General features: G+C 34.2%; 1 protein-coding gene and 1 non-coding gene across 2 annotated transcripts; both read left to right on the top strand.

Moving 5' to 3' along the window:
* Positions 1 to 28271: 28271 nt before the first annotated feature.
* On the top strand, positions 28272 to 49542 carry LOC147398291 (putative protein S-acyltransferase 7). The gene is made up of 6 exons (XM_086447455.1): positions 28272 to 28660; positions 29183 to 29374; positions 35788 to 35970; positions 37910 to 38218; positions 48510 to 48743; positions 48821 to 49542. The coding sequence occupies exons 2-6, from the start codon at positions 29270 to 29272 to the stop codon at positions 49268 to 49270; spliced, it is 1281 nt and encodes a 426-aa protein (XP_086303581.1). The 5' UTR covers positions 28272 to 28660; positions 29183 to 29269; the 3' UTR covers positions 49271 to 49542.
* On the top strand, positions 46074 to 46180 carry LOC147398292 (small nucleolar RNA R71). Its single transcript, XR_015180216.1, has one exon. It is a non-coding gene; the product is annotated as a small nucleolar RNA R71 (small nucleolar RNA).
* Positions 49543 to 72089: the final 22547 nt, after the last annotated feature.

Below are 72089 nucleotides of genomic sequence, written 5' to 3'. Positions count from 1 at the left end.
ATGCCTACAATAATATATTTCAACATCTTTTGACATAAAATTCTTGTTCGATATAATAATGTTTTCCCAAAATGTTTCTCATTAGTACTTTGTGTTTTAGTCCTTATTCATCAATATGTGTATTTCATCAAATTCTAAATCAAGGAACTATATTATTTATGAAATACACTTCAATTGGTTGGAAAGTCACCCATCAATGAAAATTTATATTTATATTTGCACACCTATGTTCTCTAAGTTCCTAAATAATCTTTAGAGAATATCATTCTTCTTTCTCAAGAATTTTCGAAAACGATAAAATCTTTTACTCAATCTTTCTTAATCGTATTGCCTAAACTATTTTCTTTAAATTTAATTCTCATCATAAGAAATCTCCAAGGAAAGGAAATTTCATAACTTTTTTAAATTGTTTACACCGATAAAATAGCAACACTAAACTGTTCATGATGATATCCTGAATAGAACCTTCTCTGTAGTTACTACCTTAGAGTAAATCCAATAAATTCATTATCTTCAAAGCATCATAATATATTTACATGTCATAATATTCATGGTTTTGGCTCTTCTTACCATACAGATCATACCCCAAACCTTAAGTGCATGGATAATATCTAAATCCTCTGTAAAACAAAGTCTATACTTCAAAATTCGAATGGTTAGTATTATTTCCAATGAGCTATCAACTATCCTGAACAATTATATTTCGTATCCTATTGATTTTTACCAATGAAATATGTCTATCTATGTCTATGATAGGTATTTCTAGTTTTCCTATAATACTTTATGTAATAAATAATTGAATATACATTCATAGTCTATCATAGAGTATGTTAAACAATAAAGTTATAATCGCACCTCTTATGACATTTTGAGAAGTTGTAGATTTAGTCTGAGTCCTAGCATTAGCCTTAGCTTGTAATATATCCCTAGTCCTTTATAGTGCCTTAGAATAATCTCTCCTGAGATACCCCAACTCCTTACATTCATAGCATCTAAGGTGCATATTCTTCCTCTGAGTTATTGATGCTCCTTGCAATTATGTTGACTCTTGCACACTTTTTCGTTTCTGATTGTTAGTCATGTTTCTTCGAGGTGGTATGAGTATGTCATTAGCCTTATTAACACATAATTCCCTCAATTAGTCTGTCTAACATCTTATTAAACTACGTATCCTTAATCGATTTCAGTTGGTTAAAACATTTGAATCTTTTATGTCTCAATTTGCCACATTCATGACATACAACAACTTTTTCTTTTAACTAATTTTGTAGTATACTTTGTTGCTTCTTATAAAACTTTTTAATATCTTGAGTTGGCAGTTCTATAGTCTCGCTTCTTATGTATGGTTGTTTTTCCCGTGAATTTCTAAATTTTGTAATCATTTGCTCCTTATTGGATCCCGATTGTATTCTTTCCTGATCATTTTGGGATTTGTCTTTAAAATGATGGTCTAACATCTCTGATATCCACTCTAATCTTTTTGTTAATTGACCCATCATCACCATTTGAGCTTCAAATAATTCCGATTGTTTCCTTTCCATACGATCCTAATTCTGGGCTATTTTGGAGATCGCTTCCATCTAAAATTTTATTTCTATAAGTTTCTTTGGCTCAGGTAGATCTTTCTCACAAGTTTGGCTCCTTGTCATAGGTCCTGGAGTGTATTTATTTCCTTTCATTTCACCAAATCTGTATATTTAAGAACTTTTATAAGCTACTTAATTCAAAATCTTCCAACAATTATTTAGGCAGTATATTTACCCCATATTACAATATTCCACAAATGTATAATCTTTAAAAGTTCTGCCCAATTTGATAATTTCCTATGGGGGTAAATAATGAAACTGTCTCATCAATGCCTATTAACTTATAAGATTTACAATTTAAATGATCCTTGTAAGTTCTCCAAAACTAAAAGGCATTTATTCAAAATCTAGGCAGAGTTGAATTATACTTCAAAGATTCATGTATTCAAATATATTTCATTTAATTCTGATGAGTTCGTTAACTCCTCAAATGACCATTGTTTCATATTCTTAAGGAATTTCTTATTGTTCCAGATCCTATATCTAATCTAGACTCTAATAGACCTCTATTCGAAACTAATATAGAGCTCTGATACTATGCTATCACGTTTCGAAATCCTAACATGAATCTTGAGGATTCCTCAGTTAGAATCTCGAGGTGTGAGTTAACCAGTCAATCTAATAGAACATTCACAAGAAATAATACTTATGGAAAGAAAATATACACAGTGAAACAACAATTGACTAACATTTATACAAGAGTCTAGAGTAAGTGAAAGTTCAACAGTCATCAAATAATTACATCAAATCCATAACATCATAACCATCTCCCAAATACAACTTCTAAAAATATACATCATGTCCCAAAATTTGAATTACATCACACTTACTATACTACTAGACAAATCCTCAAGTTGATGGAAGCTACAGATTCACGGCATGACCTTCTACAGGAACATCCTCGAATGACTCCTCATAGGCAGGTTCTCAAAAAGCTAAAACATCTGAAAAGGGATGGATAGGGTGAGTAACAGGAGAATGTTACTCAGCAGGATGAACGTCATTCTAATAGTGAGTCATACATGCACGAGTAAACATCTAAACATTTAAATAATACAAGTTTTTATAAAGTGATATACTATAAATATCTAAGCATGTTAAGTAAGTAGTTGTAAATAACTTCAATCTATCATTTCTATCATTCAAAGACACATATGTATATTTTTCAATGAAAAACATCTAACATCATCACAAAATAAAGAAAATACATAATAAGAACATGGCGATGCAGTTGATAAGAAAGCAAAGGAACACGTCGATACAATGACAATCGATATTCCAAGCTTAACCTTCGATGTGAAATCCCATTGTTAAAATCTAATTTTGTGGTCGGTAGGTATATCACATTTTTGAGACTGTTTATCCAACTCTGACTGATCGTTGGCCAAGAACCCAACACTGAGTTCACCTTATGGTGAGACCTATCATTTGATGACTGTAGACTAAAGTGATCACTAACTAGCCCAAGAAATTCCTCTCATCAAAGCTTATTAAAAGGTAATACATGAGAACATACCTTTACATTATACAGAGATCGCCTTTATACAAAATATTTTCTAGGAAAGAAGTAGGAGAAATTCTCGGATCTTATAAGCTGTAATATGCTCTAAGGTATAAAAAATATGAACAACGTTTGTTAGTATCCTCCAATGACATGCATCTATCATTTCCATCTATCAATCATTCCATCATGTCTTACGTGACATGTCCATCATGTAAAACTGGAGGCACTGTCCCAACAATCAGTCAAGAACATACGTTCTCTTTATCTATCCATCAATCAATCGATCAATCCATCGTCTAACTTCCTACATATCTATCAAAGTATAAAGGCTCGAAAATCACGATAAAATGATAAGACACAAAAATTGAAAAAACTATCAAATTTTGGCTAAGTGTTGGAAAAAGTGATTTTTCAAAGTAGTCGAAATTGAAAATGAGTTTTTGTAAATGAAAGTCCTTGAGAACATGAAAAAGATCAAGTGATTTTTATAACTTAATTCAATGTAACGTTAAAGATATTTCGTTTTGAAAATTGGACAAAAAATTTAAAATTTACGTTTTGTTCTTGTAACCAAAAATTACATTTTGATATGATGAGATTTGGATCTCAAAACCATTTCCAAATGAGAAGTAAAACCTTAATTTTATTAAAGAACTTAAAGTAAATGGAAAGAGAAAAATAAAGAGGACATTTACTTTAATGTTTTTAAGGTATGAAAGAGTGTATAGGTTGTGCGAGAAGTAGAGCTGAGGCTATTTTTTAAATTTTGAAATTTCTTGGGTCTGACGATGGAGACATATATGGCTGATGGTGGCACTGTCAGCAAGCAGGAGGCTCAAAAATTTTTGTTTTTCTTTCAAATTTTTTTCGTCAAAAACTATCTGAAGTTGATACCAAAGTTATAGATTTGCTAATAAAACCTTATACAACTTATAATATGCTTAAAACGTATCCAATGAGATGAAATGTATTGAAAATAATCAAGCAACCATAAATTAATTCATTCAAACATATGTAGGTTCAATGAAATGATCGATATTTGAAAGAACAATCGCAATCTAAAGGATAATATGAAAAATTTTATGAACTTATTGTCTAACTAGAAAGTAGAAGGGAAGGTGAAAGCGCTCTTGATCCGCGGGGTGCGCGGATCTGCTTTTGACCCTTGAGGTTTGGGAGTTGTCACCTAGTTATTACGGTCTAAGAACCAAACTGACTCTAAAAAACAGGCAAATATTACTAATCTACGAAAGAAAAAAGGGTCCGGGGATCACGTTACGGGGTTAGAAGGTGTTAGGCACCAACCCCGCCCGGCAAACGCCGGTCTCTACTATTCTCAAATAACCTACATCGTTAAAAGACCTAAGTAATAATAAAAAAGTTCAGAAATTTATACCTTTTCGAAGATAATGTTCTCGTTCCCTCAGATCTGACAGAGTAACTTCTTATACAGTATTCCTTGCTTCAGTCTATCTCCGGATATGATTTTTGATCTCCGAGGCGAAGTATCCCTTCCTTAGATCTGGATTCTTTGGATTTGTTTATGAATTTTTTGGTATTTTTCAAGCTAAAATCGAAGTCTGGGTGTTAGGTAAGGAGTTGAGACTTCAAAACTATGATTTATGGGAGGCTAGAGGGACTTTTTGACCTACTTCTCTTGGAATTTATGATTTGATACGAAAATAGGGTGTGAGGACCTCTATTTATAGTTTTTTTAAGGGTTGATTTAGAGAGAATTAGTGTTTGATTATAATTCTTTTAGTTAGAGTTGTCTTTCAGTTAGAATTGTTTTAGGTAGAGTTATATTTTAATTAGAATTGTTTTAGGTAGAGTTATATTTTAGTTAGAATTCTATTAAGTAGAGTTATTACTTAATTAGAACTCTATTAGAATTTTGAATTTTGATCTTATTTGATTGACTTTAAGATTTTGACTTTAGTCTTAATTGATTGACTTTAATACCTTGACTTTAGTCTTGCTTAATTGACTTTAATTTTGACTTTAGTCTTACTTGATTGACTTTAATACCTTGACTTTAGTCTTGTTTGATTGACTTTAATTTTTTGGAGAACCTCCCTCTATTATATCTTTAATTCTTTGGACCCCCAAATGGAAGGGTCTTTAAAGAAATATCTTGCGAACCCTCAACAATTTTGCCTGAGAGCCTGATTGATCGATTTTTTTAGTTCAAAATTTTAAATTAATTTCATTAATGTTTCACTTTAATTATTTAATATTTTATTTATTAATTTCGAAATTTTTAATTATAAAAATTGTGAAATTACCGTTTTACCCCCAAAAAAGACTTTTCGCGTTTTAAGTCGATTTTCGATGTTCTAGGATGTTTTAGAAATAATTTTTCATAAGGAATTCAATGGGAATGTTGGCTTTTACCATTTATGAAATTTTTTGTGTGAAATGATCTTGAACTTTATGAAGGGTATTTTCGTAATTTTGTCAAATTATGTGAAAATTGGCGAAATAATTTATTTGATTTCGATTTGTTATTTTATGTGTTTGAAATGATTTTTCTAAGTTTAATGTAGACTCTAGGGTTATTTTGAGTTTAGGGGTATTTTGGTAATTTGATCATTTTTTAGTGATTTTTATTGTGAAGCTTCTTTTTGGTCTACAAGATGATGATTTCTATGTTTCTGGGGTCGTATTTTCCTATCATATCGTGGTTTCTAAGGTTTTGTTAGATCGAGATACCTCATCCAAATTTCTGAAACATATCTGGTAACAAAGTAAAGCATTAGAATAAACATCCATCATTGGGAACTGTTGCGATAGGGTTGATGAGTTGATGAATCAGGCAAGTGCAAAAATGGGGTGTCTACAGAAGGTATCCTACCTCAGAATACATTCAATGGTTGAATGGAGTTTAAGATTGCCTCTGGTCAATCTCTGAATTTTTTCTCTAACGAAAATCATATTTTCTTGCATTTACATGTAACCTTCAACGACGTGTACAACTCTCCTTCTTGTAACTAGACTTGGATTGTTGTAGTTTGGTGTAGATCTGAGTTGCAAAACTTGAAAAAAAAATGGGTTGATATTTATTTGGAGAAAAGAATAAGAAAAATTGTATTTTTCTTTATAATTCAGATATTTATAACTTAAGTGGGATGTAAGCATCATTTCGGTAGTTATTTTTCTAAAATGCCAATTTGAAAAATCTTATACTCTATTTTAGGTGATTTTTTACACGAATCTAATGGTATGATCGGATTTCTCAAATTATATCTCTAAATTATCATTTATGTACTTGGTAATTACTTGATGCAAAACTCGAGGATTTTATAATTTTTCCATCTGAACTCGAATTCGAGCCTACTTATAGACTAAAGTATATTTTTTGACCATTTTAAATCCAATGGCGAAATCAGATTACGTTAAAAGTGAACAAAACAAAATTTGAATATTTTACCTTAAGTCCCTCTATCAGAATTTTCTTCAAATTTCACTCTTTTATTTCCTCAAGATACTAATTAGAATTCGGGGTATTACAAAGTGGGGCCCAAATAACTTGAATTTTGATCATTGGTCTTGTCTCAAATTCTGGATCATAGTGGTAACTTTAGATTTTTCTAATTCGTCTTGAAACTTCGCGAATATTTTCTATTACACGTAAATAACAGTAATTAATTTCAAAATATATTATTTTATTAAAATAAATGATAAATATGGAGTAACTATGCATTATATCTAATGAGAGGATTTAGTGTGTAATTTATCTATAAAATTCATGTAATAAGGGCTCTAGAAACTACTTTCTAAACCTTGGTCACTTTTGAGTTCCACCAATGAAGATCATCAAAGGGTAAAAGAGTAAATGTACATGAAATCCTAGAGAATTTTCTTTTAAGGGTAAAATGATCAAGGGGCCTTGGTGTTCATCAAATTATATTGAACTTGAAAAAAAATACTTGAAAATGTGAGAGGAGTGAAGGGCTTATTGGTTAAATATCATAAAACAAGTCTCAATAAAGTAGGGGTATGAAGGTAATTGCAATCTTGTGGGGGCCAAAGGTGACCAAGGTAAAAGATGAGGGAATGGGCATAATTACCATAGGACCAAGGTGTAGAGTGTTGTTGAATGAAGATATAGTAAGGTCAATAAAGTAAAAAAGGCCTATGGTCCCAAAAGCAAGAGAGGTGGAAGGGGGGGGGGGTGAAAAGTAAAATGCACAATGGTTAAAAATAAGAACCTTAACAAAATTACCTTGGGACAAAGATAAAGTGCTAAGTAAGGTTAAAGTAGGGTCAAAGTGGTAAAAGGCCTTGTGGTCTTAAGAGAAAAAAAGGGTTAGTGGGATGAAAAGAGAAGTGGTCTTCCAAAAGTTTTGTGATGTCTATAGGTGAGGTAAGGGAAAGTTTATGTTTTCCATAGGTGAGGTGCAGACAGGCCAAATAATGCCTTGTCCATACCTAAGGTGGGGATGGGCCAAATTTGGCATGTCTATACCAAAGGTACGGACAGGCTGGGTTTGGGCTTGTTTGAAATGCTTTATTAGACCTTGGATTCCTTCTAGTGGGCCTTTGAACCCCTTTTTGTAACACTCTCAGACCAAACCCTTTACCATAAGATTCCTTAAGTTCGATCTAGGCAAAGTAGGGTGTTTACTCAATGTTTACTAAATTTACCACCCAAATGGGAGGGACATTTAGAATAAATGCACCCTTAGTTTTGAGTATATCTTAACAACCTCATTAGTTAAAATCTTAAATCTTTGAGATCAATAAATCAATTTATTTGATCTCAACAATTTGAATTATCGATCTCAATAATTCATATTTAAAAGTTGATATGGATGATTCATGTTCAATCGTAGAGACGGACAATTCAAATCATTGATCTCACCAATTGAAATGGGGTCAGGGCGTTAAGAAAGAAAATGTTTACTATATGGACTATCAAGTTATTACCAAAGAAAAAAAAAATAGTTGAAATTAAAATAATAAAAAAAATCCCTTTTGCATGATGCATTAAGTAATTTTTTTTAAGAAAGAAAGAAAGAAAATATTTACTAAATGGACCATCAAGTTATTGTCAAAGAAAAATAAAAATAGCTAAAATTTAAAAAGAAATCCCTTTTGCATGATGCATTAAGTAAATTTTTTAAAGACAAAAAAATCATTTATCTTAAAAAAATAAAAAATAAAATAAAAATCTAAGGATTATCGAATATTTATCTTGAAAATAACATTGCGAGAGAGGGAGGCCTCCATCTTCAATGGAGATTGTAAATTTGTTTTCTATTTTTATTTTTAACATAATTTATTGCACCCAATAACTATTAAACACCGTTAACATCGCTCGTGATCAATTATAAGCCAACGGCCCTTACAATTGCATAAAAACGATTTCCGTACCATCGCTTATAGGCCTCAATGATCAAGGACACCCTAATCAAAAGCAAAAGAAGTGGGCATCTTTTAGACCACTGTGATGCGTACCCCTAGAGTAGATAGACTCTGTGAGGGTTCAAGGGGGAAAACGGCTTGAACTGAAAAAAGACTGTTTGGACGAAAAAGGTTAAAAAAAAGGAAAAGACATCCTTAGCCTCTAAGGACAAACAGTCAAACAGAATCCTTGAGAAAGTGAATGTTTGAATACTTTATACTTGTTTTTTTATCAGAGAATTAGTGCGGCCAAAGTAACAAAGAGATTGTGCTTGTCCTTATTTGCTTGGAGTTTAGCAAGAGAGGTGCACGCTCCAAGGTAAAATGATAGGGTGTTTTACCAAAACGGACAAAGCTAAATAATAGGATGTTTATCAAGATCAACAATTTCATGGAAACTGGACCAACCACTATTGTGAAATATTTATGAAAAATGATTACATGTCTAGACGTAAAAAGACTTACCTCACCCAGATTCGTATTTTGGTGGACCTTGCTCTGATTTTTTCAACAAGTTTCACATCTAAAGAGGATTTTCCAGTTCAGGATTCGCTCAAGATCAAGTTAACAAGAATAATAGAAAACACCTATTCGCAAAATCAAACAGTCCCCTTTTCTTTGGTAACTTAATTCATGAAGATCTTGTCAATAATTTAGTATCTTAGTTTAGATCTTTTTATCTTATCTTGTTGACGCTATATTGTATTAGAATTCTTTCTAACATCAATCACTAACTGTTAGGTCCGCATGGATTCTCTCTCCATTTCCATGATCTTTTCTTAATGAGTAATCACTCGAGTGCTTTGATACTAACACATGTCACTTAGGCTGAGCTTTTTCTAGGAATCATTTGAGATGAAACATGATGTTTCAACTAAATCACTCATCTGTTGAGTTATTTTCTAATGTCAATATTACAATACATGTCCTACTTGACTTAATCTTTTCATGCATAAGTGATCACGTGAGAGACCTCTTGTTGGACCATGCCACTAGGCATAATTATACAACTACAATATCCATTTTTGTATTTATTTATTAGATTTTTTGACTAAAAATTCTATGAGAATGTGATAATCAAGAAGATTTACAATATCATTGCACACCATATTTTATTGTTATGTGGATGAAACATTTTCATGCATTATCGTTGCATGGCATATTTTATTTATTTATTTAAATTTTCATATCAGTTACATAATAGAAAATTTACAATATTCTTCATTTACTTGATATGATTATTATCTTGATTAAATCATGGGTAAGTATAGTAGTTGTACCTATGAAGATTTTTTTCACGTTTTTTATTCAAATTTTCAGATATACATCACGGGGATGTGCCTTAATTGGATTTTAGAAAAATGCATTTATATATTTTCTTATTTCAAACTTGTTTGTATCGAAATAAAATAAGAGAAGTAATAAATCATGTGGGAATTTATTTTATTTTCTAAATTCTATGTGATGGATTATCCCTCGAGAAATGTTTAAGTTGTTTTATTAATTTCTTTGAATAATAAATTAAAGTGATGATTGATTATTATTTTGTTCTAAACATTAAGTAAATCAAATCTTATTTGTATTTTATGTAATAAATTACTAATTTTAGAATATTCCACCAGTGTGGTTTGATAGAGGTTGAAAATGGGCAAAATCATCAAAATCGGATGAGTATTGAATTTTATATATTTTTTAAATAAACCATTGGAATTTGAATTTATGTTATCTTTTCAAATAAGTTCGATTTCGACCCATTTTTCTCTTAAAAATACTTTTTTTTTTAAATGGTCAAAACATGAAACTTTTAAGTTTATGTGTTAACTTTCTAACCCCACCAACCGTTCGCGAAAATACTAAGCGTGTAATCCGCAGCAACCATTTCTTTAATATAGGTCTATTTTGTCCACAATGGGACAACACACATTTGCTAACTTTTTCTAAAATTTTCTCTTATATTTTCTTCTATAATATATGACTATTATATTTTTTTATGAAAAATAGATTGAGTTGAAAATCTAACAATTTAGATAATACACTATATTGATATGTCTTGATAATCGAATAAAATCATACATTCTGGATTACCGATGTTTACTTCTAGTATTGATTGTTATAAGAGGTTTTTAAGTGTTAACCGTAAAATCCCTTTTATCAAAATCATATATATTTTTTATATATATTAAATAATTTATAATTTTCTAACCTTCAATATACAGATCTATATCATGACTCACAGGTTATGGGTTGGATTGTGGACCTAGATTTTGGGGCGCCACAGATATAATTGTCGAGATCAACACTTCAAGCTTTGATATCAAAGCTTTAAATCGTTGATCTCAACACTACAAACTCCGATCTCGACACTTCAAATTTTTTGAATTCTTGATTTACAATTTTAACACTGGGTAGATCTTCCCTAAATACCTAAAATGCATGTATTATAATGGCAAAATGGACACTCGAATCAAACGTTATGACTAAATCTTCAAAATAATGAGTATTATTAGTAAACTATATTCCATATTTCATTTAACATTGTCAACCGTTGAAAAATCTAGGTAAGTTAAAAGACGTAAGAGTTTGAGTCAATTTATTATAAAAGAAATGGAGTTTGAATGAGAGAAATGAGTTCAAAGAAGGAGAAATATGTAGAAGATACATGGAAGATCAAGCATTGGTTGATTTTTTTTTATTGTAAAGAAAGCACAAGGGTATTTTGATTTTAAGATGCCATTATTGTAGCAAACGAACCTATTTCTTTTAATACTCTTGAAATAATCATTTTTTTTTCACATTGTTGTGGAATTTTAAGTCAAAAAATCCTTATTTATTTTTTCCCAAAATAATTATTTTGGGTACCTACGTTAAAATGAATTTACCTTTATTTCCTTTTATTTATTTATTTATTTATTTTTTTTTCTGAGAACTCATCCAATAAATAGTTTTTCTTCCAAAAAGGTATTCTTAGTTCTTACAGCTGAATTTACCTTTTTACCTTATTTTTAAACTCAAATAAATCCTAAAGATCTAAATTTTGTAAAAATGCATGATATATGATTTTAGATTTATAAGATAGTTAAAGTTGGTGTGACGTTAATTAAAGTTGGTGTGGCAATAGAAACTCTCTCATTTTGACCTCATACATTACTGTTTTGGTACTTCCCCTTAAATAATCTCTCCCCGGGATAAAAATTTCAGGAAAAAAAAAAAGTACGTATTGTCAAAAAAAAAAGCCAAAACTTTGCAATTTTTTCTTTTAGCATTATTGTACTGGACTTGTCAATTGAATGCAGCTAATCAAGAAATTTCTTTGGCATTCTCTTCATACCTAGGATTGTTTGACATTTTCTCAAGAAACGAAGAAGAGGGTGTCACGTTCTATCAAACTCTAATCTTGTATTTCCCTCAATCAGAAGTTGCAAGGTTTTTCATATACGAGTTTTTTTTTTATCTTTTCTACTTTTTCAAATAAAATTCCAAGATTAATTGAGTTCTAAAACAAACAAAATTGGTTGCTCTATTTTTTTGCATTTTTCTAGCTTCTTTCGTACTTTGGTTGAAGATGAGTTGTAGATGAAATTAAGGTTTGACGATCTATAACTATACATGAAGGTTTTATGTATCCAACATACAAAATCATCGAACTTCAATTATAACAAAATTAATCTAAAATTTGTATAAATTCTTCTTAAAAATCTCGACCAATACATTTGACCAATAATTTTTTTTGCTCATTATGTTGTATTAAATAACTTTAACATTACATTGGATTACTTCATTATATTATAGACAGCTAATTAAGTATTTGTATACTTTTGTTTATCAGTTAGAACCATGAACATGGAGAGGTGTTCCTTATTTGTTTTTGCGGTGGACGATTAACAAAAGAAACTAATTTAGAGTATATTGATGGTATTAGCAAGCTTATGCAAGTTGAGAGATCTACAGAATTTTCTAAGTTATGCTTTAGACTATGGGATGCATTTATTATGCCTGAAGGCAAGTTATTTAAGGTAGTATGTGTGTACTCTACAACTCCCACTGGTAGTAGATTCATTAGACTGGAAATAAGAGATGATGATTCTCTTGCATTGGTATTCTTGCTTGTTTCTCACCTATGCACTTCGTTGGAGTTTTATATTGACCAACATTCATAAGCACATGTCGTGTTAGAGTACTACATGTATTCATGTTCTTTGCATTGATTCCTATTTTATAGAATTTTCACAAATTTTAAATATTGATGAATATTAATTTTTTTCATGAAAGATCATCCATTGGTAGTACACTACAACAAACAAATATCAATTCAAAGGTTGTTAGTGTAATACCCTGAAAAATAATTAAATATTTTTTTAAGAAGCCTATTCCATGGCTTTCGATATGGTTTCATGATGAGATCCTTGCTCGAGGGTGGAGTCAATTTATTTATGAGGGTAATGAGACATTCGCTGAAGAACTTGTAGAAAATTATATGACTCTATCGTCTCCGTTAACCCATCCATTTTGTCAATCAATATCAACTTCTGAGGGATTTTGATTACAATTGATGCCTTCGATATTCAAGAAATTTTAAGCATTGAATTGGTTGAGAATGATGCTTGCAAGCCAAGTTTTGGCTTTTAGCATTATGTTACTCGACTCAGCCTCTCTAAATAAGATATTCACATCACTGACGGTGGTCTCAAGTCTAAATACCTTGACAAAAAGTAGTACCTTTGTTGGCGATGGATCATGAGCAACATTTGGGCACTCAACACTTGATTGAGATGTATAAAAAACATCTCTACATTCTACGTGATGTTCAGACTCGTGATCCGACCTTTTGTGTGGTCTGCCTACTTCTTGAAACACTCACCGATGTGATGACGACTTGAACTCGTTCCTTAACCCTACCTTACCTTATCTATTGTATCTTTCAATAACGACGGGGTATTCTCATGGTTGGCCTACTTACTCAGGGTCAACTTGAGAAAATTCTCACATTTAGAGGAAAAATGACTTTTAAGACTTGTGTTCAAGGTCTTTGGACCCCTGATCTTAATGAGGAGGGACATGATAGCCATCATGATAATGGACTCACAAGGGTTGAGTTCGACGAACCAGTACCAGAGGAAAAATGTACACCAAGCCCCGACTTTGAGGATGTCTTGACTTGATTAAGTACCTCAGCAGGGGCATAGAAATACCTTTGAGAAAATTTTAGGGGACTTAAGAAGTTCAACTAATGATGCAAAGATCTACAGACTGGTTAATATTTGTTGATTGGGCAACAGAAATGAATGTTGACTTATATTGATGAGTAGAAGGCACGTACAAGTACTCGGGCCACTCAAAGTTCAGATTTAGATTATGATTTATTGCTTTCTTAGAATATGACGTTTTTATCTTCTTAGGTAGGTTTTCTTTTATGCAAAATTATTTCAGAAAATATCATTGTTATAACCTTAATTCTTTTCAGATCAGTTGTAACAAGATTTTGTGAGTTAATGTCAAATTCATATCAAGTGTGATCTATCCTTTCTTTTTTTCCATCATGCTTGCATATTGAAGACAATATTTAATTTAGGTTTGGGGGTATTAGGATTAGCTCACAATTGCATTGTATATTTTCATCACAATTGCATTGATTTATTTTCAAGTTTTCAAAAAAACTAAAAATATATAACACGTTTAAAATATTTTCTTCAAAATCTTTGTATGTATTTTTTACATATGAATTTCAAATCTCAGTCTTATGTCTTAAATTTTTGATCACGTGTCCTTTTTATTTTTTCTCACTAGAAAATTATAAAAAGATTGTTTCAAAAAATTCACATCACTTCTAATTAAATCACTTGAAAAATTAGATTTCATGGAATAAGAGTTGACCATCTTCTCTGTCTCGAGTGTTAAGCAAAACCTAGTCTAGTGAACTTTGACTTCCTTGTCCTTTGGTTGGTTGGTTAGAAGAAAAATAAAACTGGAGTTAGTATTACTTGGAAAGCAACCATAAGACTAAACAATGTACTTTGAAAAATGGCTACTTGTTTTTTGAAAAAGAAAACCAAACAAATTGTTATATGTGAAAAAGAAGCACAAAGAAAAAAATGAAAAATCCAAAAAAAACTAAAGCAAAACAAAAATGTTAGAACTAAAAAAGTACAAAAAAAAAGTCTAATGAGGCCAAATACAGCATTTCCAGTAGGGTTAAAGCCCTCAATTGTAAAAACGTGAGTAAGTCAGAATATCACAAATAAAATCCCTTAGAGGTACTAAAGTGAATATCCACACCTTTCACTAAAGTAAACCGATTATTTTTAGCAGTTAGGAGGTGAAATCTTATTCCTAAAAAGCTTTTATTCTTGAAATTAAAAAATTTGCACATGAACTTAAGTATTTCTAGAATTTTCTAAAGTAAATAATGAAAACTTAAAACTATTCTCAAACGTAAAGGACTTTTGTCTGATTTGTGAAATATCATTATATTTTCATTATATACGTTGATTTTGATTTTGATATTTCTGTAAAGTAATTCAATTTTGTGGGTATATTCACTACAAACATTTACGAGTTAAACTCATCTACTAGGGGTAACATAGGGTCTAAGGGCTTACTTCATTACTAAATGCAGTTGTGTAACTTGTAAAAGTGAAATTTTATTTTAGGTTTTCTTATACTAGCAAAATCTAGGTTTGGGGATGTGATTAGGGATCAGAAAATCATTTCTAGGACCTATTTACAGGGACTTTAAGGTTGAATAATGCATAAAATCCCCTAAATAGATATAATACATTGATAGTATATAATTATTATTGTTTTTTAATAAATTGTGAATTTTTGAACTAATTATGAATTTTTCGTGTAATAAGTCCAGACCAAAATAATTGAAATGTGCATTACAATCCAAGACTCAATACAAAATCACGGACCTAAGACCAAAGTCAATGGGCCCACAAGTACTGTGATGCGGTAACATCATCAAGATTCATCTCGAGATTCATGCAATATTGAGACGGCATGATTTGTAATGAAACGTACTAGGTTTCAGAGTCCTTGTAGAACACAATAGTATTCCGAATTGTAAAAAGAATCCTAATCCGACCTTTATAAATTAGAGGCCAGCCAAAGCTTAGAAATCAATCTTCTAATATCTTTTCTTCTCTTAGTTCTCCTATAGTTTTCTAGTTTTTTAGGTTTACTTTCTATTCGAGCTTTGTAAATAGAACAAATATTCTACCAGATTCAACTCAAGATTAATAAAGGATTATCACTTTCTTCCCTATTCTCCTATCTTTTTATTTTTATAATTCTTGTTATGATCTATGGTTAGATCTCTGATAGAGTGGTTGATGAAGTCCAAACAATATCATTTTAGATAATTACTTTTTTTAATCATGCTTAAATGTTTTATTGTGATACCAATTTCTTAAGTAATGATTATTTGATGGAATGTTATTCCCATGATTTTGATAGTTTAATCGTAGAAAAGATCAAGTTAAATTGTGCTTTGTTAGATATTCGATGTTTTACCTTTGATTTCTATTTATTAAATATCATCATAGGATTTAGGATTATTATTTGGATTAATGGATTTCATCTTCTGATCTAATAACATTAGCTTTGTTAATTGGATCGAGATAAAAAATAAACAAATAAATTGATAAGGTGGTTTATTTTGGTGGATTTGACTGATCTAATTATTTACATTGTGATTTGCATTCCGGTTTGTCTCAGAATAGTTTTAATTTAGTTTCCTCTAATATTTCAAACCGTGATTGTTTTAAGTCAAAAGAAAAATTGTTGGATCAACGTTGTCGTTATCGGTCGACCCTTACTTGCCAAAGTTATATATTTTTGTTTTCTTATTTTTATTGATAATCTGCAATGAACAAAATTATAAAAATTTCATATTAATTTTGTTATAATCTAAGTTCAATGATTTTATATGTTGGATATGTATAACCTCGAATTATAGTTATAAACCATCAAACCTCTATTTCTTCTGTAATTCATCTTCAACCAAAAGAAGCTAGAAAAATGTAGAAAAATATAACAACCAATTCCGTTTGTTTCAAAATGCAATTAATCTTCGTATAATATTTAAAACAGTAGAAAAGAGAAAAAACTCATATATGGAAAAACTTGCAACTTACAATTAAGAAAAAATACAAGATTAGGGTTTGATAGAACATGGTAAGGAGTCGATTCTACCAACTTCTCCTTTGTTTCTTGAGGAAATTCCAAATAATCCAAGGTATCAGATGTGGTGAAGAGATATAGGGTTCTTCGCCCTCTTTGGTTCGATCTAGAATATTGAAGACAAGGGAGGAGTTTGAAAATATTAAAAAATTAATAAAAGGGTATTTTAGTCAATTCACATGCGTTACTGTAGCATTTTGACGTGTTTTACATATTCTAAAAAAAATGGGCTGATTTGCAATAAGGCCAAACCTATGGAATTATTTGGTACAATGTCCAACAAACATTTATCAAGATTTTACAACACTATATGCCAAACAAAAGAAAAAAAAAAAATCAAATGTTATAAAGCAACAACAGTAGTGAAAAATTACTGATTTGGAAAAAAAAAAATTCAAAGTTCATAGAATTTTGTCCTCTGCAACCTTGAAACATGTTTTCATGGTTTGGGATGCTAGAGGTGGGCCCAAGGACCGTTAGTAAGGGTGGAATCCTTACAAACTTAGAAAGGCTAATCAAATTGTACTCTTATTTTAAAAGTTTGGAACTATCTTGACTGTTGATTTGAGCCATTGGACTTTAAAAACCATTCATTTGAAAAGATGTTTTAACACTTCTTCAACTATTTAATGATGATTGATTCCACTCAAATTACATACATCAATTCGTTATTCCCCAACCATTTTGATTTTGCTTCCCACAATTACATTGTTAATCAAAGTAATTTAACGATATTTCAATTTTTGGTAAACTTGAATAGATTTAATAAATTTATCATTACATATATAGTCGATTAATTGTATCTTAAAACCCAAGTTTTACATGTTGGGATGAAGATTTTTAAAGACATTTGTGGCAACCATTTTTGTCGTCCCAACCTAAGATCGTGACATGTATCCCCAAAATATAAAATATAAAATATAAAATATAAAATATAAAATTACATATTTGAGATATATCACATAAGGACTTAAACCCTAGCTCATATCTAATCCCTAGCTCGTTCCTAATCTGATATATAGCTCATATTTGACCAAAACTCGAGCTCATATTTAATCCCTAGCTCGTATCTGATCCCAACCTTGTACCTAATTCATAAATCATATTTGATCACCAGCATATATCTAATCCTTAGCTTGTATTTAATCTAATTCATAGATCGTATCTGATAAGATCTATAGCTTGTATCTAAATTAAACCCGAGCGTGTATTTGATCCCTAGCTCATTTATGATTTGATCCCTGATACATATCTAATCTCTAGCCCGTATCTAAATTCAAGTATATCCTTTCACATTAAATAATGAATATAGACAAGACCTTGTTTGATTGATAGGACATCATATGCCAAAATTTTACATTTCTCTACTTACACATCAGACTCAAGTGTTTGCTTACAAGTGATAGATACGTTTTCCAAAGCACTCATGTGCATCTCAACTACCTAGCTCATCATACAACTAGACAAGTACTGTTGTGACATATATTTCCAAAGCTTGCCTATAAGTATACACTCTCAAAACTAAAGAAAGGATTGACTAAGTTCTAATGTCCAGATCTTTAAGCACTATTCATCTTCTTCTTCATTCATTTTCTTCTATCTAAGTATTAACTTGACCGTCAAAGCATCCTTAATAGGCATTATCGGGATCTTATCATTCTCTCCTTTTATCGACCATGAAGTGGCGAAAAAGCAAAGATCAACCATCGTTACTAAAAAAAAGAGGTTGTTAGATTAAGATCAAGCCCATCATCAAAAGAGGTCAACCAAATCAACACCAACAAAGTAGGAAGATCTTTAGATCAAGATCAAGCCTACAATCATAAGATAATTCTAATTTTGAGGAGTGGAAGCCCAAAATTTTTGCCAAAACATCAATATTTTTCATTTTTAGAATCATAAATGTTGCCCCTATTACCTTGACTTTGATATATAGGATGAGCATCTAGCCTGGCAAAAGGCTTTTGTTCATCTCAATAACCAAAATTGTTATCTCGTTAAGTTAACATCTCTTTCCATGACTAGGTAGAATGAATACTTTTCTCATGTTACCCATTATCATGATGTTTATCAAACTAGTTCCATAGTTGATCATTCTCTCGTATGACTTTCCTCATTCTTCTGATGATACTATTGTATTTTCAACATCTTTTACTTAATCTAGTTGTACTTTTATTGCAAATGAGGGATGTAGATATGTGAGCTTCGAAACCTTTAGGGCTTAAGCTCATTTATACGCATTTAAGATTCATCACCATTCAATTAAGGTGTGAATGGGTACCATAAAAAAAGTTTTAAAATCTTTTTTTTTTTTTTTTGGCCCGTAGTGACTCAAATATTCAAAAGATGAAGGGAGAAAGGTCTACCTAGAGAATCTTAGGTAAAGATGATCGGTTGAAGGACAAAGAAAGTGTTTGGCACTTTGTCCTTCCCATCCTAAAATAGTTATCAATTGTTGATCAAAAGTAAAATTAGAACTTATTTATTTTGAATTTTGAAAATAGAGAAAATTATGGAGAAAGTTAAGGAAAATTGACTATAGTTTTGTTTTGAAAAATAAGCAAATTAAGATAATGAGCAAACTAGTATTGAAAGTAGGTGCTTGTTAGATTTTTTGTGAGCTTAGGACTTTGATAAAAATTCATATGGATTTCATCATTTTGGGATTCCAAAGCTTCAAAACTAGCTTATATGCTCCCTTGGAAGACTTTGTTTATTGGTTGGACCCTTAGGTGAGATTCATAAACTGAATCACATCATATAAGAATAAAAACAACATATATGAGATTTTTTTCATTTTTAAACTATTTTTGTTGGCTTTAAAAGTTGGACATAGCTTCACAAGAACCTACACCCCCACTTATAGCCTTTTAGAGGTGGGTGAGTACAAAATATATGCATGTGATGGACTCATCAATAGAAGATTCCCTCCAAGGAAGGGTTTACTCTCTAATTCTATTGCCATCAAATGAAATAAAATAAAAGATAATTAAATTGCATAAGAGTAAACAAAAATAAAACAATCTAATCTAATGCTCTCATGGAGATTATTGAGGACTTATTAGGGGAGATTACATCAAAGAGGGATTACTCTCTCTCCCCAAGCCTCTAGCTAAAAAATTAAAGGAAGCTACATTATTAAACTAGAAATCTTGTAAATAAAAAAAGAAAACACTTGAAAGTAAAAAAAGGGTATAAGAATAGGGAGATTAGATAGGGAAAATGGAAGGTTTAATCCCACCTTGATCTTCTTCTTCTTGATTTTTTTTTTCTTCTATGGATTTTGAGAGAGGTTTGAGAGAATAGGGAAGCTTAAAAGAGATTGGGTAGAATTTTGAATCACCAAAATAAGCATCTCCTTTTTTTTTTCTTTCTTGGAAATATCTCTTATCTATAGGATTTTAGGAGACCCTTGAGGATAAATTGATCCTAACTCTTTAAGTTTCCAATAATTTCATTAAAATATTCATGAAAAATTACAATTACTCCTCTCATTGGCCTTGATGGTCTTTCGCTCACCTATGAGTCTTACCAATCATAATGATCAAAGAATAAGTTAGTAAAACTCAATAATTTATACAGAATTCTTTGTGATGGGTAAAATGGTCATAAACCTTATACTTTAACTAAATTATGAAAAAACCAAGACAAATGGCATATAATTAGATGACAAATTTTTTTGCATTTTTAGTTATTTTCCTTTAGAGATTCTCTAATAAATTAGGGATTAAAGGGTCATTAGGCACAAATTCTAGAGAATTCTTTACAATGGACAAAAGTGTCATGAGTCCTTGAACTTGGTAAAATTGCATTAAATGCCATGAGAACTCTTTGAATTTTGAAGGAGGTTAGAAAGATGGATGAAGAATTTGCTTTTGATGAGTCTCAATAAACCAAGGTTAGATGAGCTAATTTTCCTTAAGTGAGAACCAAGCAAGACCTTAGGTGAAGATTAAGAGAATGAGTGGTTTATTAAAAGACCTTAGGTGAAAAAAATTAGAAGGGTTTTGGTATGGGTAAAAATGGAGTCAAGAATGGATTATGAAATAAATTTTCTTATTAAAATTTTAACACAAATGGGATTTAAACTATCCAACAAAATTAATTAAACGTAAGGTTCGGCGAAGTCAAATTTAACTAAAATTCAACCCTAACCAATCAAAGGTTCAGCCAAGCAAAATTTCAATCCTGACTGAACCTAAGATCGACTATACCAAAAATTTTCTTTGGTGTGGGTGAGAATATTCTAGGAATAAATATGGCCTAGTCAAAGGTAAAGTTCGACCAAGCTTAAAATTCCCTCTGAAAATGGCCATTGGGCCATACTGTTATTTGATTGATGGGTTTTAAAGCTTTTTGAAAAATACCTTGGGTTTAGTTCATTTTCAAAAGGTTTTTAATACTCTCGGACTTGACCTAGATAAAATTGGGGTGTCTTCAGCTGTCCCTCTTTGTGAGAGTTGCATGCAATAAATCACCAAGACGTAGACTTGAACTCCTTTTTTGTTTTGTCGAGCTCAAGCATGGTTGATTGTTTGAGCAAAAACGTGATCAACTTTTGACAAAATTCTTGTTTCAATGTACTGCTCATTTTTATTCCAAAAACATGCGCCTGATGCAATCTTAGCTTTTTAAAGTGACGATGTTACTGATAAAAAGTAGCGAGATCTCTCGTATTTTCCAAAAAAAAAACCAGCAATTTCATAGGCTTATAACACTAACAAATTGTTAGCTAAAAAGTAGTGAGATAACTGCAAATATCATCCCTTGAAAAAAAAAAAAAAAAAACCAAGTTAGTGGGTATATTTTCAAAATTAAAATGAACAATGAGTTGAAATGAGAATTTTCCTATTTTTAATTTTATAAAATCCTTTATTTCTGAAAAATATCAACAAAAAAAAAAAAAAAATCCGCCAAGTCATCTCGTTTCTCAGAAGAGATCTTAGAGACAGATCAAGCACAGTGGGTATCTCGAAGCTAGTTCGGTTGTCTCCGAGTTTCAAAACCATGCTAGTTATTAGAATGGTTCTGTCCCACCTTAAGGCACTTGACTTGACACGAGCAATACAAATAAAAAATAAATAGAAAACGATTGGCGGTGATGGGTCTGAAGGCCTGTCTCGATCGCAAGGGTACTTTTGTCATTTTATTTTATCTTTTTTTTTGCATTAAAAGCAGCGGTGAGTCGGACAGAAAACAATGTCATCATTGTATCAGTTTCGGAGCGAAAGAATCCCCAAATATGTCTTGCCTTAAGGATATTTTTTTATGATACTGCCCAACGTAGACTCTCATCCCTTAATTGTGACCGTTTCCAGTCTAGTAAATTTAAATGTAATTTTCGAGGAAAATCCAATTGTCAACAATAAGGGACGACAGTATGCTCGATCTGACGAAAACACTAGATCAAGAGAGTGTCACTAGCATAATAAAATTTGACACTTTTAGCCGTGATAGGTGACGCGTTATTTAATTGGAGTCGCTTGACTGTCTCCTTTGACTGGCCACGTCATCATATTCTCCCCCCCAGTCCCACTCTTTAACAACTTTTTTGGTTTCCTACTTCCCACCCTTTTATTTGTAGCCTTTGGCAATGTTGAAATTACTTTTACTAAAATGCCCTTGGACTTTTTCCTTGAAATGACGAATATGACCTTCTCTGATATAATAGGGGAGCTGCTATTAGCAACCCTAACTTTTACTTAGTACACTCTATTAAAAATAAAGAAAATAAGTAAAAATTGGAGTGCCAATAGAAGGTCTGCCTTGGGTTTTCTATGTTTTAAAATTTTATTTTGTGTAAGGTTTTTATTTTTGGATTTAAGATTTTATAATAACCTCATCAAAATTGTAAACAACGAGTGAAATTATTTGAATGAGTATTATATTATTTTGTAACGTGAGATAATAATTTAGAGTTGTGATAAATTGATGAGGCAAAACATACGTTATCTATAACATGGTAAGGGCACAAAACCATAGATGTTTTTCTTCAAATACACAAGGAAAAAAATGAACGATTCTACGCCCTTGCCACATCAACCACGAATGTTTTACCGCGTTGATTTATCATTAATTAATATAGTATATTTTAAGCTTAATTGGAGTGTGATAAATAAAAGTTGGGGTGTCTCTCTTTAGTAATAATATAAAAATATGCATAAATAATTTTGAAATTAATAATAATAATATAAGATAAAATGTTAAGTTGATATCAATCACACACGTGTCTAGCTTAAGAGGCATGATGAGAAGGTATTTTTCCTCATCAAGGCACAACTTATGGTAAGTCATTATTTGTAGAGGCAAATGAAAGGTGTTTCCCTTTTTTTGGCAATGAAGAGATTCTAGAGTCTAGACAGGAGTGGAGAGGATTCTATATGGAATCCTATAAATATAATCGCAAAGAAGATCTATGAGGTACAAGGAAACTGTCAAATTAAGACAAGTGAAAAAACTGTCCTTATAAATAGATTGAGAAAAGTAATTGAAGATGGTCATAAATTGAAATTTAAAGAAGACCTTAGAGCGTATTGAGAGTCAAAATCCATTATTTCCCATAACTTGTGACTTTGACATCGTAGACTCTCTGAGAAGAAGTGAAAAGTGATCGAGAGTGATCTTGAGGTATAAGAAATCACTAGTAGTACAAAGCATCATCACTGTTGTATATGTATATATATCATCCTATCTTCACGGACTATGTAAACTTATTCCAACCTTTTTTATTTGTTTGGGCTTTTACGATCATCTATAACATATTTACAAACTATCCTTGCATTTCATGACTTAGGTACTCAATTCAATTTTAGAATACCCTTTTGTATATCAAATTACCCTTCTCCTTTTATTTCTTTTTTTGTTGGGTTATGCCTTTTATTTATGTATATGGAGAGTTGTCGTGGATTCAACCTGGATTTTTTAATGATTCCTTAACGACCCCCAGTCAAAATATTGAGCCTATTTGATTTGATTTTTGAATTTGATTTGTTTAATCTGTTTGTAACCTTAAGTATATAATGTAGGGAATTCAATCCGAAATTTTCAACCTGTGAGAAACAAAAATAGAGAAAAAACACACGTCGAAAAAGAAAACAATCACAAGCATAAGACAATATTTACGTAGTTCGACAATTTACCTACGTCCACGAAGTTGCAGATATTTCACTATTATCAAAAAGAAAATACAAAGTGCGGCTACAGTTTCAAAAACGACAACCAAAACTTGAAAAAAAAATCCTAATCACCAAAATGGTTTCTATATATTGCGCACAGGATTACTAATGGGCTACAAAACGGGCCAAAATTTTTTTCCCGAGGGCGTTGCCCCTTGGACCCCCAAGAGACTTGTCCATGAGCACTCCGACTTGAACCTATCGGCTCAAGCCTCCGCTCCATGGACTAAGTTTCAAAAAATCTCTCATAAAAAAATCATGCAACATTATTCGGATCGTCAATTGGATCAAACATAACTAAGCTTCACTAAAGCCCAACATATAAAGGGTAAGAGATGAAATCCCAAAGGGGTGAGAGAGATATACGAGAGACAGAAAGAAATTATAACCTAATTCTTCTTTGATATCATAGTGAAATCGTCATTTTCTCCCATAGATGTAGGTTGATGTTTTGACCGAACTACATATATCTTGTGTCTTGTGTTCTTGTTAATTTATACTTCTGATCATAGGATTCTTTTTACTATGTTCCTTATAAAAATAATATTCTATTTAAATAAAAATCATCCACTATTTACATTATTATTATTCATAGAGATAAAGACTCGATACCCTATCGTATCGGTAGTCTATTCTCACGTATCCCCTTTTAGTTGGGTTATTGTACTAACAATTCAGTTGTAAGACCAAAATTTCACAATTAAATATAAATGAAATTAGAAAGGCTCTCTAATATGTGTGACAAAGCACTCGGTTAAAACCATATCAATTTGTTTGTTCCTGAATGCATTAGAGGACTTATAGTGACAACGGAACAAACTCATGCATATCCACAACTGTCACAAATTATATTATATGAAAATCTCAATTCCTTCCCCCATTGCGCGGTTACGACATTCTTGGCTATGTTGATGGAACCATTCCATGCCCTCCTTGTTTTCTACCCCTTGAACCAGGCACCACCCCGATCATCAATGCAACTTTCTCTAGTTGGCATCGACAAGATCAATTGCTTATCAGTTGGCTCATTTCTTCTCTCACCAAGGATGTTCATAGCCAAGTTGTTGGACTTAACACAACCCATGAAGTATGAAAAATGCTTGAAAATGCACAAGCTTCTCATTCTTGCGTCTGCATCCTACTTCTTCAAATAGAACTTCAATAGCTCAAAAGGGGACAAGGTTCAATCCAAAAAAACTTTCAACGTGCCAAAACGGTGGCACATCAAATTGTTGCAACTACCATGCAAGATGATGATCTTTCTTTATACATTCTAGTTGGACTTCGATATGAATACAAACCTTTTCAAATATAAATTTCCACACAAATAGAGGTAGTTAGTCTAGCCAGACTATATGTCCTTCTTCTTATGGAAGAAATCTGACTCTCTCAAGGAACATGTTTCAATATTTCAATGTCTATTACTAATATTGCTACAAAATCAACTAATGAACAACATAGTAACAGTGGGAATCGTGTTCGTCATCATGTTTCTTTCAACTTCCGAAATAGGGGTTGTTGCTATGGTCACAATAATCCCACTCCATATCTTCTTCCAGTTTGCAACTTCCTTCGGATTCTTAGCTGTGTGCGCCAAGTATTTGGAAAAGTGGGACACACAAAATTATTTCATGTTACAATAGATACAATGAAGTCTTTCAAGACCGATCCTGAGATGCATCTAACTATTCAAGCAAACCATTCACATTCCGTTGACGTTCTTCCCAATGACCAACTCAGGGGGGACCACTGATCACAATATTAATAATTTTACTAAAGATAATAATTGCACATTTAAATTTCACCCAACTCTTGTGTGTGCATGAGCAGGACATACGTATGGAGAAGGAACTATTCCAAGAACTAGAACTGATTAGTAATGGCCTCTACCAACTTGTTATGAATAAAGATTTTTTCAATAAGGTGTGTCATTTTTCAATGAGAGAGCCGACATTGCTAATTGGCATAGTCAATAATGTTTTTAAAAATTTTTAAATCAATATCAGTCCTTCCTATTCATTCTTTTATGCTATGTTTTGATTGAAAGAAATGGACAGAAGAGAAAATAAATTAGTTTCTCTCCATTTCTCTTGTTTGGATTGTTAAGCGGGGAGAAAAGACGAGAGAAATGGAGAGAAACCCTTTTAAAATATTTTACAATTCCAACTCTGCTCCTAGATCTCTTTTAAGATATTTTAAAATTCCAAAATTGTCCCAAGTTCTCTCTTGTCAATCCAAACATGATGGAGAGAAATTGAATTTCTCTTCTCTTCTGTTAATAAGTTTCTCTTCTCTCCACTTCTCTCAATCCAAACGTAAGCCTTTATATTTCCACAACCATTTATCTCCCAAAGCCCATTATCCAATGTCTCCATTTACAACCTAGTCCCTAATCATTAATTTCTAAAATTTCTTCACATTCAAACCATACTCAATTTAGCTGTCAACGATGGCAGGCCCATTCGGCAACTAAACGTTTAAAATGCTTTTCTTCGTGGATATCTTTCTGAGGAAGTCTACATGGCACAACCCCCAAGATTCATTGATCATAGATTTTCATATCGTGTGCTCTATACAACCTAAAATAGGTTTCCCAAACTTGCTTCTCTCAACTAAGAATTTTTCTTTTCAAAGAAGACTTCTTTGCATCACGTATTGACACATCGCTATTTATCATGGCAATCCCAAAATAACTCTCTATATTTTGATATATCTGGATAACATACTCAACACTGGGAACTCTCTCATTACACTTCAATGCTTGCTAGAAAAACTTGGTAGCGAGGTTGCTGTCAAAGACATTGATTCATTGAACTTCTTTTTGAGCTAGCATCGAAGCCATTAGAACAAACCAATAACTTTTTTTTTCCCAGTGCCAATATATCATTGAACTTCTCCATCATACATCCATAGTTTGAAGTAAAACCAATCTCCACACCTCTATCCTCGAGCACTCATCCCTTGGCCACCAAAGGTAAGGTGAACCATTTGTAGATGCCACATTATATTGTAGTACAGTTGGTACATTACAATACGTCATTATTACCAGGCTTGATCTATTTTATTTGGTAAATAAAATGTGTCAATTTATGCAAAATCATACTAAGGATCATTGGACTGCGTATACTTCGCCACGATTCATCTTAGATTCCACATAAAGAAATCCCCTTCTTTCCATCTAATCTGCCTATTTTGACGTTGATTGGGCCTAACATCCCAATGACAAAAAATCGACGTGTGATCTTTTTACTCCCAATATTATCTCATGGAGCTCTTGAAAGATAGATCAATTGCTCGTTCTAGCATTGAATCAGAATACCGCATCCTTGCTGATGCAACGACTGAATTTAAAATGACTCCCATATCTTCTTGATGAGCTTTGATTATCACAACCAAACTAGCCCATCATCCTTTGGTGTGACAATATGGGTGCTACTTTCCTCACTGCCAATTCGATCTTCCATAATTAGATGAAGCACATTGAAATCGCATTTCACTTCGTTTGTGATATCATTGCCCCCAATGAAAATTCGAAGTTTGATACATCTCCACCATGGATCAAATTGTAGATCATGGCCAAACCACTATCCACTACACGTTTCACATTTTTACGAATCAAGCTCAATGTCACTGATGGAACGCTTCCCTTAGATATAAAGACTCTATCCTACTACATCGATAGTCTATTCCCACATTTCCTCTTTCAATTGGATAATTCAATCCCATGTTTTCTCTTTTAATTGTAATACCAACAATTCAATTGTAAAACTAGAATTTCACAAATAAATATAAATGACATAAAGAAGGCTCTTTCTCACATGTCTAATAGAGCATTGGGTTAAAACCATCAATTTGTTTGCCCTAATAATTATTTATAGAATTTCAAACATAGAAACTCATCCTAGTCTTTTTAGCTAGTAGAGTCGTGATAATATATGACTAGTCAGGTAGCATACTCAAATGACTCCACGACGTGACAAGTTCGGATACCATAGATCTGAATGCTCTGGGATACACAATTGCATTTTCCCATAAAAAGTGTATCCCGAAGCATTCATATCTACGATTCCCAAACTTGTCCACGTACGTCATGGAGTTGGTTTGAACATGCCAAAGTCATATAATCAAGACGCTAGATGGTAAGCTTGTCTAACTATCTTAGATAAAAAAAAAAGACATAAATAACATCAATCATTCAAGCGGTTCCCTTTTCCATGGACACCCAACTTCAACAAAAATCCATGTTTTGGAGCTAATATGTATCTTCGAACCCAGCCCTTAAAATGTGGGGTAACTCTGTCGTGGCTAATCTGGTCATTTCACCTAAACATTAAACGGGTATTTCTGGAATCACAAATGTAAAGAGGTTCCTTTCTTCCTTCTCACATGCTTTTGTGCTCTTTAATATAAGCACTTTTTTTTTTTTTTTTGTCAAGTGTTTTCGCTGTTCAGTTTCTGTACTTGTTCGTGCCGAGCACTAATAGTCGGAGCTCCGACGATGACTACGCACCAACATTGCTGACATTCCCGGAATAATCGGCGATCCGATTAGTGTTGCAAAATTTCGTTACCTCTGAACGCATCAGTAGTTGCTGTTATCCTCTCTCTTGGACTTGTATTAGAAAAACCAGAACTAAGCTCGATCCAAACAATAGCATAGAGAGAAATAGAGACTTCTTCTGAAACCCTTAGGGTTTCAATCTCTGTTCTTCTTTGTTACTTTTTTCTTACTCATCATGTCAAGCTGAAAGCTTGGATTCTATCTCGGTCCTCCATCCTCAGCTTCAGCTTTTGCTTTTGCTATTAAGGTGATCGCCCAAGATTTCTGATATATTATTTTTTTTTCTGTACTTTTTGTTTTTTTGAATCCTTCTTTCTTCTGCATTTCTATTGAATCTCATTTTTAGCGATTTTTGTTGAGTTTTTTTTTAGGATTGTTCTAATGTTTCTGAAGTAATTTTGTTTGATTTCTCTTAATTTCCTGTTTTTAATAAACATCGCTGGATTTTGATGAAAATTTCCACTTTTAGAGATGCTTTCTGGAGTTTTCTGAAATTTTTTTTTTTTGTTGTACTCAGTGGTTGCCATTCGATTTCTCCTTGTAAACTATAATTTTCTTGCTCAGTCCTCAAATCCTTCTTTTCTATATATATATATATATATTTTTTTTTTTCAAATTTCTCTTTATAAATTTTTTTATTTTGTTCTTGATGATTTTTCCGGGCATTTCTCAAGACATTTTCGTGGAATTTAGTTGGATTGCTTGCTCTCTGGATTTTCAATAAAAAAATTTCATGCATTTTGATGGATTTGTCACTATGTTCTCACAGATTGAAGATTTGAAAGGTTTAATGTACCTTTCACGCTGAAATTTGGGGGGTTCTTAGGGCCAATATCTCATTAAGTTGCAGGGAACGATGTATACTAATTCTGTGCCACCTCAGCTCTCTGATTCTAACCGCCGGATAATTGACACCACTGGCCCATCAAAGCGAGTTTATCAAGCCTGGAAAGGAAGCAATGTAAGCTTCTTTCGACCTTCTGTCTTGTTTAATTATATTGGAGATTTCCTCACGGAGTTTTTCTCAGTCAAGACTGAGTTGTTTTGTGTTCTACTGTAAATCTTTTGCTTCAAATGTATCATAGCAATCCATATGTTTCATCTTCAGTTGGGATGAGTTTCTTTGAGTTGGACTAATTTTATCAGCCTTTTTCACTGATCGTTATTTTGTGGTGATTTAGTACTGATTTGTTTTTTATTTGATTGTATCATGGACCGGCTACCTCTATATTTTTCAGTAAAGTCAGCCCGGAAAACATTCAATAAAGAGCTTATTTTACGAATGAAATGGCTTGGAATGCCACAATAAATGATGTTTCTATTTCAAATCCTCTATCTACTGACAGTTGTGTGAACCCTAATCATGATGAAAGTGAACCCTGATTTTTCGTAAATGATTATGAGCTAAAAACAATGCTACCGGAATGTAAATACTCAAGCATCCCATCCCAATATGTGCTCAGATGGATTTGCACTACTTCTTTAAGCAGGAGTGAGGCAAATCATGACCCATTCATTGGGAGGGCCTCCTTGAGAGGTTTTCTAGGTTTAGTTCAATTGAGATGTTTCATTCAGTTTTGCAGAAGATAGTGATTCAAAAGCACCATTTTTTTTTTCTTGTTTGTATACATTCTGCATTTTCAAAGGCATTGGGGTTGTGGGAAATTGTCCCCACATTTGTTGAAATTGTGAAATAATAGTTAAGAAAATAAGAGGAGAAGAGAAAGAATGGAAGGAGTTGGACTCACATGGTTTTGTCTTCTCTATTGTGTTATAATGATAAAAAAAGGTGCAAAAAAAACATATAGATTTATGCACAAATACATAAATTAGCTCATAAATTCCTATACTTTAACGCTCCCCCTCTAGTTGGAGCATTCATAATCGTGCATGCTAACTTGTCCCAAAAAAATAACCTTGATCTAGTGCCTTTGTTAAATCATCACCAAGTTGACCAGTAGAGTGGATCTATTGAATAACAATCTGCGTCCGTAGACCATATCTCTAACACGTGGTAGTAAAACTTCGATGTGCTTAATTCTCTCATGAAACATTGGGTTAGATGAAATGAAAATAACATGTCACAATGCGTCCTCATTAGGATAGAAGCATCAAAACTCATTTTTTGAACACTTCACCCACATCCTTTCACATGTTGTATGGGCATTGTTTTGTACTCTACCTTTGCACTAGATTTGGAAACTACATTTTACTTTTTTTACTTCGTTACGTAACCGCCACCCACAAAGGTACAATACCCAAATGTAGACAGTTTATTAGAATGACTGCCGGTCTAGTCTACATCAGAAAAACCCATGAGCTTCAAGAGGTGTGATGGTTTATATAATAGACATCTACCTAGAACTCCTTTTAAATACCAGAAAATTCAATATAAATCCCAGTGTGTTTGATGAGGTGCATTCATAAACTGGCTAACTAGCAACTCCGATTGCAAAGGTGATATCTGAATGAGTAACAATGAGATAAATTAAATTTGTAACTAGCTGTAGGTATTGTCTGGTATCATTGTACAAATCCTCATGATAACTCTCAAGCTTGAGAGTGAAATGCTTAGGAATATCATTGGGTTTTGAACCAAATATACTTTGTCTCCTTTAACAATCTGTGACATTTCTTTTGGAAAATACTAATACCCACCTTAGACCACACAATTTCAATACCAAGGAAGTAATGCAGGAAACCAAAATCCTTGGTGTGAAAATGGTGGCTCAAATAGGATTTTAGAGCAACAATCCCATCAGTGTTACTCCCTGAGATAATAATATCATCCACATATATCACAAGGATAATCATGATAGTAGAGGTGCGACAAACAAACCCTGAGTGGTCAGAGTGTACTCATTGAAAATCATATTATACCAACACTAAAGTAAACTTGTCAAACCAAGCTTGTGGAGATTGCTTAAGCTCGTAAATAACTTTTCAATCAACAAACCACATTCAGTTTCTCCCTAATAGGAAAACTTGGAAGTTGTTTTATATGCACTTCCTCTTTTAAATCACCATGCAAAAAGGAATTTTTGATGTCTAATTGATATAGAGGTTACTTCAAAGAGACAACAAATAAGAGAATCCGAACGTAGTTGAAATGTGCAATAAGTAAAATCTCAAAATAGTCCACAACAAAGGTTTGGGTGAAACCTTTAACAACCAAACATGCCTTCAATCGCTCATTGTGCCATTAGGATGATACTTGATAGCAAATACCTAATGACCCCTGACTACTTGTTTACCTAGGGGAGAGAAACCAGTTCCCAAGTATTGTTCTAGTAAAATAAAATTAGAGGAAAAGAGAAATAATGGAAGAAAGAGAAGTCGAACTCCTAAGGTTCAGCCTTCTCAATTGTGTTATAAAACATAAAAATGTGCAACAAGGCCATATTGTATTTAATGCACAAATATGTAAATATACTCATAAATTCCTATATTATAACACAATAAAATCTATATTATATCATCCCACATAGATGACTTTTGCACACCCAATCTTTTATAAAGTGCAAAATGTGTATGAAGCTTTTGCAATAGGCAAGTGGCAAATATATATATTTTTGAAATTAAGAAAAATTATAAAAAAATTTTAATCCGAAAATAAATAAATAAATAAGTAAAGAAGTTAGGTGGACCTATTTTTAGGATTTCCACACTAAAAAATACTTATCTCTTGAGGTAAGATCTTAAACCACTAGCTAATTATCATATGATGATCATGAATCAAAACTTCTCTTTTACCATTTCATTACTTATTCCTATGTCATGTATTTTATTTACTTACTCAAATCCAGTAGTTTATAATGCTAATATGCTATGGTTTGCCTTTTCATTTGTCAATCCAACCATAGTTACCTAATCCAACAACTTATTGAATGAGTTAAATCATGATTTTTTTGTTCACTGATTTAATCTTGACTTTTTTAATAAGGCGTGACTTTTACGAACTTTGCGATTAGATTGCGAACTTCACGAATAAATCCTGAATTTTGCAATTAAATCAGGAAGAGCAAAAGATAACCTTGATGCACTAGTAAGAGAAGATGACCTTGATGGAGATGATTATGACCATTTTACTGATGAAGTGTCAAATAATGAGGATGTCATGATTTTTATAATGTTGACCAGTTGATAAATCTTACCTTGGACTCATATGATTCTAATCTTTTTGATATTTTGAATCATATAAACCTTGAGTGTGTTATGGGGACTTGTATTTCATTATTGAGGATACATGGATGATATCAATATGGGTTTATTATTTTAGTTTAATATGAGATTTGATGATATAACATAAGAACACCACCTAGTAGAAAAATTATACAACCCTAAACCTAGTTCAATTTTTTCCTGAATATTTTCCAACTTTATTGATTTTTCTGCATTTTCCCTTTGCCGACTTATTCCTGAACCTCAACTTGGTGACTAAGAATCCAAAAAGTGCACTAGTCATATTGATTGTAAGTTTAATTCTTACTGAAAATCATGTTGTGTTTATGATTTTTTAGGAGTTCATGTGCTTCAATCTTAGGGCCTTTATCTTCCATGTTGCTTTCAGTTTCTCCACAATTTTTAAAGTTACTCACTTGTTAACATTTCTAGTTGAAGCTACCCAAACCATTTTATTTAAGAGTTCAAATGAGAGTAAAAAAATGATTTATATCAGCTTAATTAGTGTTGATTTGGGCATATAAGGCAAACGGAAGAAGGATTTGGGTAAAGAATGGAAAAAAAAAACTTAAAAGAAATAATTTATATGTTCTACCCATCTACGTACTTATAGGGTTGAGGCTTGAGCCTTCCCCCTAGCCTCATGCTTGAAGCCTTGGCTAGACGAGTTGTAAAAGAGGTTGAGAGACCTACCTACAAATAGGCAAACAAAGAAAAGGAAAACCATACAATTGTTAACCAAAGGTAGAGAAGAAATAAAAAAACAGCTATAAACTATGTACAAATCGAATCCCATTTAAAAATGAAATCCCCAAAGAAGACTCCTTGAATTCTTCAAATTGCTTGCACCAAAAGAATTGCAGCCCCAGGATAGACAAGATGATCTCTTGACGAGTGTGCTACAACCCCCTTGAAACTTGACAATTTCTTTTCCTTCAAATATTGCAACAAACAACAAAATGGGTCAAAGTCCATATAATCCTTTCTTTGTGATGAAGGTACCAACTAGCTTAATTGGTAAAGTCTGTGGGTGAATGATACCATAACCCCAACTAGCTTAGCGGGGTATCATCTTAGTAAATTTCTGTTGTTTGTGCTAAAAAGGGCGGGGAATCCATGAACCACGTCCTTCTTCATTGTGCGGTGGCTTCAAAGGTTTTGTCATACTTCCTTGGATTATTTGATGTGTTGGGTTTCCTTCCAAGGACTATGTGGGCGGTGTTTGAAGGTTGGTCTCATTGTGGTGTGGGCTTTATGGCATTCAAGACAAAATTGTGGAGCCTTGTCCCCTTTGCACTTTGTTGGGGGTTATGGAGGGAAAGGAATGTGAGGGTTTTCGAGGCAAAAGAAAGGCGAAACCATGAGGTCATCTTGGATGTTTTGGGCCTCTTATTTTATTGGAGTTCAATTTTTAGTGAAACTAGAGGGATCTTCTTTGAGGACTTTGTGGCTAGATGGGATTGGGTTTGTAATAGAGTGCGGACCATATAAGTTTCTTGCTTTATTTTTTTTTGACTGTTTCCCTTTTGAATGGTCTCCTCGGCCATTCCCGCTCTAATAAATTCATTATATTCATCAAAAAATAATACCATAAACATTGTTTCAATTTCCGCATTCACTGAGTTACTGAACTCATTATAAATAGGCTTTCCAATATAAAAAAAATCCTTTCATTGAGGGTCCTGGTCTGTCAGCCAATGAATAAAACTGAGATGTACATTTGAAAGCACTCAAAGTGAGCAAAAGAACAATGGATGAGCCTCTTATAAAATCTCTACATTAACTGAAGCTTAATCTTTGAGGCCAAAATTTTGCAGCTTGCCTCAAGGTGGGGTTTTTTGAACTCCCTTTGCAAAGGATTGTTTGATGGTGTAGTTTGAGGAGTTTTTCACTAAAATAGGTTGGAAACTACTAAAGTGGCCTTGGCTCATTATGAAATTTTCACAAATTTACTCTAGTACTTGCGTCTATATATATATATTTGAATAACGAAGGGTATCCCACATTTCCTTTAGGATGGAACTAGTCCCTACGGTAGCACCCCCTGCATCCACATGGAACTTTCCCAATGTGTAACAGGGTAAATCAGGAAGCCACCTAGTTTTGAACACACGATCAGAGGGAACAAGCCCCTCACGCTAGTTTTACCACTAAGCCAACCCCCTTGGGGGTTAGTACTAGTGGTTATTTGTGGTTCTATTATTTGCAAGGGAAGCCCTTCTAGTTTGGAGAGAATAGGAAAGTATGATTTTGTGGTTCTCAAGGATTTAAGTTATTTCCCATTACATTTGAGGTTTTTTCTTTTGCTTGTTTCATAGTTTACCCAATTCCTCATCACAAATGGTTATATTTGACCGATCAGCCCACATCTAGATTCATGATAAAGGTATGGTTACTCTATTTCAAGCATCATTGCTTCTATAATCTTCTATTACCAAGGAAAAACAGAACATGATTAGCTATGAATCTCCCCGTGGGATTCTCAGTTTCATAACCAACTACTCTGGATTCAATTGGTTTTGCTGTTCAATTAATTAATGTTTTAACATTCATGGATTGCATCTGTCCCTTACGAAGTGTAGATGAAATAGTAATATACATTGATAAAAAGTTATTCCACCTTTCAAGCTGCACACAAACTGTCTTTATTGGTTCTGCTGTTGGTCTTTGTTGTATATGTCCAAACCATCTAAATTTACTTTTCTTTATTGTACACAATACTACACCTTAATTTCCCTGATGTGTTTGTTTCTGATTTCATCTTTCTTGTATTTCCACCCATCAATCTCAACATTCTCATCTTTGCGAGACTAATTTTTATAAATATGTCTGTTTTTGATTGCTCAACATTCTCCTTCATAAAGCATAGAAATCCATCTAAGGTTGATGAGTACCCATTAAGTCACAAAACAACTTCACCATTGCAGAGCCTTAGGATTACATTGTCTGTCCCAAACCCAGATGAAGGGCCCTGTCAGGTTTGCATTCAGTATAAAGTTTGTGCTAGGTCTCTTCAATGAATTCCGTTGGGTTTATTTATTTTTATTGTTGATAGCTTAAGATCCTTCATTTGAAAAAAAGAAGATATAATAGATCTTGTTAGTTATAAGAATTCCCCAAATCTGTGATTTATGGCTTCCTGTAATCCTCATTTAATTTGTAGATAATTTATTTGTTTAAGAATTCTTGCAGAGATTCTTCCTTGGAGGCAGACTTGTATTTGGTCCAGATGTGAGGTCGCTGGTACTTACAGTTTTCCTTATTGTAACCCCAGTTACCTTATTTTGTGCTTTCGTTTCTCAACGACTGGTTAGTGAGTTTCAGCACCAAATTGGTAACCTCATAGTAGCTATTCCTGCTGTCTTTGCAGCATATGTGAGTTTCTTCTCACTTAATTGCTTTCCATTTAGAGCTCTGCTCAAAGACATTTATAATTTACTTACTAAAAATTCCTATTTATCCTTTGGCAAACTAGTAGTTTCATATTAGGTTAAAGAAAGGAACCAGCTTTATAACGAAAACTTAGGATAAGCATTCTCTATGAACTGTATTTTATTTAAAATTGTTGGAGACTGAAGAGTGTAAAAGGACAAAAGTCAAAACAAAGATTTTCTATCCATTGGAGTACCTTGATTGAAGCACTGTGAAGGAGTGCTAAATGCTAAATTTCAGTTAATTGAAACGTGGGAAGACTTAAAAAACAAGTAAATTTCATCTTGTTCTTCTGGACGGAAAACAGTTTTTTTTTTCTTCTTATTGGCTCAAGACACCTAGCCCTGCAAGAGAAAATTATGACTATTTTTTTAAAAAAAGAGAGGTTATAATTCCCAAAAAGAAATAATTGTAACAGGGTAATGATTTTTTAGGAAGAAAGATCCTTCTTGTTTGGATAGATAGCTTTTTTGTTAGGCAAGCGGGTAAATGAGGGTATTGAACCCATGTCATGATAGGAACGCACAAACCTTACCTAAGTTGGCACCTTCATTTCTTGGGTGGAGCACTTGATGTGCGTGGAAAGCACTCTTCGATTTGACCTTCCAAGTCTTAACCCACCCTTTCAGGGGTGGAACCTTTGGGGGGGGGGGGGGGGGCTTTGAACTATCCAAGTCTCCCCCTCAATTTTTAGACATAGCCCTCCACATTTTGGTAACTATTTGAGATACGCATATATTTTCAAATTGATGATATGCTAGGCATTTTTGGAGCATTGGTTTGGGTCTTAACATTTGTTATCAAAGCCAACCCCGCGTCTAGGGTTCGAGTCATGAGGAGGAGCATATGGGAAAAAGGGGGTGGATGGGTGTGTGTGTTGGGGGGGGGGGGGGGGGGTCTCACCATAGTATGGGATATGGAAGTGGTCCGCCATAGTAGGCTACCGTGATTAGTCTGGGAAGAGGCGATTTATGGAAAAAGAAGAAGGGGTACCTGGTACTTGGAAAGAAGGCAAGGGGACTGGGGGCCCGCCATAAAGTGGGCATAGCAGGGCATCGGCCTTGAACTGTGGGTGTATATTACGATCCTTAGGTTAAGACTTGAGCTTTCTACTCCATCAATTCCCCTAGGTATCTTTGGAGCATTGGTTTGGGTCTTAACTCCCCTTGACTTGTCTTCTCTAATAGACTAATGAGAAAAAAATACCCTCATCTTCAATCTGATGACCGATTCAGTTTCTTTGACATACCCCTTCACTTTTTGATAACTATTTGAGATGCCCCCTATGTTTTCAAACTAACGACGTGCCCAATGGTGGCTGATCATTTGGTTTGACAGTGCAACTTTTGCTAATTAATGCTCTAGCCTGCCAATGCATTCCGATTATCATTCTACTCTTCCTTACTTTTGGAAGAGATCCGGGGATTTTTCCTCGCAACCCTCACCCACCAGAACCAGAAGATGAAGGTGATGCTTCTAATTTATCTACAGAATGGCCAGGAAATCAGGGTGCTTCACATTTTTTCCCCCACAAAAGATTTCCTTGTCAATGGGATGATAGTCAATCAGGGTGATGGTTCAAATTTGCTCTTCTCACACTAATCCTAAAACCAATAGACAATTCTAAAGTAAAGTAAAGAAGAAATGCAATAAATGATGGCTAAACACTTGAGAAAATCTTTCCACTCACACTAATCCAAAAACCAAGAGACCATTCTGAACTATGAGAAAAAATATATAATCATTGATGAGCCTAGTCTTGAGAAAAAAAATCATGCATATTGTAAATTTGCTGGGATTGTCTTTTGCTTACATGTCTTTTCTTGCTCAATTTTAACCAACAATTCTGCTAATTAATGCTCTAACCTGCCGATGCATTCAGATTATCATTCTGCTCTTCCTTACTTCTGGAAGAGATCCGGGGATTGTTCCTCGCAACCCTCACCCACCAGAACCAGAAGATGAAGGTGATGCTTCTAATTTATCTACAGAATGGCCAGGAAATCAGGGTGGTGCTTCAAATTTACCCCCCACAAAAGATATTCTCGTCAATGGGATGATAGTCAAGGTCAAGTATTGTCACACATGCATGCTATATCGGCCACCCCGGTGTTCTCATTGCTCTATCTGCAACAACTGTGTTGAGCGCTTTGATCACCATTGCCCTTGGGTCGGGCAGTGTATTGGGAAGGTAAGCTCTAATTCACGACCTCATTACTTACATTTAGCATTTAGGGATTTTCATCTTCTTGAAGTCAATTGAGATTTAACACAGTCAAGAAAATGTAGGAATAACTCTAAGAGGCAATAAACTAAGAGAAAATCTATTGAGATAATTTGGGCACATTCAACAAAGCCTGGCTAAAGGAATATACAAGAAGGTTTTGAAAGAGCAAGGAAGGCCCAAAAAATTGATTAAGATAGTGAAAGCGGATATGAACTCATGTTCGTTAGTAGAAGATGTAGTGCTTGAAATAATTGAAGGCGGAACAGTTGCATATGATTTCCAAATTGACTTTCATAATGGGTGTTTTGGCTTTAGTTTAATAATTCTATTGTCTTTGACTTCATTCATGTCTCCTCTTTTTTTTTTTTAATAAAGATAAACAAAAAGAATTTATTTGAAATGGCCGCGCGGTGGGGGGGAGGGAGGGATGGGATGCTGGATAAGAGAGAGCACCAAATAGGGCATAATACAACAGAGATGACTTACTACATGCAAAATCCCATTTAAGGCGAAGGCCCTTGAAGAACACCCTTTGAATTCCTTAAAATCTTTACACCAAAGAAAAAACAGCCCAAAATAACTAGTAAACATCTCGTGGGGCGAATGTTCCTTGTCCTCAACTAAATGACCATTTCTTTCCTTCCAAACTTACCTACAAATGGCTAAAAGGACCACCACCTTCTACAAAATCCTTTACCTAGAAGCAAAAGGTTTGATCTACAAACTTTGAAACACAGATTCATTTGACCTATGAAGACACCAAGAGGTATGGAAGAAAGATAGGAAGTAAGACCAAATGACATGTGAAAAAGGATAATGTATTAGGCTATTAGCAAATGGTTTACAAACTCTGCACTCACTCATAAGTAGCACACATTCACATAGGTGATTCCTCTAGATATAATACAGTTTGTGCATAATACTATCTAAAGTTTCTGGCCAAATGAAAATGCTTCTTATGCACATCTCCCAATCATGAAATGCTTCTTATGCACATAGATGCATTTGTGGGGAAAGGAAGCGGGAGATGATAAAATATTGTTGAACATCTTCTTATGCACATACCAAAGGTATTCTCTGGTTCATTTAGAGAACCTGTCAAATTCTCCCAAAAGCTTCATGCTTTTGTGTCAATGGAGATCTTTCTCTTTCTCTCTGGCCATTAGGGTACTAATATACCTTTCTTGACATGCCTAGAAGTTACTACCCAATAGTTTCCTACATTGTGTGCATCTTCTACATCGGTTATGCAGCCAAAGCCGTTCCACCTGCCTGGATGGTTGTTTACCAACAAAATAGGTCTCCACATAGTTATAAGACTGTATGGAGGTTGATGTGCCGTCAGCATCAGCATCCATTGTAGACCCATATGCACTCTGGATTGAACAAACCTAGACTCGAATCTAAGTCTCTAGGGATTGTACCTCTCACATCAACCTTAGATATGTGTCTGGGCTTTTGAATTGCAGGCGTAGATTTCCATTTGTTCCCTGGTTGCAAGGGGGAGGCTCCATCTATTTTCAAGAAATGTTTACTGTTGTCTAAATTTACGCACGCAAGTATACGTATCGAAACAAGTAATAAAGTGATAAGAAAGTATCGTTCCCATAGAGACTAAATACCAATCTATTATTAATTACCAATTTATCTCAATCTAATTTTATCCAAACAAAAGTAAAAATAGGATTTAAGACTAAACAAGAAAAGTAACGGAGAAAATAAATTTGTAAATTAAAATCAATGAGTGATGAAATCTAGGTTTATAATTTCCCCCAAACAATCCACTTAATTAGATTATCTTCCCTTCTATGATAAATTAATCCACTATAATTGTCACCCAAGAACACTAAATTCTCTACAAGCCTCTGTCGATGGTCATGTAAAAATACCCTTCTAAACTAACTCCCTATATGTCTATGAGAATTAAATCAAGAAGAATTCATTAAGAATAAGCTCTCATAAGGGATGCACATGCAACTTGAGTATATGTCTATCTCAAATTAGCATATGTTACTCTATCTAGGTCATGAACACAAAATAACTCTGTCGATATTATTAAGGTTCACCGAATCAATTCAATCAATGGCCAGTTAATTAAATCGCATTAAACATAGGATAGAATAAACAATCACATGTGGAATCAGAGAAGAAAGCAATAAAACTAATCAAATATCATGAATGGGTTCCATTATAACCTTAGAATAGAAATTAGTTCATCCTTGAAAAGAAAACAAAATCACAAAAGTATTCAGCCATTCTTAGAGATTACAAATATCAAGAGAAGAGATAAAGTTTAGAAAGATAAAACTCAAAAGTCGAATCTCCAGCTCTCGTCCTCCTTCTCGATCTTGTGCCTCCAAGAAAAACCCCAAAACTTCTGTCCCCAAATAAGGGTTAAACTTTCCTATTATAGATATGGAGTCATTAGGGTTTAAGAGTCCCAAAATCCGTCTCTAATTCGGTCACCACAAATAACGTGTAAAGCTGGAAACGTAAGCAGGCCATGGCCTCCAATATATCATGCCGCGGCTTGTATTCTATATTTCTGTTATGCCATTCTTGAATTCCCGCCGCGGCCTCGTTTTCTATCAAGCTGCGGCTTGAAGACTTTTTAGCTTGTATGCTTAGCTTCCTTCTTCCGAGAGTGAACCAATTTGGAGTCAGAATTTCTCCTAAACGTATGCACCTATCCCAATATTCCATATATTCCTAATCTGTAAAATAAGCATAAAAATCAAATAAAAACATATAAACACATAAAAAGTATAAAACTAACTAAACTTAAATAAAAACAACTAAAAGACTCTAAATTAACAAAATATTATATTTAAAAGTGGTTAATTCGTAGGTATAAAACCTACTCATCAAATACCCCCAAACTTAACATTTTGCTAGTCCTCGAGCAAAACAAAAACAAAGAAAAACTAAATACGGGAAAAAATCTAAAATAAAGAAAACACAAGTGATGATACTAGCTTGATTCTCCACACTTGCCTCAAAGATTATGCAAATTTCACAATTCAAAAGAAAACTTTAGAAATTGAAACAGTCTAGATTTTCAACCCAAATGTCATTCAACCTCACCTTGAACCATCCACATATGTGCAAACAACCCCTTTTCACTTAATCAGTTTTCAACTCAAATCAGTTTATGCAATCAAGAGTAAACACAGATGATCTCTAGATATTGAAATTGATGAACTCCATAGGCTTACTTTTCATGCTATTCTCCACTAATGTAGGTTGTCACTCAATCAAGAATCAATAGGACTTTTATTCAGCTTGTAACGTGTGGCTAGGTTAAAGGTAGGATAAAAGGAAATTTTGTGGCTAGATCACCCCTTAAACACCTCAATCTCTTAGGATTCTCACAGAGCGCAAACTTACATTTCAACATCAAGTCACTCCGCATTCTCAATCTTGTTTCACTTCATTCTCACTTCATTCCCTTGACAACCTTTTATTCACCATTTTTTTTTTTTTTTACTTTTTTTTTATAGCCCACTGCACCCCCAAACTTATCTGATTCAATGCATTCTTTTACAAAAAGGGATGTAGTAATAAATTTTTTTTTTTTTTTTTTCAACATAAGTATTTCCGAACCCTCAACTAAATATTCTTGAAACTTTGCCTTCCACATTCCATGAACTTCACCTTCAACCCTTATTTGCATAGCTCACAATTATCCAGTAGTAATCAATATGCCTAAGAGGTGATGGGTCAAATCTTGGAAAAATTAGACAAAAAGGCTTGGTTAGAGTTGTGGGTGTCAAAGAAAATTGGAAACAAAGCTCAATGGGGAAGACTAGTGATCAAATCAACATAGGTAAGCTTAAAAGGCTCAATCGATCCAAGAATGGCCTAAATCATGTCCCTAATCAATTGCAACCTAGGATTTCGCCTCGAGTAACAATCAAATAAGTTCTAGAGTTCATTGAGATCATGGATTACTTTCAAAAGCATAAACATTCTCCAAGTGTATCAAACAACCAAGTGCATCAAGATTATAAACTCAATGTAAAAGAGTTCAAAATAAGGATGAATTTCATCAGAGTTAAGCACACAGACAAGTTAAACCTCCATCATTTTCTAAGAATCATGTATGTACTAAATCAAAATCATTATCATTGACTGTAGATTATCAAGCAAAAATCATCACAAAACAAAATTTTATTTATTTATTTATTTTTTTTAAATACTAACTTAAACACATCAAGACCTAAACTTAACGCATGAAAGCAAACACAAAAAATCAAAGAACAGTTTTCAGAAAAATACTACACGACCACCCCCAAACTTAGTTATTGCATTGTCCCCAATGTAATCAATTAGAATCAAAGGTAGGTGAAAGAACTTCCCTGAAATATTTATTGGTGGTCAGGAGTCATCAGCATCATCCGCGCCATCTTCATTGTTGTTATCATTCAGTCCTGGTGGTAGTGATGAAATGTTGAAGTTCGTGTTCTGTTACTTTTCACAATCGGTGGTTAAAAATCATGACTCCACAATAAGTAATAGTAACCCAATCACCCACAGTCGAAATGAAAAGTATAGCAACTACACTTAATTATACCCAACAAGCACCATGTATATCAAACAACCCTCAAAATTTGCAACAGCTTAACCTTCCCAACCTCTCTCTTTGTCATTGAACTTTTCACAAACACCTGGTGTGCACAAAAATTTAATGATCTCCCCAAAATTTAGTAATGCTAGCTACTGTCACAAAAGATCGTACATATTGCAGCACATAGTACTCCACTAAGCAAACACTCCACACACCCATTCCAACATCAATTACTCAACATCAATCACCAATCACCAATTAAATCCATCAAACACTCCCAAACAACCACAAGTGTAATCAAAACTTGAATTTTTCAATCCTAATAATCAAATATTTATTCACAATATGCAACATAGGTTAATTGAATGTAAGACTTACAGACAAAACCTGATGGTGTTTCACTTGATTTGGTCAAATCAGCAAAGAAAGTACTCGAAATATCCGTTGAAATTTGGTGAAATCATGGTCACAAATTTGATCTCTCTTTCGCCACCCTTGGATATTGAGAGGGAGATATAAAAATAATGCTGGAGAAGAGGAAGAGAGATGAAGAGTTTTTCTTTCGTTGAGACACGAAGAGACTGTTGGTTGTGAAATTGGGTAACAATAGAAATAGTAGGGCAAATATACCCTTTTTCTATGTGGGTACGAGTTCGGGCCGAGGCCTGTTAGAATATCATGCCGTGGCCCGCCTTTTTATGTTGCTGATCAGTTCTGTCACAGACTAATGCCTTGGCCTGAGAAGAGTTAAGCCATGGCATTCTTTTTAACATTTCTGATCAGTTCTGCCACGGACTAATGCCTTGGCCTGAAAAGAGTTAAGCCATGGCATCTTCAAACTGTGAGAACATGACCTGCTATTTTCGTTAGATGCCATGGCTGTAAATGAATAGATGCCACGGCCTCTTCAATTTGTACTTCCACAGCCTTGCATCATGTTGCCAATGCCCTTGAATTGCTCAGAGACTCCCAACATGTTTCAACACAACATAATTAAATAAAATTAAGAAGAATTCTAAATATTTTAATACAAGCAAACTAAATAAATTTTTTTTTAAAATAAAAAAAAATAACGAAGAATAATGAAAATCAACATAAACGAAGAGAGAGTTTAGAATGCTTGGGTTGCCTCCCAAGAAGCGCTTGTTTTAAAGTCTTCAGCCTGACTTTCTCTGAAATCACGTCAAATTTGCTAGAGTGGTGGTGAATTTTTGACGATCAATTCTCCACACATCATAGATCTCCACCTCCTTCATGGTTGGGTTAAGTCGACGTTGGTACTCAATAAAAGGCTTATGATATTCCTCCATACGGATTTTCTGCATGCTGGTAGAAGGACAAATCCCCTTAATATCCGTTATGGACCATCCCAATGCTTTCTTGTAATCTCTCAACTCCCTCAAATGACTAGGAAGAGATTGAGCTTAATGATGATGATTCTTGAGTTGACAGCTTCAAATGAGAACATAATGGTGGTATTTCTAACAACTCAAATTCTGGTTTAGAACGAGAGAATTTTGGTGCAGCCTCCAAGTATTTTACCAACTCAAAATACTTAAAATCTTTCTCATTGTAAGTATTAATGATTGCTAATTCAAGTTGGTTAAATGGGAGTGTTTTTTCATGGTCATGTCGAACACATGTGTCCACTGCATCAATTCTATAGCAATCTTCAGGCTCTTCAGTGGGAAACTTCGTAGCTTTGAAAACATTAAACGTCACCTCTTGATCTTGAACTCTCATAGTAAGCTCTCCCTTTTGACATCAATAAGAGTTCTGCCTGTGGCTAAGAATGGTCTGCCAAGAATGATTGGAACATCCTTATCTTCCTCCATATCAAGAACAATAAAATCCACAGGGAATATAAATTTGTCAACCTTAACAAGCACATCTTCAATTTTTCCCCTTGGATACTTTAGTGATCTATCCGCTAACTGGAGTGTCACAGTAGTAGGCCAAGTTTCTCCCAATCCCAATTTTCGAAATATAGACAGTGGCATTAGATTAATACTAGCTCCCAAATCACACAAAGCTCTACCAGAGAATTGGTACCTATTGTGCATGGTATAGTGAAGCTCCCTGGATCCTTAAGCTTTGCTGGAAGTTTCCTTTGAATGATAGCACTGCACTCTTCAGTCAAACCCACTGTTTCAAATTCACTCAATCGCCTCTTTTTAGTTAAGATATCTTTCAAAAACTTGGCATAACTTGGCATTTGCTCTAAAACTTCCGCGAATGGGATATTAATATGCAACTTCTTGAAGATATTTATAAATTTTGCAAACTGCTCGTCATGTTTTTATTTCTTGAAACGTTGAGGAAATGGTGGGGGTGGGTTGTAATGAGTAATATTTTCTAAGCCCGACTTGTTATGATCTTGGTTTGTAGTTTCTTTCTCTTGCTCACCCTTCTCTTTAGAGACTGTTTCTTCTGCCACTAAAACATCTGGTTCCTTTGGTTCCTTGACAACATCATTCAACTCTTTTCCACTCCTCAATGTGATAGCATTGCAGTGCTCCTTACCATCTCTTTTTGGATTAGTCTCGGTATTGCTAGGCAAGGTTCCTTGAGGACGACTATTAATTGTTGAAGCAAGCTGACCCAATTGAATTTCTATATTGCGAATAGAAGCTGCTTGGCTTTGGAGTTGAGTTCTAGTCTCTCTGTCATGAATGAGATAGTGTTTGTCATGAACTGATTAGTGTTGGTTCCCATCTGATGTACTAGATCTTCCAAAGAAGGCTTCTTTTCTCTAGGGAGAGTTTGAGGGTGATAACTTGGTTGAAACATTGGCTTTGCAGATGAAGAGGCTCCAACTTGATTGTTGTTACTCCAAGAGAAGTTCGGATGATTTTTCCAGCCCGGATTGTAATAGTTGGAGTATGGATTATTTTGCTGACTACCAACAAAATTTAGAGACTCTGGATTATTAGGGCACATATCTCCTGAATGATTGTCTCCACAAATCTCACATGTAATGGTAGAAGTTTGAATGGCATGAACTCCAAATGAATCAAATTTCTTAGATAACGATGTCACTTGAGCAGTCAAAGCCGTAAGAATATCTAATTCATGCACTCCTGCTGTTCTTCTTGGATTCATCCTCTCTGTATGGTGTTGGAAGTTGTTAGAGGCCATCTCCTCCAATAAATTATACCCATCCTCAAATGTCTTCGCCATAAGAGATCCACCTGCTGCAGCATCAACAATCGTTCTCCATTGTAGAAAATTTGGATGATCAACCATTCCGGTAGAGCATGATGAGGACATCTCCGAAGTAAATCTTTGTACCTCTCCCAAGCTTCATAAAGAGATTCACTGTCCGACTGCACGAAAGTAGTGATATCATTCCTCAACTTTGCAGTTTTTGACGGTGGAAAATATTTGGCAAGGAACTTTTTCGCCAAGTCATCCCAAGTGGTAATAGATTCCCTTGGCAATGAGTTCAACCAATTCTTCGCCATGTCCCTCAATGAGAATGGAAATAGTCGCAACCGGATGGCATCATCATCAACACCGTTATACTTGAAAGTAGCACATATCTCTAAAAAATTAGCTAAATGTGCATTGGGATCTTCGACATTTGAACCCCCAAACTGAAATGCTTGTATCATCTGAATAGTAGCTGGTTTGAGTTCAAAATTGTTGGCTTGTATCGTTGGACGACGAATACTAGTGTGAATCCCATCCATTAATGGAACAGCATAGTCCCGCATAGACTTAGGACCTTCATTACCATTAGTTTGGTCGGCCATTGTATGGTGTTGAGAAGCTTCTCGCTTATTCTTTCTATTTCTTCGACAAGTTTTCTCGATCTCAAAATCCAAAGGAACAAGCTCTGAATTCCCTGTACTATGCATACACTAGCCAAACACCTACAAAATAAAAAAATTTTTTGGTCTAAAATCAAATATGATTGAATTAATATTAACAAAAAGATTAATAAATTAGTCCCCGGCAGCGGCGCCAAAAACTTGTTGTCTAAATTTACGCACGCAAGTATACGTATCGAAACAAGTAATAAAGTGATAAGAAAGTATCGTTCCCATAGAGACTAAATACCAATCTATTATTAATTACCAATTTATCTCAATCTAATTTTATCCAAACAAAAGTAAAAATAGGATTTAAGACTAAACAAGAAAAGTAACGGAGAAAATAAATTTGTAAATTAAAATCAATGAGTGATGAAATCTAGGTTTATAATTTCCCCCAAACAATCCATTTAATTAGATTATCTTCCCTTCTATGATAAATTAATCCACTATAATTTTCACCCAAGAACATTAAATTCTCTACAAGCCTCTGTCGATGGTCATATGTAAAAATACCCTTCTAAACTAACTCCCTATATGTCTATGAGAATTAAATCAAGAAGAATTCATTAAGAATAAGCTCTCATAAGGGATGCACATGCAACTTGAGTATATGTCTATCTCAAATTAGCATATGTTACTCTATCTAGGTCATGAACACAAAATAACTCTGTCGATATTATTAAGGTTCACCGAATCAATTCAATCAATGGCCAGTTAATTAAATCGCATTAAACATAGGATAGAATAAACAATCACATGTGGAATCAGAGAAGAAAAAGCAATAAAACTAATCAAATATCATGAATGGGTTCCATTATAACCTTAGAATAGAAATTAGTTCATCCTTGAAAAGAAAACAAAATCACAAAAGTATTCAGCCATTCTTAGAGATTACAAATATCAAGAGAAGAGATAAAGTTTAGAAAGATAAAACTCAAATGTCGAATCTCCAGCTCTCGTCCTCCTTCTCGATCTTGTGCCTCCAAGAAAAACCCCAAAACTTCTGTCCCCAAATAAGGGTTAAACTTTCCTATTTATAGATATGGAGTCATTAGGGTTTAAGAGTCCCAAAATCCGTCTCTAATTCGGTCACCACAAATTAACGTGTAAAGCTGGAAACGTAAGCAGGCCATGGCCTCCAAATATATCATGCCGCGACTTGTATTTCTATATTTCTGTTATGCCATTCTTGAATTCCCGCCGCGGCCTCGTTTTCTATCAAGCTGCGGCTTGAAGACTTTTTAACTTGTATGCTTAGCTTCCTTCTTCCGAGAGTGAACCAATTTGGAGTCAGAATTTCTTCTAAACGTATGCACCTATCCCAATATTCCATATTATTCCTAATCTGTAAAATAAGCATAAAAATCAAATAAAAACATATAAACACATAAAAAATATAAAACTAACTAAACTTAAATAAAAACAACTAAAAGACTCTAAAATTAACAAAGTATTATATTTAAAAGTGGTTAATTCGTAGGTATAAAACCTACTCATCATTTACTTGTCCCAATTCTGAATCCAATTAAATTTGCATATAATGGGTTTTATCAGAATTTTCTATGAAGAGAATTATTACTTTTTAACACCTGAAATGAAGATTTTCCACATTTGGATCAACATATTTTCCATTGAAGAATCAGATTTGATTTTATCTTCGGTCTATGAAATAACTCAAATCCTGTTTCTTGGAACCTTGGGATTGATTGTTGAGCATGTGTACAACACATACAGCAGAGATCCCATTATAATAATTGGTGGGATCACTACAGTAGCATTAGAAGTTTAATCCTAGTTGTGCTGTTATAAGATTCTTGATTGCCTCTTTTTTCCCATGTTGCTCACCATGATTAAAATTATCTTTATGCAGAGGAATTACCGATTCTTTTTCATGTTCGTGTCATCAACAACCATACTGTGCCTTTATGTTTTTGCCTTCTGCTGGGTTAACATCAGGAAAATAATGGAAGCCTACCAATGTAATCTCTGGAATGCATTCATGAAATCCCCCGTGTCAGGCATTCTCATATTATACACATTTATAGCCGCTTGGTTTGTCGGAGGGCTCACAGCCTTTCACCTCTACCTAATTTGCACCAACCAGGTACTGTGCTTCTCTTCTTTTTCATTACCACGCCCTGCCCTCATGTTGTTTCCTCAGTTTATATGTTGTTTATGCAGACTACATATGAAAACTTCCGGTATCGATATGATGGGAAGATGAATCCATATAACCTTGGATTGGCTCGCAATGTCGGGGAGATCTTTTTCTCTAAGATACCCAGTTCTAGAAACAATTTTCGAGCAAAGGTGAAGGAGAACTCTAGTTCTACTACCTTCACCAACTCACTGTCCAGGGGTCGTGTCATGAGCCCAGAGATGCCCAAAAGGAGCTTTGATGTAGAAATGGGTGGGAAACGGCAGGCCGTTGTTGAGGAGGAGTTGGAAGATATACAGAATCAGATTGAGAGTGTAGCCGGGTTTGAGAGGTGTGGGACACAGCCAAGACACACAAACTGGGGTCATAAAGGCAACTGGGAGATTACGCCTGATATACCCGCATTGGCTGCTGAGTTTGGAATAGGGGGGTACGGTTCAACAGATAGAGAAAAGATTAATGGGGTGCTTTGAAGTGTGCGATAAATCTAAATTTTGTGCAGATAAAAAGGTATCTCTTAGAGATCATGAAGATGAAAAAGAGAATTTAGTCCAGATAACTGTAACCAAGCAAAGAAGTAGCCTGAAACATGAATGAGTTTCTGCAATTTCAAGACAATGTAGTCCAATTTCTCTGATTCTCTCTAGGAGATGTTAAGTTTGATTGAGAAAATTTGATATACTAGAACTGTGCTCTATTAGTTATGGAGAGAGTGAATCTTATGATATGGTGTGTGTTTCCTTTTCTTTTAGTGGTTGATATTTCTAATGGGAAATGTTCAGCAACAAACATTTTGGCAAAACTTTTGAAAATATGGGTTACAGTTTTGGAATGGGCTTTTTTGGTGAGGATGATCTCTACAGGGAATAGATCATCATCACCAAAAATCAGCCATTCCAACTTCAACCCATCAAAAATGGTTTAACAAAAAATGGACGGTTCACAATTTTTCAACCTGTTAACATGGTAGAAGTTTTGGAATGGGCTGATTTTTGAGGATGATCTTGGAGATCATCTCACCAAAAATCAGCCCATTAAAACCTTAACCCATGTTTTGAAAAATGTTTTCCAAATGTTTGTCAAAATGTTGTTGCTGAAAGGGACCCATTTCTAATAGTCTCTCTCTCTGCAAACTAGGGCCTTTCGTTTTAACAAGAATTTATTTTGACAATGGGGAACCGCCATTAATCAAAGAAAACTTATTTGTATTGGTATGAACTTTGAATTGGACTGTGAAAGATATTTGACTCATTGAGATTAATCTCGAGGATGTTAAGTATATTTGGAATGGATTTCCTTCTTTTAGATGTGCTGACTGCTGTTGCCTTCATGGTTTCTTCCGCTGTTAAGAATAAAATTTGAGAATATTTTTATCACTTTAAAGAACAGAAAAAGGGCAAAAAGTGTTCAGGATTTATTGAGCGATTTTCAGAGCATCAAAGACTCTTCATGAATCATAATCACTGATATTTCACGTCCAAAGCACGTTGTCTTTGTCATTGTTTGTCGGGTACAAACTTGCCTACTTATCAAAGAGTGCCTATTTAAGTTAGAATAATTTTAATTCCCCTCATTCCCTATTTTGATATTTATAGTCACCTGTAGTTTAAGTAGGTTTCTAAACTTATTTGATACTAAAATGAGATTTTTCGGATTTTGTGAGTTTCATTGAAAAATTTGTACAGTCGGTAACTGAAAGGTTACTGATTCTTTCTTCAATTAGTAGGTTTTCAATTTTAGGAAAGTGAAAGGTAAGATAAAATGTCATATGAAGGCATAAGGGAATTTGATAGACATAGGTTTAGGTTTTATTAGTTTGGTAATTGCAAAAGTGGTCTAGATTAGTAAACATTACATGAAGGATTAGTCCTTATGGCAACCTTCGTGGGCAATGGAATTTTGAAAGGTATTCAAAATTTTTATAAATTAAAATAAAGTCCCTAGAAACCAACTTGGGAATTGGATCCACAAATCCGACTTGGGCTTCGCTAATTGGGAATAGGCCTTATAAAGATCGGGCTTTCATAGGTATCCACATTAAATATGGGGGCTTACACACAAAATGATGAGTGAAGTCAACCAAAATTCCATAGAGTCCACAAAATTGGAATTAGACCAAATTAATCTTTTGACCAATTAATCAAAATTTAATAAGTCGAGACATAGTTGGAAAGCTAAATTACTCTAAGTCTATATATACTAAGGCCTCTCTCATTTCAAAGGACCTCAGGGATCCCTTTCTCTCAAAAGATAGGAGCTCTTCCTCTAGAGAAGAACAAGCTCTCAAGCCCTCCTCTAAAATCGATGCATGGTTCTTCAAGAGAGACTTGGACTATGATTAAAGAGAAGATCAAGCTTAAAAGCCCTTCTCCGAAAATTTAGAAATTCTTCTCAACCGATCAAACTTGAAGCCTAGAGAAAAGAAACTATACACACTATAATCGTTTTATACTTGATTGTTAATCAAAGGGTAACGCTCCGTTGAACGAATGTATTAAGATTTGTATATTATTTTTCATAAAAAAATCAATAACATTATTTGTCTTCATATTTCATGTATCTTGTGGTAGATTGTGAAAAAAATTTCAACAAATTTCTAGTACGTCTAGTGGGACGATCTTAGCCTCTTATCTTTCAATCAACTTAAAAACACCAACAACGTTACTAATGGTATTTCTTAATGCCAACGTTATCACAACTGCTATTATGGTGAAAGGTAAGAAAGTCGTTTCTTTCAACTCTGAATCTACTCAAGTTTTCAATCACAACCACCTTGTGAGGCGAACCATGATGAAAAGTGGTGCTTCTCATTTGGTCTACCCTTTCTATCATCACTTTAAAAAGCATGTCACGAAAACGACACCTACAACAAAAATGACGTGGGTAGATATTATGGAAGACAACTCATTAAACTCTAGATCCGATTCAAAGTTAAGCAAGAGATCATCTGGATCTCTATCAATCACTCCTCCATCTCAAACTCACACCTCCATTAGAGTGATGATGTCAATCAAAGCATTGATGGTTGAAAACCAACTAGACCAGATGACAAACACCATCACTAGGTTGACAAAGACGATCAAGGAAAAATGTCCAAATTGCCACCTTAGTTGTTTGGAAAAGAAATACAAAGCAACTGAATCTAGCGTTGAACCCTTACATCTTCCTGGATTCACTCCTGAAACGTACATGTCTCTGTGAGAAGAGGAGAAATAAGAAGATTACGTTGTCTCACGAAATGCTACGTGAGGCCCACTACAAGTATATTTTGCCTTGCCCCTATCAAACAATTGCAAGCTATGATTACTGATGTCACATCTCGAATTTTGAATCCAAGGACTCGATTCAATTTCTTGATCTAATTCCAATATCCAAAACTCAAGTGTGATTGACATGGCATTTAATTCCATTTAATAACATTGATTAATTTAAAATCAAATCAATAAAAAAAAATACAGACATATTTATTTCTAACAACTAACTAGTTTAGGGATACCTATGACTTTGAAAAATCATAAAATAGTGTGAAAATTCATATCAATATCCATAATTCCAATTCAGAATACTTTGAAAATATGTTTATCACTCATAAAAATACTAAACACCTTAAAAAATTTAAAAATCTATATTTTTTTTCTAATCTGTCAACGTTCAATGAACTCAAAAAACTTTAATTTTTATGATTTTTAAATAATTCGTTATAAATGCAAATCAAGTACTATCAGAGTCTATATTGAAGAGTAAAAATTAATGATTATGAAAATAATAAAAAAAATAATTTAATATACATTATTTTCATACTCTTTTAGTCCCATTCGACCAAAAAATCGAGGGTTTGTAATTTTTACGTTCGAACTGGAATTTGAGTGTATTTACAAGCTAAAGTATGTTTTTCGGCCATTGTGAATCCAATGGTGAGGTCGGATTTCATTAAAAGTGAATAGAACAAATGTGGAAGTTTTACTCTAAGTCTCACTTTTAAAAATTTTCCAAAATTTCACTATTTAATTTTTCTCGAGATATGAATTAAAAACTCGGGATATTACATACCTGATCATAACGATAATATCTTTGGTAATTGTCACAACTTGTTTTCTTGGGTCGTTTAAGCGTGAAATTCCGAAGGGGTGAATAGGTTAATTAAAAATTCTATTTTAAATTCACCACACAAAGCTAATATTGGTCTCTTGATCATGTTAATATAATTGAATACATAGATATGCATAACGTTAATCTTAATTGATTCATAGCATTGCATACAACAAAATATGAATAAGGCATTCTATCAAAAACTTGATATGCAAGTCATGACATTCATGCCATTCATTCAAAGTAGAGCACCACGAATAATTGTCAAAGGAGATAATTAATTTATAGTGGTTCGGCAAGTTGCCTACATCCTCTACCAAGTACTCTACTCTAGGGTCTTGGGTTCCACTATCTATGAGGTTTATGGTTTACCTCAAAACCCTACAGCACAAATTTTTCTCTAAGAAAAATCTAAACATATGATTTGAGATGAATACTTCTTCCTCAAACTTGTAGATTTTGTCCTTAGGAAATCCACAACCTTATACTCTGGAGTAAAGTCCTCAAATCTTTTTAAGAGCTTGGTTTTGACTAGAAACCAAGAACCTTTTTGTTAAAGAAAGAGAAATACTAAAATTAATCATAAGGACCTAACCTAACTTGATTGATTTGCCAATTTGTTGATCAAGTTTTTCATGTCCTTGAGAATGTCATCTTCATGCCAAGGTACTCATTGCTTCAAGAGAATGCACTGAGCTCCATGAGATTCACCAATATGTGTTTAATCAAGGGTGTTGGCTGAAGTGATTCAACAATAGAAAAATCTTGGGTTGAATGTGTTTTCAACTAAGTATGGGTTTTCCATGGCTAGAGAGATCTTTAAAAGGGGTTGGAGACGAGAAAGGTTTTTTTTCTAATGCTTAAACCAACCAACAAAAATGAGCTAGATTTTGTTTAAAAAAGAAATGAGTGAATTCGTGTCTCAACAGTAAAAAAATGACTGTTGAGTACTTGTTGTCGATGGCGTTGTAAATCACAAGGGTGGTGTTGTTGGAAATTACAAAAATGCCACTGAAGGGTATTTTAGCCATAACTTTTAAACGGTAGCTCCATGTCACGCACCGTTCGGGGATCTAAAAAATCTTATTATGTAGAACATCCCCAAACTACCAACAAGGGGTGGGTCATTGAAAAAGTGAGTGAAATGAACAAAATACCTTTTTTTCGATTAAAATGAGTTTTCGAGAAATTTGGTGACGAAATTGTTCAAAGATGTGATAGATTTTACCTATATAATGTCTTCAAAAAATCACCAAGGACAGATAATGGTCTCAGGGTGGTCAAATCTCTAATGTTTCCTATAGAGGAAAGATTTTTCTAATCACTATAGGTCGACCTATCAACAATATAAGTGTTGGAGAATGGTTTTAGGTGGTTTCAATACCTTTTAGGCTTTGTGCACACACATTGGAGTTTTCTGTTGAGGTATGTGTGGTTGAGTAGCTTTACCAAAGTCTTTAGATGTCTTCAATGACAAATCGATCCGACACACAACATATGTCTCGAGATTGACAAAATATAAAACTAACAATCTCCCTTTTGTCAATTACGAGATAAAACCTAAGATAGACCAAATAGATTGGAAAATATTCCCAGAATGACCAACACAACTTATACCCAATTAGAACCTTACAAATGTGTTTAAAAATAAAAGTCTAAGATTCTAACTACTTTGCTTCCCTTTAAGTACTGCTCCCCATGAATGATTTACCTGTAGAATGTGATTAGGACAGTACACATGGTGAAAACTACATCCTTTCCCTTTTGTCGTATTTGACAAAGCGTATAATCAACCCAATGTCGATACACAATATATACTAATAAGCATAAGGGTATAATATACATACACATAATTAATAAAACTATCAGAACGAGATGTATGACTATAACAAACAACGATATGCCAAAAAAAATATAACTATAAGGCATGAGCATGGCATGTTAATACGATATATAATAAATATAACTAAATGAAGTAGTGTTGGGACATGCAAATGTGTGCAAAATAGATGATATGCAAATAATCGATTATAAGCACACAAAACATAAGCAAAAGATTTTACTATTAAGAACATACATAACTGTTTGGATTACAAAATATGAGTTGATGATACTCAAACAGATAAACAACCTACACACTAACAAAAACATGTGAAACCTAAACATCACCAGTTACCCAAGCGAGTGGGGCTGGCATCAGGAGTGGGAGTCGTAGGATAGCAAGACTGAATGAGACCACAGAGGTAGTGTTGAATCTTCTTTATTCGAGATACAAGCTTCGATGTCGAACTCCTAGCCATGATTGGTAAGAGGAGATACCGAAGCTTTAGGAAAGGGAGGAGGTTCCTCATCTGAAGGAAAGGCAGGTGGCAGAGGCGAAGCGGAAGGGCTAGCGATCATTTTGAGTATGTTAGTCAGATTCGTTTCACCAAATATCTTATAGCCAGAATCATACAGGAAAGGCTGGTTCCAAGGTGACAATCCATAACAAGTCGAGAAATGAGATGACCAAAGCCAAGACCCTTCTTGGATTGAGGTTGTGCCGTTAAAATGATGTGTTGAAGGATGAGCGTTGGTAAGCACATGGGAACACCTTGGGCTACATAATACAACAAATTATATTGGTGGGATGCCAGTTCAATTGAATTGCCTACACGAGGGTATAGGCTGCGTAAGAAAATACTATGTAGGATTCGTAAGGGAGTGAGCATGCATGTTGAGCGAATACTACCTTTGGACCATCGGAGTCAGTTGTTTGGACCACATAACACTTCTTTGAGTTGTTCTTGTCAAATCAAGTAGTCAGACTCCGGCTCGGGCATGGATACACCAGTAACAAGCATTCTTAAAAGTCTACCAATGGTGTAAGTGGTTATCACAGTGCGAAGAGGTAGCCAAAGGTAGAATGTGGTGACAATAAGATACAGAGGATTGTATTCAGATTTCGTCACACTTGCATAGAACTTGACCACACATATAGGATAGACATCACCACCAAATCAAAACATCTTGTCCCAACCTACACGATGAAGCATACTAAACACATCGTATTTATAAGTGGTAGATTCTTGAACATTGATTTCACAAATGATGGAGCACTTCTTCAATGATGTGCATCAAGAGACATAACTGGCATGATTCGTGGGTAGTTTGTCATTTGATTCCAATTTTGACTCCTCCACTAGCATTTGAATGGGTAGGGGTGAAGGAGGAGGTGGTGGAGCGGAACGGGAGAAGGAAGCTACATTTTTGGAATTCTTGGAGTGAGTGAGTTACGCTGAAAACGTCCTCCATCTGCGGGGTGTGCGGATCCGCTTTTATTTTTGAGATTTGGGAGTCGTCACCTAGTTATTATGGTCTAGGAACCAAATATTGACTCTAACAGATAAAACGTTAATTTACAAAGAGAATAGGTTCGGGGATCATGTTATGGGGTTGGAAGGTATTAGGCACCAACCCCGCCCGACAAATGTCGGTCTCTACTTTTTTTCCAAATAACACTACATTGCAAAATAAATCTAAAAATTAATAATAAAAAAATAATAATTACCTAGCGGATTACGACGGTTCCCTCAGTACTGACAGAGAGTATTATTGTATAGGTTTCCTTGCTATTCCCCCATCACTGGATCTATTTCTGATATCCAAATTGAAGTATCTTTCTTCTAGATTTGAGTGTTTTCTAAAGGATTTCTGGATGTTTTTGGAAGGTTTCTAGGAGTTTTTTGAATAAAAACTAGGGTTTGGATGATAGGTAGGGGTTAGGACTTCAAAATCAGGGTTTGGGGAAGGCTAGGGAAACTTTTTGACCTACCTTTTCTAGGGTTTATTTTAACCTGCGAAATTAGGTTGTAGAGGCTCTATATTTATAGACTTTTTTCGAAGAATTAGGGTTTGACTAGGTCTCCTTTTAGATAAGGTGAATTAGGGTTTTGACTTAAGTCTTATTTAATTGACTAGGTTTCTTTAGATTAGGGTTTTAATTCTTATGTACAATGAAAGAATATATTTTTGATTTTTGGAGAACCCCCCTTAATTATATTTTAATTCTTTTAGGCCCCCAAATGGAAGGGTCTTTTAATAAATATTAAGGGGGCTCCACTTAAATAAGGGGGCAAGCATCAACAATTTTGCCTGAAGGCCTGATTGATTAATTTTCTTGGTTCAGATTTTTAAATTAATTTTATTAAGGTTTTACTTTACGTTAATTAATGTTTTATTTATTAATTTCGATTTTTTTTTTAAATTGAAAAATTATCGTTTTACCCCTGAAGATAACTTTTGCATTTCAAGTCGTTTTTCGATGTTCCGAGATGTTTTGAAATCGATTTTTCATAAGAAATTCAATGGGATTATGGGTTTGTGTCATTTACGAATTTTCTTGCATGAAACAATTGTGAACTCTATGAGGAGTATTTTCATAATTTTGTCGAATTTGATAAAAATTGGCGAAATGATTTATTTGATTTCATTTTGTTATTTTATGTGTTCGAAAGGATTTTCCTAAGCATAAGGGGGCTCTAAGGATGTTTTGATGTTAGGGGTATTTTAGTAATTTAGTTACTTTTTAGTGATTTTCATCGTAAACATTCTTTTTGTTTGCAAAATGATGATTTTTATATTTTTTGGGTTATATTTTTCTAGCGTAGTGTGATTTCTACAGTTTTGTTAGTTTGAGATACCTTATCCGAATTTCTGAAACATATCTAGTAACAAATAAAGCATTGAAATAATCATCCATCATTGGGAATCGTCGTGATTGGGTTGACGAGTTGATTAATCAAGTGAGTACAAAAATGAGGTATCTACATATGCCCCTCTTTGGTAGAGGGTTGAAGTAAAGTAGATAGCAAATCTATTTTGGTAGATAGTGTGATATCCGAATGCCAAAGCTAGTGACAGTTCATTTTTACAATTTGATTTAGCAATTCGTCGAAGCGTTCGGATCCTTGAAGGTAAAACTTTTTCCGAACTAAAAAAATTGTCAGGTCCTCGAACACGAGCTCTCACTGACGATGTTAGATCCTTGAATTTTGAAAAATTCTCCTTGACTAATGCAAAGGTACACGTGTGTGCAATGGTGTGATGTTTACTGAGTATTCTATCAGATCATTGAGAATAAACTCTCATCGATTAAAAAAGAATGTCAGGTCCTAGAGATCTTTTCGTACTGACAATGATGCTTCACAATGAAATGCACATACGCAAAGAAGACAATCACACAATATTGAATTATGGTAAGTTTGAATAACAAGATAGGTGATGTAGAAACTTCATTAAATCTTATCAAATTTTTTTGAAGAGTTCGAAAAAATTTGAGTCTCGTTTATCGGACTCTAACTAAGATTTACAGGAACTTAAACAATCCTGTTAATTCATTCTATGATTCAAAATTTTGGAGTCTCATTTCTCGGACTCGAACTTAGGTTTGTAGGCACTTCAAAAAAACCTACTCATTCTATGATTCAAAAAGTTGGAGTCTCATTTCTCGGACTCGAACTTAGGTTTGTAGATACTTCAAAAATCTACTTATCCTACTCATTCTATGATTCAAAAAGTTGGAGTCTCGTTTCTCGAACTCGAACTTAGGTTTGTAGGCGCTTCAAAAAACCTACCATTCTATGATTCAAAAAGTTGAAGTCTTGTTTTTCGGACTCGAACTTAGGTTTGTAGGCACTTCAAAAAGCCTACTCATTCTATGATTCAAAAAGTTGGAGTCTCGTTTCTCAGACTCGAACTTAAGTTTGTAGGCACTTCAAAAAACTTACTCATTCTATGATTCAAAAAGTTTGAGTCTCATTTCTCAGACTCGAATAGATTTGTAGGCATTTCAAAAAACTTACTCATTTTATGATTCAAAAAGTTGAAGTCTTGTTTCTCGGACTCGAACTTAGGTTTGTAGGCACTTCAAAAAACCTACTCATTCTATGATTCAAAAAGTTGGAGTTTCGTTTCTCAGACTCGAACTTATTGGAGTCACGCTTCTCGGACTTGAATTAGTTAAAGACTCGGCATTATCGAGTTCAAAGTTTGAAAGACTGGGCCTTTATTGGCTTATCACACATCTGGATTCATAATTATCATTGGATTTCACCGTATTTTTAAGTTTTTGTAAGATTTTTTTTTATCATGTGATTAGGAATAAAAACTTCGGAATCATAGTTATTCTAAAAAGAAGTCCCTAGTTTCAAGGTTGGCTTCTATCTGGAACTTGACTATGAAACTAACGAAATGGATTGCACTTGAAAAATATGAACGGGCAACTATGGACTCTGATATATGACAGACAGAAGAATCGACATTCCTTTAAATTCAAGACTCTTAGGATTATCATATGTGCAATAAAAAATTTGATTAATTTCTTTTGAGAAATGCTGAATTTAAAATCTTGATGATTATTAGAATAAAAGATCTTTCTTTTCAAAGTGGCCGATGGTTCTACATTTCTTTTTGGCGAACACTTGAACAAGTAAACATACTCTTAAATATCCTGTAATGTTCAAGATAACTTCTGAGTTTTTTCGACTTCAATACTATCTTCATCAAATGTGAACTTTCAACTGAAAATGAATGTTGTGACTTGAATAATTTTTTATATCCTCTAGTAAACTTCCTTTTGGATTTTTCTTCTTGATGAGACATTTCCTCCTATTTGATGATGCCTTAATTTTTGCCTAGATCACCTCTTCAGGTTTTCAATCTAGCAGACTTTATTTTTCTTCTTTTGATAATGCCTTGATTTTTGCCTAGGTAGCTCTTTCAAGTTTTCAACCTAGCAGGTCTTTTTTTTATGGTTATGCCCTAACTTTTGCCTAAGTCACCCTTTCGGATTTTCAACTTAGCGGATTTTTTTCTTCTTGATGATCTTGAATATTCAACTTAACAACTTCTTGGTTCCTTGGATCTCAACCAAATCAATTAGCATTCAGGAGGACTTAATAGGTGGGCTTAGAACATAGTTTAGAAAGAAAAGATATAAGGCTCAACTTCCCAAAATGCCACTAGTTTTATATTCTCTCTTTTCCATCAATTATTTTGATTTTCCTTTTTTATAAATGCCCCTAGTTTGGCATTCTTTTCTTTTTATCAATTCTTTTGATTCTTTTTTCTAATGCCCCTAGTTTGGCATTATTTTCTTTTGAACCTTTCAATAGGGAATTTTCCTTTTAGATGATATTTTTCGTAAGAGAATACATTTGTGACCGGGCCTGAAGTAACTTCTCATGTTGCCTACGTACCCTAAATATTTATTTTTTTACTTTTGGGATCAGGTCAAACGTAGTTCATACTTAGACTTCCTTCCCAAGGTTGTTTGGTGTGGTTTAGAAAGAAGAGGCTATTAATTCTTTAAAAACTGTAAAAAGGCTAAAAAAAGTTATCATTTTCTTGGTCAGATAGAAAAATTGTTCGATCAAAAAAGGCCTCCTTTGGAGAAATGCTACTTGATTTGGCTAAAGATTATAGAAACTCGATGTCTTGATTACTTTGTCGAGTATGATCTTCTTTTGAGAATGAGTAATATTCAGTCTTCTTCTGAGAAGAAGTAATCTTCAATATTCTTCTACGAAATTGAGTGTGATTGAGTTCTTTGTATTTGACATTAACTTGTTCAATCATTTCTAAACTTCGAAAGAAATCTCATATTTTTTTGCTAATGAGAAAACATGATGAATCACTTCTCGTGGGTCTTAACACCTTTGTCGATGGTTTCAACTACATCATTCTTAATTGATAATCTTTGATTTTGAAGTTCATCCTCAACTTTAGGACTTGATCTATTTTGGTGCAATCTATCAATATATCATCATGAGACCAAATAAGAATGTTGTTGAATTTCTCAAATAAGTTTATAATTCTCTCATGTTCCCCTAGGGATAATGTAGTATCCATTTGCACTTTTTGAGTATACTCTTTAATTCTAATATTTATCAAATTTGATTAGTGAGCTTTGAGGCATTCCTCATGTCAAATTTTATGTTCACATCATTATTGCATGCATGATAATCGAAAGTTTTTTATTTTATTGGAATAAAAAATACATAAACTGACAAACTTGACTAAAAGTTAAAAATTAATAAATCATAACATAAAGGAATTGACCGACTGAATTTAAAGACTGACGCAACCAATGTTTAAAAGAAAAATCAAAATTGGGACATGATTTTGAATGAGAGGACATAATGCTAGGGTCTATGCCACTTTAGATATCTTCACAATGGATGATTCGATCTCGTCCGCTTTTACCACATTTTTATATTCTGATTCAAGCCTATTTTATACTAAAAAACCTATTTCTTCAATACTTTCTCTGTTTTTCAGTTATACCACTGCCTCAGGGTATATGGGTTCATTCTTGCATGGTGAGGATGTACTATTAAAACCAATTGAGTGAATGAAGGAAATTGGGTTAATTGATTCAAATTTACTTATGAATATTAGGTTCAGAGTAGGAGGAGGTTGATTTTGAAATGTAGGCAAATGTTAGTTTTAACATTAGACGCAGTAGGAGTGGGTATGGTGACCTTTCCTTGCTCAATAAGGTCTTGAATAGCATGGTCGAGACTAAGAAATCTATCAAGAACATGACCGGGCATCTGATGGAATTCACAGAAGTGCCTATTGTCCCTGTTTTAAGGAAGAGAATTGGGCAAAGATTTTGGTTGTAATGGTGTCATCAATCCCCTTTTCATCAACTTTTGATAAGCAACAAACTAAGAGACATTCCAAGATTCGCAAATTGTCTCTTAGGCTTGGCTTGTAAGGGATGAGTGACTTGTGGAGCTAGTATGAAAGAGGTGTTGGCTACTTGTAAGGAATTAGCACTGGGTTTGAAATGTTTGGGTTTTAACTCAGACAAGTTATCGAAAAATCTCAAAGAGTAGGCATCCTCAACTTGATTTCTAGCCTCAATGAGGGATTGAAAAGTGGGAAGGTACTGAGGTATCAAGTACTTGGCATAATTTGGAGTGAAATTCCTGAGGATGATCTTGACTTGTTCCTTCTCTTGAGGTCGGTTCCATAATTGAATGGCTTTAGTTCTCCATCGAACAATAAACTTAGTGAAAGTTTCCCCTGACTTCTATTTAGTAGGTTCTAGATCTCTTCTTGTGAGTTCAATATCCGTGTTGAATGAATACTGATAAACTCCTTCATCAATTCATTCTATGTTCTTACCCGAGATGAATCCAATGATATTAGCTAGGGTAGGGCAGGACCTGTAAGGGTTTTTTGAAAAAGTTGTACCATCTGTTCTTTACTCAAACCCTGAGATTGCATGATGCCGACATATACTTTTAAGTGAGTCCTAGGGCATCCAATCCTATCAAACTTCTCCATGTCTGTCATTGTGAACTTCTCTTACAGACGGACCATGGGAAAAAATGTCATTGCCCCTAATCCAAGAGTAAGATCACAGGGGTCTTTGATATTCTTCAAAGTAGTTTCAACTTGAGTTATTCTATGAGCTAAGATAAGGTCGACGTGTAATTGATCATCTTCTTGGTTTTCGACAAGGTCAAACACATCCTGAGGTTCTATAGCTTTATCTTTTTTTTTTTTCAATCTTCAAGGCTTCAATTTTTGTCTAGATAAAATGATAATTTATACTTAAAAAGATTCCAAAATTTGACGGAACGTTGCTTCATCTATGATATTTGTTTTTTTTTGTGGCAAAGATTGACTACTTAGCAATGGTACTTTGAAAAGACGACTTTTTTCACAAATCCAAAGTGGTACAGATAGAGGATTAGAACGTTTGGGACCAATTATCACCTGAGTGAAAGTACACCAAGATTAACTATTAATTATGAAGGTTTGATTCTTAACCACATGATTAAAATTTTGAGATTAGCCTAAGTCCGGTGGGAAATATTGAATCCAATTGCACTATAAGTCTATAGTGATTAAGAATGTTAGAAATGTTACTCACAAGTCTCCCCCTGATTGGGATAGAACCTTTGATTAGACAAATTAATTTGACCCTAAGATGGAATCTTTTTTGTATAAAATAGTCTGAATCTTTGAAAGTAAAACCAATTAGTCCAACCGGTTTGATATTGATCAATTTGATCCATTTGTCGATGGGGCCAATTGATTTACATTTCACATATTGGGTTGGACTGATATTGTGGGTCTAGTTTGAACGGTCTGGATCGGTCCGTCCACTTACCTGCTGGTTGGATTGATTAGAGTAACTTGGGAATACCCATAGTCAGTTCGGGTTGTGACTTATAGGAAAGCTCTTAAACTCTAGGTTTACTACGTGCAATGTAATTTATCTAGCCACCCTTGCCTAAGTGCACTTATATACCTTTCAAGCGTATTCAATCAGACGGTACGTGGTGACTTGGTATGATATACCGTATAGGTGATAATCTAAGACTCCAACTCAAATATTTGAAGTTAAAGCAGCCAGTTTAATCCCCATTTGACAGGTGGTGCATAAAGTTGAGTAAGGGCACTCTTAAGTCACCTATCGTCTAGAATAGACGTAGTCTATCCCCCTTGTACCGTAGTACATTGACACAGGATCTCGCTTAGGCATGATTTTAATCAAGAAGTACAGTTGGTGAACTTAGATTAACTTTGATATACCATATAGGTACGAGTCTAGGGTTAACGATCGGGACATGTGACTTTGCGGCTTACAATAGAACGAAAGGCTCAGGTCGCCCCAGTATGGGTGTATCGATATACCTTTCAGTGTCACCTGATCAAACGGTACTGATGCCCCAGTCTTATATACCCTAAGGTACGTTACTAGAATTGTGGTTTTCATGAATGATGTCACATCTACGGAGAGATCAGGCCACGCACTAGTGCCACGTTGGCTATAAGGGACATGCAAGTGTGTAATGCAACAAAATAAATATGCTAGTGGTATGTGCAAAACAGGGTGGGATGTGCTCGGGGCCTTTCTCAAACAAATGGGCCCATGGGCCTAATCATATCATCACAACAGGGGTACCATATGAACATTAATCAAGATAATACAAAAAACCTATCACATCGAAATTAGGATCAGAATAAGCACATCAAACATATATCTCAATCAAAGGACTAATAATATGATTCAATCATTGAAACAAGCACACAATTTTTAGTCCATACCTGTAGACACCCCATTTTTGCATCCGCCAGATTAATCAACTCGTCAACCCGATTGCAACGGTTCCCAATGATGGATGATCATTCCAATGCTTTATTTTGTTACCAGATATGTTTCAGAAATCCGGATAAGGTATCTCGAACTAACAAAACTATAAAAACCACGTTACGCTAGAAAAATATAATCTCAAAAACATAGAAATCATCATTTTTTTCAGACAAAAAGAAATTTCACGATAAAAATCACTAAAAAATGATCAAATTATCAAAATACCCCTAACCTTAAAACATCCATAGATCCTACGTTACACTTAGGAAAATCTTTTCAAACACATAAAACAACAAATCGAAACTAAACAAATCATTTCGCCAAATTTTACAAAATTTGACAAAATTATGAAAATGCCCTTTATAAAGTTCACGACCATTTCTCACAAAAAATTTCATAAATGACACAAACCAATATTCCCATTGAATTCCTTACGAAAAATTAATTCTAAAACATCCTGGAACATCAAAAATCAATTTGAAACCCAAAAGTTCTCTTCAGGGGCAAAACAGTAATTTTTCAATTAAAAAAAATTTAAAATTTCGAAATTAATAAATAAAATATTAAATAATGTAAAGTGAAACATTAATAAAATTAATTTAAAATTTTGAACAAAAAAAGATCGATTAATCAGGCTCTTAGGCAAAATTGTTGATGATTGCCTAGATATTTATTAAAGAACCCCTCCATCTGGGGGCCCAAAGAATTAAAGATATAATAAAGGGGGATTCTTCAAAAAATAAAATATAGTCAAACATATAAGACTAAGGTCAAGATCTTAAAGTCAACCAAGTAAGACTAAAATCAATCAAGTAAGACTAAGGTTAAGATCTTAAAGTCAACCAAGTAAGACTAAAGTCAAAATCTTAAAGTCAATCAAGTGAGACTAAAAGTCAAAACCCTAATAAGAATTCTAATTAAATAATAACTCTATTTAAAACAATAGTAATTAAATAATAACTCTATTTAAAATAATTCTAATTAAAATATAACTCTATTTAAAACAATTATAATTAAACAATAACTCTCTCTAAAAGAATTATAATTAAACATTAATTCTATCTAAACAAACACTTAAAAAAATTATAAATAGGAGTCCTCACAACTTATTTTCGTATGAAAAAATAAATCCTAGATAAAGTAGGTTAAAAAGCTCTCCTAGCCTCCCATAAACCCTAATTTTGAAGCCCAAACTCCTTACCTAACATCCATACCCCAACTTTAGCTCAAAAAACACTTAGAAGCTCTTCCAAAACACTTCAGAAATCCATAAAAAGATTAGAAAAATTCAAAAGGAGATGCTTTATTTTGGAGATCTGAAATGAATCTGGTGACAGAATGAGGCGATGAGTGTTGTACAAAGAACTATTCTACCAGATCTGAGGAAACAAGACCGTTGTCTTCGTAAAGGTAAAGATTTTAAATTTTTTTATTGATTAGGTCTTTTTAGCAATGTAGTTCTATTTGAAAATAAGTAGAGATCGACGTTTGTCAGGCAGGATTGGTGCTTAACGCCTTCCAACCCCATAACGTGATCCCCGGACCCGTATTTTTCTTTCGTAGATTAGTAGTATTTACCTTTTTAAAGTCAGTATTCGGTTCCTAGACCGTAATAACTAGGTGGCGACTCCCAAACCTTAAAGTCAAAAGCGGATCCACGTACCCCGTGGATCGAGGGCGCTTTCAGTGGCGACTCCATTGGGGACCTTGAGGATCAAACTTGAAAAACCCCAAGTATGGGAGCATTGCTAAAATAACCTAAACTATTTTTAGTTGTTAGTTTATTTGTTTTTGTTTTATTTTTTATCATCCTTTTCGGTTCGATTGTTGATCGTGTGTTTGGATTATGAATATTCTGCTCTTGCATGTTAGTATTTTTTTTGTTTATTTCATTGTGTTGGTTCAATCAAAGGTCATTCGGAATGACCCCAAATAATTAAAGAGATTAAGAAGTTTAATTGAGGATAGAGTGATGATTAATGAATCATGGAGTTTTATTTTATTTTATTTTTTTTTTATTTTATTTTTTTAAGTTTCTATCTTTAAACATTTTTTTTAAAAATGTAATAAAAATAAAAGTAATTTTTTTGTTTAAGGGTGCGCGATGTATCCTTCGACAACATTTTTTTTATATACATTTTTTTTTGTTAAAAATTTTGATTTGTTTAAAATTTTTTTTTTAGGTGATGCTGTGTCCATTGACAACAAAGAAAATTAAAAAAAAATGAAAAAAAAAACAAAAAAAAAAAAAACTTGGAGTGCTGTTAGCAATAGCAGCACCCAAGAATTTTTGGGGTGCTGTTAGGAAAAAAGCCCTTTTACTCATTCAACTCTTCTTGTTTTAAAAAAAAAAACAAAAAGGGGAAGGACGTCTTCTTCCCCATTTAGTTATGTTGGCCTCAACAGAGATTTGAGAAATCAACTCCCCAAGGGTTTTTAGCCCATATTTCGATTTGTAAATCTCGATCGATGGAGAGATCTGTTAGGTGAGTTTGTTCTCATCCTTTTGCTCCTTGATTGAACGGATAAACGATGAACAAAGAGAACAGCAACCACACGTTAACAGCAAGAAAATTTCAGAGGGAGAGAGAGAGAGAGTAATCGAAGCTTTTCTCTATGATCCGAAGTTCCAACGTTTTCTCATCAAACGACTTTGATTCTCCCTCACATAGATCGTTTTCTTCGAAGAATCAAGATGTTGCCTTGAATCTCTAAAAACCCGTAAATATCTTTCAAAAGTTCCACACGTTTATACCTTTTCCAAATCGGTGAACTTCATGTATTCAAATCAGGTACAAACTGATTTCTACGGTTTGATTTGCTGTTTGGGAAATTCCTGAACTTATGGTCTTTAATTCCAAGAACAAGATGGATTTAGATTTGAGATTTGGCCATGTCGTCCATGGCTGTTCTTTTTTTCAGTTTGAACCCGCGGATTCCATCTCCTTCGCCTCAAAGACTGATGGTGGGGAAACTTGCTTGCTTTCTTCATCATCACCAATGAAACATGCTTCGAGTTTCAATGGTGGAGAATCCGATTTGGGTCCAATCTGGTGTGGAAGAGGCAAAGAGTTTAGTGGCTCATTTTCTCAATGTAGAGATTAATGCCTTATGTCGGGGTTCCAGGACTCTGATCTTGTTTTTTTTTTTTTTTTTTTTAAATGTGTAGTTGAGAAATTTTGAGTTTTTACGTGGAATAATGGGTAGTTGAATGTTGGGATTTAGAATATTCTGAGTTTTTCTTGGAAATCTTGGGATCGAAATCAGGAGGTCAGTTGAGAAATCACAATTAGATAAACATATTTTTGATTAATTTTTGTGGTCGATTTGGTTGATCTCATCTTGGGCTAATCTTAACCCGTCAATTTCTACTTGCAATATACCAGTCTGTATTTAAACAATTATTTATTGGTATGCTGTAAATAATGTGGGGTGTTAATAATTGTTTGTTAATCTCAATTTTTTGCAAGGGACATAGCCCTCTTTCACTAAGGGGATTGTTTTTTTTGTCACGTCAATTTTTCTCTAAAACACACTATCGGCGTTTGTTATTTATAGAGATTGATGTGGCAATAATTTTTTTTTTTAGAAAAATCATTTTTTGAGGGAAATCTCCCCACCCCAAACATCACTCTATCTCCAATTTAATGTCTTTTGAAATCCTAATTTGTTTTAGGATATTCCAGATTAACCCTTGATTGGACTGTATAATAAAAAATATATACATTCGGACTAAATTGCATGTTTGCTTCCACGATCGAATCCGATCACCAATCTTCATGTTGATTGCCTATCTAATTGTTGTGATCTTGATTGGAGTATATGTTTGATGGGTTTATTTTGGTCATGATATGATGGGTTTGTGCATTATCTTGATTATTATCTCTATGATATCAATGTTGTATGGTTTAATTGGACCCATGGACCCATGTGTTTGAAAAAGGCCCCGGGCACACCCCACCCTATTTTGCACACACCACTAGCACGTTTATATTATTGCATTGCACGTTGTATGTCCCTTATAGCCAACGTGGCACTAGTGCATGGCCTGGTCTCATCGGAGATGCGACGTCATTCATAAAAACCACAATTCCAGTCATGTACCTTAGGATATATCAAACTGGGGCATCAGTACCGTCTAATTAGGTGACTCTGAAAGGTATATCGATGCACCCAGGCTAGAGCGACCTGAGCCTTTGACCTATTGTAAGCCGCACAGTCACATGTCCCGTATGCCAACATAGTACAAGTACGTGGTCGGTCCCCTCGTGGGATGCCAAACCATTTATGAAAGCTACAACTCATGACCCGTACCCATAGGTATATCAGAGATAATTCAAGTACATCAATTGCACTTCTTGGTCAAAATCGGTGCCTAAGCGAGATCCTGCCCCACTGTACCCTACTGTATGAGGGGAATAAACTATGTCTATTCTAGAAAAGAGGTGATTTAAGAGTGCCTTTGCTCAAGCATCGCGCGTCACCTCTGATCTGAGGATTAAATTGGTTGTTTTTGGCTTCAGAGAAGTGAGTTAAAGTTTTAGATTATCACTTATGCGGTATATCAAACCAAGTCACCACGTACCATCTGGTATATAGGTAAACTTGGGCAAGGGTGGCCAGATAAAAATGCATTGCACGTAGTAAGCTTAGAGTTTAGAAACCTCCCTCGTAGGTCACGACTCGAACTTATCGTGGGGGTTCCCGGGTTGTTTATTGAATGATGAATGTATGTGAATGATGAATATATGCGAATGATGAGATCAAAATATATATATGAAATCAAAATGTTTTGTTTTCCTCAATGATTAAGGTTTTGTTTTAACTGATTAAAATGGGTGCACCGACCCAATAAAGAATCCATTTGTTGCAACAATTCATAATGACCCAGTCCATCTCGATCCAACAATCATAATGGGTTGGGCCATTTAGATCAAAATGGAAATCAAATTCTTTTCTAAATTCAGGTTCTAACCCATTTTCAAAGAAGAAAAATGATTTACAAAAGAAAAATATTTTCTAGAAAAAATGTTTTCCAAAAGAAGTGTTCTCTAGAAAAAATATTTTTCAAGAAAAAGTGTTTTTCAGAAGAACAAGATTTTTCAAAAGAAAAAGTAAATTTACATAGACCTCGGAAGTGTACTAAAATACCCTTTTGTGTCAAATCAGGATGCTAGCCATAGGCGATAACCCAATCGATCAGTTAGTCAAAATAACCATCATAGGGATGTACCCTGTAGAGAAGATCAATTTTGGGAGATTCATGTTGAGAAGTGCTCTTTATTTCCACGAGTTTGAAATAGACTGGAACCTATTACGTGCTATGGCTAAACGCTGGAACCCCTACCTTCACATATTCTATATTGGACATATACACTTACGCCCTACTCACGAGGATTATTGTGGCATTATGGGGATATCCACTTCAGGACCTCTAGCCAAGCCCTCATTGAAGACATGATATGCTGGTGACCTTGTCACAGGATTGAACATTTCAAAAGAAGAAGTCAAGGCCCTAGTCCATAATGGGAGATTGGACTTAGTACCATTACTGGGCCTGTATCGCTCCCGCAGTCATCCCATCAATGTAAAACCCGAAGCCTGGCGAGTCACTAGAGACTATCGATTATGCCTAGGAATCCTAGCCCAATACACGCTAACCTCCAATAGTGATGGCCAAACTATCCCTAAGTCCTTCATAGATATAGCCTCTCAAATTTCAAAGAAAGCCAACTCGGTACCTCTCATCTTAGCTGAAACTTTCTCAGGTTTAGATGCCATAAAAAATGGTGAGCGGGAAAGCTTCAAAGGAAGCCCCTACATACTCTATATGTGACTTTGTGACAGTCTCAAAATTGTAGATGTTCCTTCAAACCTCGAGTATGAGCCAGAATACTTTTCCAAAAGAAACCTATTAGTGCGTCACAACTCAGTCCAGGCTTGGAGCAAATGGATAGACTCTCGCCTTGCCCGTCATATCGGTTTGAGATGCCCTTGGTGGATGACTGACCCCCTAGTTCTAGGAACCAAAGGATCCCATTATGTTCGTCTAATTGGACTAGAGGAAACATCTTTTTACCATCCTAATTTGATCCCATAACGGTACGAAGTACCTATCGAGGTCTTTTTGGCTTAACCCAAAGCTTTCTTTCCTCTCAGGCCATTGATTGAAAAGTTAGTGCATCTCATCGAGAAGGCTTGGAACAAACGCACTTTAGGGTATCCAGGCGGACCAGCAGAATTCAAAGAGCTAGTTATTATAGCTAAAAGGATCAAGCCAGATAACAATCCTGATAACCACCAAGACAAAGCCAAACGTCCATGTAAAAAATAGTTTAAGTCAAATTTGTTGAAAGATGTTTTAATGAGAACGTTTCTTTGTCAATCATTTTCAATAAAGTTTTTTTCTTTCAAATAAACATTTATTTCTCTTTTGAATGATCATTACGTGAATGGATTGGTGCACAAACTTCAATAAAATGATTCCTTAAAATGTTATCAAGGGGGTAACACTGAAATTGATTAAATTTACATTTGATGAGGTCATATAAGATTATCATTACGCCCAAACTCAAGCGTCCACCTCCTAGTTGGAGTCGTAAGTCCAGTCGGTTAGAACAAGCTACAGTACCAAGTCAACAAGCAGAGATGGCTTCAGAATCTAAGCTCATAGAGATCCGTAAGCTCTTGGCAGCTTTTACCAATGATATCAACAGTATAAGAAGCAAAGTAGAAGTGTTAGAACAGACCTCAGAATCAATGGGCATTCCCCTAGATGACCCAAAAGGAAAGAATGTAGAAGAGAAACATCCACGTGAAGCCTTCGAACTCGACGGAGACAATGAGTATGTTGATGAAAATCTGATGTTAGCTAACAGAATGTCTCAATTAGAGTTAGCTATGAAGAGTATAAAGGGTATCGATAAAATTACAGCAGGCATTGAGGCTCTGAACCGCATCCCTAGAATCCATTTGCCAGAGAAGTTTATGATGCCTGAAATGGACAAGTTCAGTGGGACAGGGTATGCAAAAACACATCTTAAGGTGTATGTTACTAACATACGTACTATGGGGCTCAGCGACGAACATATGACGTTATTATTTCAGAGAACTTTATCAGGATTAGCACTACGTTGGCTGATGTCTCAAGATCCAGTTACTGTGGGTACCTGGGAGAGCATGTCAAAGGTCTTCTGGCATCAGTATAAGTACAGTACCGAGATTGAGAGTTCAAGAAGGGATTTAAAGTCAACTAAGCAGAAAAATGGGAAAACTTTTACTGACTTCATTAGCAGTTAGAGGGCCAAAGCTGCCCAAATGTGGGATAGGCCGTCATAAAAGGAACAAGTAGCCATTATCCTGAAAAACCTTACACAAGGATATGCTCAGCACTTGGTTGCTTAATATCTTCGTACCTTTAAATCCCTATTTTAAGTTGGAAGCCAACTCGAGGATGCGTTTGCCTCTGAGGTTCTTTTTAACCCTTCGGATAATAAATCAAAAAAACCCTATGTTCCCAAACCTAATACCAACCATGTCTACATAGCCAACACGTCAGCTACCCCAGCTTAACTCCCAGCCCGGACTAATAACCAGGTTCACCCAAGTTAACCTCGAACTTCGCGTCAATTTATCAATCTAGGGATGAGTCTTACTGTAGCTCTTCACAAATTGATGAAAAAATGGCTTCTTATCCCTATCCAATCTTGATTTTTGTCAAATCCCTTGCCAGCTAGATACAACTCTAACTTGTTCTGCGAGTTCCATCAAAACTCTAGCCATCACACGGATCGATGTATCACGTTGCACTATGCCATTCAAAACCTTATTGACAACAAAAAGGTCACAATCCCTAACCTACCAAATGTCACCACTAATCCACTACCTACCTATCAACCTCCACCAACCCTGAACTTGGTTTCCCACACCTCATTACTATTTGATCCCGTCTCTCTCATCCATCCAATCCAAGTCAAACCGCCTAGTTACACCCTTACCGAGATAGCTTTCACTGATGAGGTTTTCACCACAAATTATGAACCATTTGA

This window comes from Akebia trifoliata, chromosome 7 (assembly GCF_017979445.1).
Source record: "Akebia trifoliata isolate Shusen 1 chromosome 7, ASM1797944v1, whole genome shotgun sequence".
Taxonomy (NCBI): domain Eukaryota; kingdom Viridiplantae; phylum Streptophyta; class Magnoliopsida; order Ranunculales; family Lardizabalaceae; genus Akebia; species Akebia trifoliata.
The sequence above is the reverse complement of the archived record's forward strand: the minus strand, read 5'-3'. Positions and strand labels throughout refer to the sequence as shown.

Excerpts from the sequence above, each read along its gene's own strand:
- LOC147398291 (XM_086447455.1), top strand. The coding sequence starts at position 29,270 with ATGTATACTAATTCTGTGCCACCTCAGCTCTCTGATTCTAACCGCCGG. Across the intron at positions 29,375-35,787 it reads AAGCCTGGAAAGGAAGCAAT|AGATTCTTCCTTGGAGGCAG; the intron begins GTAAGCTTCTTT and ends GAATTCTTGCAG. Across the intron at positions 35,971-37,909 it reads CTGCTGTCTTTGCAGCATAT|ATTATCATTCTGCTCTTCCT; the intron begins GTGAGTTTCTTC and ends CGATGCATTCAG.